General features: G+C 43.6%; 2 protein-coding genes and 1 pseudogene across 4 annotated transcripts in view; 1 reads left to right on the plus strand and 2 right to left on the minus strand.

Moving 5' to 3' along the window:
- Positions 1-4,613: 4,613 nt before the first annotated feature.
- TCP11L2 (t-complex 11 like 2) lies at positions 4,614-39,971 on the minus strand. 3 transcript variants are annotated; one of them, XM_074326251.2, is made up of 10 exons: positions 39,953-39,971; positions 31,354-31,545; positions 28,606-28,741; positions 24,940-25,060; positions 23,692-23,912; positions 21,677-21,813; positions 14,854-15,041; positions 14,467-14,648; positions 11,474-11,646; positions 4,614-6,999 (listed from the first exon to the last, which is right to left on the minus strand). In XM_074326251.2, exons 2-10 carry the CDS (start codon positions 31,508-31,510, stop codon positions 6,755-6,757), a joined length of 1,560 nt encoding a protein of 519 aa, XP_074182352.2. In that variant the 5' UTR covers positions 31,511-31,545; positions 39,953-39,971; the 3' UTR covers positions 4,614-6,754. The 3 variants fall into 3 exon arrangements, with proteins under 3 accessions (XP_074182352.2, XP_019584008.3, XP_074182353.2); XM_019728449.3 differs by lacking the exon at positions 39,953-39,971 and adding an exon at positions 39,663-39,799; XM_074326252.2 differs by lacking the exons at positions 31,354-31,545; positions 39,953-39,971 and adding an exon at positions 39,663-39,797.
- On the minus strand, positions 17,060-17,731 carry LOC141568826 (U1 small nuclear ribonucleoprotein C pseudogene; annotated as a pseudogene).
- Positions 39,972-70,295: 30,324 nt separating the features above from the next.
- Positions 70,296-72,089, plus strand: part of CKAP4 (cytoskeleton associated protein 4) — a 9,614-nt gene continuing 7,820 nt past the window's right edge. Inside the window, exon 1 of the mRNA XM_019728489.3 lies at positions 70,296-71,086. Coding sequence (XP_019584048.3) covers positions 70,652-71,086 — 435 coding nt within the window. The 5' untranslated portion in view covers positions 70,296-70,651. The remainder of the gene's footprint in view (positions 71,087-72,089) is intronic.

Genomic DNA, 72,089 nt, shown 5'->3' on the forward strand with positions numbered 1-72,089 from the left:
GCCTGGAAGGAGCCATGAAGTAGTTTTTTGATAGGAGACATCTCAAGGTTGGCTTCTGGGAGCCTCTGGAACAGGGACCGTTTTGTCTGTCTTCGTAGTCCCAGGTTCTAACCCACTGTTTGTTCCTGAATAAACTTGTGTTGAAAAAATAATTTGAAAGAAAAGCATACAATGAGTGATACTAAACTCGGTATTATCTTTCAGTTTTAATCCTAATTTTTAAATTTTGTTTTAGTTTTTCTCGGAAAGTGGAGGACGTTGGTAACCGTGGTCCCAGGTTCCTGCATGGCGATGGTTGGCTGATGCTGAATGGTGTTGGCTCAGATCACAACTGCCACCATCCTACCTTCCTTACACCTGCCTGGCCCCCGAGGTATGGCGTTGGCAACCCCAGGTCAAATCAGTGAATTCTTTCTGATCTCCTTAGGGGCTAGATTTTTAAAACCAAAAAGCCAGGAACAGTCTCTTGATTTCTCTGTCTTCTGCTGTCACATCTTTTTCCAGAGCTGTGGGTGCAAAGAGACTGATGGTTTGAATAGGGAAAGGAAATTGCAGAGGGAAAAATGGTTGATATCTTGGACTACTATCCCATCACTTACGTATAAAGTGTTTTTGTAGCCAAATGAGAAAGTGATCAATGCCACTGGGGTTGGGGAGGAGAACAGGGAACATTGGTTAAAGGAGAATAAAGGGAAAGAAAAAGCAGAGGTGTCCAAGCTGGGCCCTGAAACATTAGAACATCAGTTTCTTGAGTGTACTCTTTGCCAGACATTAGAATCACACTTTATGTGTATTCTCTGATTTAATAACGAACCCAGGCGGATAAGTATGATGGATAAGTGTGATTATCCCCACTTGACAGATGAGGAGACTAAGGCTCAGAGTAGGAGTTAAGAAATTTGCCAAGCAGAGTTGGAATTTAAATTCATCATTATCTGATGCCAGAGCCCATGCTTTTACCCACCCTATGATAATACCACACTGAAAGGAAAGTGGTGGAAGGCATTTCAAGCAGAGAAAAATGCCTGAGCAATGGCATGAGGGTTGTAGATAACACAATACCACATTCTGGCAATTGAGTGTGGTTCTTCCGTCGGGCTATCAAGGGACGTGCCTGTAGATGACACTATAAAAATCCATTGGGGCTGATCATCATTGGCCTTTCTGCCATGTTACAGTTAGACCTTCTTATGAGAGGCTCATAATAACTAGAAATGAAAGAAAAAGATTATCCTCTCTTCAAAACCTTCATGCATTCAGGCTGGGAAAAAATAGGTATGGTCCTGATTTCTATACCTGAATCCATTGATGATAGAACTAGAGAAGACCAGAACAATGTTGGAGAAAGAATAAGGGCTCTTCAGTCTGAAAAGGCGAGGGCAGAGGGGGATCCTTGAAGTCTGTTATTTCACAGAGAGGAAGGTGAGGAGGAACATAATCAGAAGTCCCCCCTGTAGTCAGAGAACATTCTGCATTTTGAGTAAGGCGGGGTGGTCCAAAAACCTCTAGCAGCTGCCGTGCCCACAGGCTTTTCCCTGAAAGCCTTACTTTGTGTCATGTGACATCACCATCCTGCCAAAAGCAATAGGACTAGGAATCTGCCAAAAGCAGCCATCTAAGGAAGCCAAGGTGGCTTGTCATGAGACCCCTACACAATGAGGGACCGTGGGAGAGGAGGAATGCATACCAAGGAGTGGCAAATACACCCAATTGTATTCTCTCTCCTGCAACGTTTTTAATTAAGATGAACCAAAAGGAAGGGCAGCAACAGGAAGCAGAAGCAGAGAAGTAAACACCAAGTCAGCATTTGGTAGCAACACGACCGTGAGAAATACTTTTCATTGGATGACCTAAGGAACCAATGTAGCAAGTGGTTAAGAGCACACATTTCAGGGCTTGACTCCTTGGGTTCAAATACATTTACCAGCTCTGTGACCTTGGATGACTTCCTTAGCCTCTCTGGGTCTCATTTTGCACATGTGGGAAAAATGATAGCACCTTCCTCACAGCATATCTCGCAGTTATGTGAGAGCATATATATTAGGTGCTTAACGGTGGTGCTTGCCATATGGTAAGTGCTTGGTGGCTATTATGATTATACTGAAAAAAAATTACATTCAAGTTCTTGACCAAGTCTAAGTGCAGCTGCTGGGATACATTCCTGGGTTTCCTTTTTTCCCCCCTCCATAAAGCCTTATACTAAATCCCTAGGTCCCTTTTCTCTGAAACCTGAAAGAGGCTAACGTAGTAAGCTTAGAAATGAAAAGATAATGCTTCACTTCAAAAATAGAGAACAAGAGGACACAAGTTGATTATACAAACAGTCTCTAAAAGATCAGGTTAAATCATGGAGAATAAGGGCCCAATTGATTACTAAAGGAAATCAGAACATGTTGGTTTTGTCACTATCCCTTGAAGATGACATCCAGGACAGTAACTGCAGCTTTCCACATACCCTTGAGTTTCTCTGTCAGTGACAATATTGGGCCTAATGAACCATGCTTCTGATGAGATACGACAGTTTTTGTTCTTTTGCACTTAAGTACTTAATCATCACGTCTCACAATACTAAAACCTCTTGAAGCTTGAAAGAGATTCAGGACTAATAAATTAACAGTTATTTTCATGTGTTCTGGCTACACTATGCTTTAGAATTTGCAGACAATTTCAAGTACATTATCTCATTTGATTCTCACCATATCTGCCAGGTAAGCAGGGAATAGAATCGGCAGGTAGGATAGGAAACCTCCATTTAGAGCGTTCAGGGAGTTTAAAACGCTGGCTTGAGTTTATATAGCTATTAAGTGGTAGAAGTGAATTCTAACTCAAGTCTTGTGACTCTGTCTGGTACTTTTACCGAAGGAATGGAAAATTTTGCAACTTACTATCAGAGGGAGCACAGACTGAACTTTATTTTCAAGAAGGGGGTCTAGTCAGAAGTAAAAATATGTTGCACAAAAGGTGTCACTTCATTCGCCAGGCCCATGGCATACTTTGCCAGTCAGACACAGAATTCTCTGCTGCTTATCTTGGATCTAGCTTCAAAATCCTCTGAACACAGTGTTCTGGGGAGATACTACTAAGAGTAGACACATGATTTTAAACTTATTTTTATGAAAAGAAGGTTTTGTGTTCAAGGAAGCTGAATGCTTCCCAATATGCATGTCAGCCTCTTTCTCCTGGGCACATTTTCCTGCCTTCCTTGCAATTACATGAGGCCACAGGATTAGGTTCCAGAACAGACCATGGGTGGATGTGGGCAGTCCTTTTCTTTCCCTTTCTACTGAGGGAATGGAGAAGACTCTGAAGATGTAGGGGACAGCTGAGTGACAAAATGAAGTTGGGTCCCTGAATGGCGGAATGGAGTAGCCACCCTGCCCACACCATACTAACCTACCCCCTGCTTTGAACTATAATTTGAGAAATAAGGCTCTACCGAGGCCACCGTGACTTGGGAGCTACACGGTCAGCAGTTCATCTACACACACTAATAAAGGTTGACTTCATGTGACTCTGCCCTTCCTTGAATCATCTTTCGGTGATTGCAGTGGGTGGTCTCCTCATACTTTTCCTACAATCAAAATGTAAAGACCTCAGGAATGTGGACTTGTTTTTCTCTTTCTGCCCCTCAGCATTCCCGTCCCATTTGGGAGAAAGCCTTAGTTGGGTGACATTGGCGGGACCACAGGAGTCCAAGGGTCAGCGCATCCCATCCCTTGCAAGTTAGAACCTGGGCACTTGACCTAGATTTTTCCAACTGAATGTTGATATCCAGGACTGAGTCTTGAGCGAATGAGGCAAAGAAGCAAGGACAGTTGAGAAATCGATCTCTGAAGCCACACACTGAATCCACCTTGGCTGGAGTCCTGCAGCGTGGCATTGCCTTGGTTCCTACCCACTTTTCCAGCCTGATTCCCCAGATTAAATAGCCAGAGTCTGTTTCTACTGCTTGTACCGTGTGTGCGTATGTAAGTGCATATATGCACACAACACAGGCATATTCCAGCACCAACAGCACGTGTTCTTTGCCCGGGCAGTCTTTCCAAGACAATAATTTGTTCGTAACTTTTTTCTTTCAAAAGATTCAATGATTTTTTTATCTTTCAGGACAGAAACCATACATTTCAGCATGACACCCCAGAACCGTTTTACATTTGTTTTTCCTCTCATCACTTTTACTCTTCTACCATATGCTGGTCCCTGGGCTCACCGTTTCTCTACACAATTGTGTTCACCGGGCACTTGGCCTGTCGTGCCTTTCCCTTTCCTGGCCTCTTGGCAAGTTCCTGCCTATCCTCATGTTCTAGCTCAAGAAGGATGCCCACGAAATAGAGTGATGATTTTTCCTCTAGCACTATGCTTTACAGCCCTAGTTCATAAGTTTGTTCTTACTAGGTAATAAACTTCTAGTTATCTATCAGAACACCTAAGATACTTCTTGGCACATAATAGATGGCCAGTAGGTGTTTGCTGACTGACTGAATGAATAAACATGACCCCATGTCTGTAAGACTCCGACGATCAGCATTGAATCATTCTAGAACAACCACAACAAAGACTGCTATATGCCAGCCCTGAGCAACCCAAAAGTGGTTTAGAAGACAGACACTCGCTGTGTTGAAACAATGTTTAATGTTTAAAATTAAACAGTGCACACAATACATGTTTTAGCAGTAGATGAATGAAAATGTGTGTATGGTGTTTAATAAAACTGACATTACAAAACAAGACCATGTTAAGAAAACCCTAAAAGTAGAAGTAAACATTTAGATAAAAACCAAATAACATGCTAGGGGATATTGATTTAAAAACCCTAATAAATGCAGTTGCCTAAATCCAGACTTGAGACACTGAGATTTACTTTGCCACTTAGAAAAAGAAAAAAAAGCAGAATGCCCTTCATTTTAAATGCATTAAAAAAAAAAGTTTGTACATTGTTTTCCTGCTGGCAACTGCAGTATAATCAAGTATATAAGAATACCAGCTGGATTCCAATCTGATAATTGAAAAACGCACCTGGCTGGTCTTCCTGTTCAGTATACAGTTCACCCCAGAAAGCGACAAAAAGAAAACAAAAATCACACTACTTTTCTATGTCAGACCCTCCCTGCCACCCATGCCCCAAAGTTGAAAACTACTTCAAGAGAAAATGAAAACAAATCTTCAGCACTTTATGGTTTCTAAGCATGGGCAGCGTGCAAACAGAAAGAGGGAAGAAATGGGTAAAACTAATAACGTGCTCTTCAGTAAATTTCAACTTACGTACAGCTGCTTAAATGGACAGAATGGCTGATTTATATGTATTGGTCATTGTGAGAAAAAAAAATTGACTTTCAAAATTTCCTCAAATTTTGGCAGATCACTCCAAAATGTGAAGATTGGAGATAATCTATTCACACACTCCTTTCCTAGAACTTTGTCAAATAAAGGAGTAGCACCATAATGGTGGAGGTGGTGGGGAAGAAAATGGGGTGAGGAAGAGAGGAGAGAACTCCTTTTGACCTCTTACCACTCTTCTCCACCATCCTAGTAAGGTTCAATGAGTCCTTATAAAACAAAACAATCAAAAATGTGTTTTATGTAAATAAAGCACTTTCTGGACTGAGGCCACCCAAACTGTAGTGCTTCCCCTTAACACTTCAAATGAAGCATGTAATTCCAGGACAGGCAGAATTTTCTAACATCCAATGACAAGCAGCGCCAGCTTGGCAAGGTTCGATTTAATGCTCAAGAATGTCACATGGTGACGCTACTTAGAAGAGCATCTTGGTCACAGCAGGGTCACATAGTTTAATCAGCACAGCAGGCATCTGCTAGCAATTTATATGGTTAAATCCAAAGTTTAACTATTTCTTTTTTTGTGACTGTCACTGAGAATGGGGATCTCCTGGGCATCTTGTTTTGTTAACTTCCCTTCTTATAAGTAAACCAATTCAAACCATCTGCCTTATGTAAAAATATTAAAATCTTATATAATCCTTACCAATGGCCTGAGAAATGCAAAGACATTCACTAAGAGATTTGTGCAAAAATTATCTCTCAGAGAGCAGGATTGCAAGAATAAATCAACCTCTAGAATAAAATTTTAGAAGGCATTTGTTTCTATTTTCACTAAATGAACAAGGGAGGTTTTATCTAAAATTTGCATATAAGGTAATAAATTTAAATTCTACACAAATACTGACAATTGGTATTATAAAATGTGAATAGCTACATCTGTGGAATTTTAGGACTTACTATGTAAGTTTTTGTTACACATTAATAAAATTTCATTGTACATTTCAAATACAATTATGCTTCCTTCACATAATGTATTCAGGATACCAATCCCCTTTGTTATTCTCACAACTTTCAACCCTTTTAAGTTGTACCAAAGTTAAAAACCATTCGATTTGATAGTGACAAGTGAGGAAATACAACTCCTTAAGGGTTGAATGAATAAGCCAGATATAAATGCTTTTAAGAAAACATTTACAAGTATTATATAGGTAATATAATTGATTACAAATTGCTTTCTGTTCATGAAAAACATCTCTTCTGAACTTGAAAATGACGCATGAATGGGCCTAGGTGATGAGCGTGTCTTCTGCAATGCTACCATTACTGGGTTACACAGACGCGGGCTAACACGGCACCACGGACAGGACTGAGAATGTGCCACATCTGTAATGCCATTGATGGAAACAGACTGGGTACCGAAGGGCTGGATTTCCAATCTGTCGTCCAATGTCAGTCAGTTCCTCTTAGTTCCTCTTTAGTTCGCAGGAGATGAGGCATCCGCCTTCCCGGGGCCTTCCTCACCGAAGAGCAGCTTTCGAAGTATATTTGCGTAAAATGGTCCATACACTTGTTTGTTGAAATTCACAATGTTTGCGTATTGATAGCCTAGCACTTCCAGCTCCTGCTGAATGACAGCAAGGCCTCCAGGTACAGGAGGCATGCATTTTTGAGGGCTTGGAAGACAAAGGAGGCTCTTCAAGTATAGCTGGATTCGTTTATCTGGGGAAAAGTAAAATATCTTTATCTGTCCCATTATTAAAGCATATAATTAAAACAAAATGAGAACAGTAGCTACGGTAGGTGGATTGCAATAATACTCCCAATTCTTTACCCTCCCTATATCCATGCCCTTTACAAGGTAGCTTTGCAGCTCTTCCCATCAAAGGCTGGAGTCTGTTTCCCCAGGTCTTGAATTGGTGCTGGCCTTGTGACTTGCTTTGGCCAATACACAATGCAGCACAAATGACAGTCTGTAGTTCCATGCCAAGGCCTTAAGAGGCATGGTTCACATCTGCCCTCTCTACCTACTATGTGAACAATGTGGGCTTGTTGAAAGCCCACCTCGAGGAAAGCCCTGCTCTTCTGAGGCCATTTGAGATCAACCTGTAGCCAACCAACTCCCAAACCCTTGAGAGAACCCAGCAAGATCAGTAGGGCTACCTGCCCAAGCCACAGATGACCACAAATGCATGCGTGAGGCCAGCAAGACCAAAAGAATTACCAGGTGCCCCCACAGACTTCTGAGCAATACTAAATGTTTGTTGTTGTTTTTTTTTTTTTAAGCTATGGAGTTTGAGGGTGACTTATTTTGCAGTTATATATAGCTCACTGATAAAAATGTAGAGTACTTTTGGGGTAGGGCAGGGAATCTTTTACAAAACTTCAATACTTAATACCCATAATTTTAGTTATGTACACTAAAGCTGAGTTTATAAACTGGCACTGCCAGTTTGGCCCTCACAGTGTTTTGTTTTTAAACCATTTAAAATTAGAGGATTTCACATAGAAATCCGAATTTCTGGTTCCTCTTAAAAAAATCTAGAGAGCTGGCAAACTTGAGGGGCCCAGTTACCACATGGCAAGGGTGACCACACATCCAGGTTTTCCCAGGACAGTTGAACTTTATGCCTGTGGTCTTGGCATAAGTAAAAAGAACACTGTCAAAAATGTCCTGGTTTGGACAATACATGATACATTCACCCCATACACGGCCAACCATCTGGAGGCACCAAGGAAAGGCCACCCCCACTGGCACTCCTGCTTGCCAGCTTTACCCTTTCTGTGTCAGTGTATCTGCTGCAGAGTACTTCACAGAAGCATGCAAATGCAAGACTGAAGGAGGCTGCACAAGTACTGGGCAAATAGGACCCGACAAACCAGACTTGCTACAGCCCATGCTGTTCCAAGGACTTTCTTTGGCCTTGGAAACACAAATCTCACAAATAAGTTTACTAAGGAGAACAAACTCCATCAAATACAGACAACTATGACATTAATGAAACTCATCTCCAACACTTCTCCCAAAAATCACGTTCCAGCCAGATCTGACATAGAACTCCCATTTCCCAATATCCTGTGTGCACGTCTTAGCTAGAATTGTTTCCTCTTACTAGAATTCTCTTCCATCTCACCTCATTATCTGCCCCAAGTCAAAAGCAGCCTTCAGTGCCAAGGCTAAAGTGGCCTCCTGCTGTGGCTCTCCCTCACATCTGTTACACTATCACACCATATTATTGCTAAGTGGAGACTGTGTCTCTCGCTTAGACAGTGCGCTCTCTGAGCGTGAGGGCTGTGTCCTTTTTGTCCTTATAGCCCTGGTCTGGCATGTGGCAGGCACGTCACAAATGCTGGCTGAATTAAAGTGAGACTGGAGTGGAAAAGGTCTGTAAAGATCAGTCAAACTGAAAGCAATGGGAGTCAGGGAGGAATGGGTGCTGGAGAAGGCAGTCAAAGGTTTTAATGGATGCCTGATCCGTAAATCTGTCAGCAAGAAGAAACGATTCATGTATGCATCACCTATACGACTGAAAATTGCTTTTTAAAAACAGATGGCGATAAGCATGCAAATAATCTACACAGTAGGTAGTCTATAAATAATTTTTACCTGGCTTTAATATGCATTTTTAAAAAAATTGGTTTGAAGGAAACTTTTCTGATTATCTTCTTAAAAGGCTAAGAGCCACAGCAGGAGTTGTAATTGCACTGTAAATAAATAGTACATCAACTAAGCACAAAAGAAGGCAGGCCATGGAGACGGTGAACAGGGAGGAAAATCATGGCTAACGATGGTCACATCCTTTTTATGTCCTCTAAGCGCTTAATTTATTCTAACTCTCTTATGGGCAAAAAATTAAGAATCAATTGTATACTAAATTTCCCGTTAGACTGGTTGCCTGACTCTCCAGAGCCCAGGTCTATTTTCATCACAAATATGGTCCAAACACTTTCCCGCAAGATTGTTTAGAGAATAAAACTCTTTTAAAACTGTTATTATGCTGACGTTCTGTCTCCTCTGTGGACGAGTCAGTTTTTAGGCCAAGACTAAAATGACAGAAGCATTTGTCCAATTAGGAGCAGCCAAAACTGAGTCGCTGCCAAAGGTGTGTCCTTGGTTTCCAGAGTCCAAGGAGAGCTGCTCAAGTGAGTCATTCAAGTTGCTAAGCAACAATACTTTGAGGTTAAAAAATGCTTTCAATTTGTAAAAGAACAGGAAAGTTGGACTGGGAAGAGTGGGGTCGAAAAAAGTTGCTTTACTGGATTGTAAGCAGCCACCTTGGGGTGGGGCATCCGCTGGCCCCCAGCCTCCCTCTCTCTTCTGACTTTGCAAGTACTTCTCTTACCCAAAGCAAGGGCACAGAGGACACCTGGGTGCCCTGGCCACCCTGCCCAAGCAGCAGGGCTCCAGCAGTGCCCACCAGAGCAGTTAAGAATCTGAGCTCCAGAGTCAGACAGGCTCAGTAACAATCCCTGCTCTGCAACAGGCTAGTTATGTGACCTCAGGGGAGAGTCACTTAATCACTCAAAGTCTCCACAGTATTCGCCCCTTGCACAAACATTTATTCAATGTCATCTACTGGCCCAGCGTAATATAAGGATACAGCAGTGAACAAACATGCACCCCGTTCTCATGAGGCCTGCACACTAGTGGGGGGCTGGCGGTATGTGGCAGAGACCGCAGACAGTCTGCCCCCCCCCTTCCTCTGAGAATACCATCTTCCAGACATTAGCTGATCAGCTGGAGACTACGGGCTGAGGACAGGTGTATGTCAGCAATGAAAGTTATGCAGGAAAGGGTTCAGCCACAGGCGGCTGTGGTTAGGCTGTGATCACCTGTCACCTCAGCAGCCTGTAGCACTGCACGCCAGGCTGCTCTTTTCTGGGGGAGGGGTGACACCTTGAGCTCTTACGGGGCCTGTGTGACCTAGATCTCCAGCATCCTGCATCCCAGGGATAAGGATGAGAGAAACTATTTGAGAGCCTCAAATAAATAACAAGCGTTTGTGTTCTCAGGGAAGTTGATGTTGTACTTCAAAACCTTGCAAACTAGTCCTGGAATGTTAGCACGTAAGTTCTAATTTGACAGCCATTTTCTCCTAGTCTTTATCCCTCACCCTCTGTAGTAGACTCCTGCTTTGTGCCCTCTCCCCCTTCTTCTGGCCACAGCCCCAGATCTTGTCTGGGGGGAACCATCTGTCCCCTACACTCAGACCAGGTTTTACAGTAAAGCAGGAACTGAACGCATGTCTCGGGCCTAAGTTCCTTCTCCTCTGGCCACCAAGACTGATTCGAGAACGGGACATGACCAACAGTCAGGCCAACTGGAGCCAATGAGACGCAATTCTGGCGTCATTACTGGAGCTAACAGGGAAGCCGACTCCTTGTTTCTAGCTTGACTTATGTATTTTCAGCTGAAGCTGTCTTCCTAGGATAGGCAGAGACTACGTATGAGACAGACAGTCCCAAGGAAGGCAGTGCTGAGGGCTGGTGGTAGAGGAACTAGTACCGGGGATACAGTCTGAGCTCATGGGAAACAGTACTTGCAGCCGGCCGCACCTCTGGTCTTTTCAGTTATATGAGAAAATACATTCCCCTTCTGCTTAAGCTAGTGTAGAAGTCTAGGTTCTCTGGCACAGGAAACAGAAAAGGTCCTAAGGATACATTGTTCATTTTCCCCATTCAACAACACAATTTGACACCCAGATATTCACTTTTTAGCAGCAAGTACCAAAAAAAGCCCACCCGGTATGCTTCCCAATTCCACAACCTTTTCACGCTGTCTCTTTAAGCCTGATTAAGAATGGGTCCTCAGCTGGCTTAGGCTAGCTCACGGCAGGACCAATATCTGCTTTCTGTGAACATATGGCCAGCTGGTTTGGACTGTTGTATTTATCTACTAGGATTTTAACATTACTGGCAGCATTTTATTTTCTCCATAAAAATGTATTGGCGGGATAGAAAGATTGAAGACCCTGAAATATCTCCCCGCTCCACTATGTATATACACACAGAAGTAGTTGAGTCCCAAACCTTTGAAAATATTAATCCTTTCTTCATATTTTCAACATTTATTCTCCAAAAGAAGCAGGTAATCTGTTTAAGACTAAATTTTGATTAACACTTAACATTAGTCATAACCAGCAAGTGAAAGCAAATTGGATTTGAAGCAGAGACCAATAAAAACATGAGGACCCACCAATCAAAGACCGGATAGGATTGTCCTTTTCTTCGATGCTTGAAAATTGACCTATGAGATTAGCTTGAACGTCAGCATTTAAAGTGGGGAAGCCTCTCTCCATCAGGGTCTTGTTAACCTCAGCACAAGTCTGAACACCAATAGAATTCAGGACTTCCTTCAAGTTAAAGGTCCTACAAAACACAAAATAAAATCCGATCAGGGAAAGTTTTTCTTTCTCAGTTTTGTTGCTGTTGTTTAATATCAACTTGTTTTAAATATCTACCATTTTTTGTTTATACAGATAACAATTACCCCTATTAGGATGAACTTAGAAAACAGTAACTCCTCCCAACCACTAACCCTTACTTGTAGCATATTTTTACACGCTTAAAACCACTAATCTGTATGTAGTGTTTATACAGGAAAGCATAGATAGAAAAACGTGGTCCCTGAAAATAAGTCTGCAATCCCATTTTCATGTAGGACTATCAGAAAAGAAAGAAAAGACCTATTTCTTAAAATAAACCCTTTGGCCTGAGTGGATTTATTAATAGATTTTTTTTTTTTAGCTTTGAAAATGAGGTAGAATCAATTCCTTTATTTCTGCCTGAGCAGTAAATCTATAACACCAATCAAAAACAAGAAATGAAGATATCCAGAGGTCAATACCATAAAGGTAAGTTACCTAAAACTCCTGATCTATCATAATCAAAGATAAGCTCCTTCTCATTGTTACTTTCAAGTGACTGATCAATAGCGCAAATATATAGAGCACAGAAAAACTATGAAAGGTAATTAGCAGTGGGTTATTAATAGGCAAGGAAAAAGAAGTAATTAGAGAGTATATTTGTTGGGTCCACTCTACTGGGAATAAAGACTGAAAATTGCATCTCACTATCCGGAAAGGGTCTTTCAGATAACTCTGTTCAAAATGGGAATTAAAGGCCCAATGAGCGGAGGCAGTATAAAGTAGTGGTTACAGCATAAGCTGTAGTGTCACACAGACCTGGGTTCAACTCCCGACTCTACCAGTGAACTTGCTATGTGACTAGCTTAGCTCTTGGCAGATTGTCAGACACACAGTAAAGGCTTAATGAGAAGAAAAAGAAAAAAAAAAACTGTTTATCATTATCATCATTAACAACAATAAGAAATAAGTCCTTGGTATTCTGCCTTCACTGGAATTTGTTATAAATCCACACTGGACCTGCCTTTGGGTTTCTACAACCCAACGTTAGATTCTTTACGGCAAAACTTTTACCTCCTAACTTTTACCCAACTTCCTCCTAGCTTCCACCTGCTTTTAATCAGTGAGCTCTTAGGCTAAAGGAAAAATTAATTTCAGCATAAACTAGGACTTGTTATTCATAATAAAGAAGGCAAAATTCCTGCTAGTTTTCCAAATGCATCATCAAGCCCAATGTAAATGACATCTGGGTCTACTGACTATTGGAATCATCTGCTTTTCTTTATTATCAATGTTATTACCCCATCCATAATGAGGATAATTGAGAACTGATTATAATCATTTCCGAACACAGACGGGGGTGGGGGGGACAGCGGATTAAACAAAACAATAAAACAACAGGATAGGCAGAACAACTATAAAGAGGACGATTTAGCAACTAAATAGTTATTAAAAGCAGCATGTACTGAGCACTTACTATGTGCCACACATCTGTACAAAGTGTTTCACGTGAATCACTTTGGATGTTCTTATAACTCCAAGGTGAGCATAAATATTATTCTCTTTTTGCAAGTGAGGAAGTGAGACCCAGGGTGATTCAGGAACTTGTTCAAGGGTACGTACATGACAAGTCAATAGCAGAGCCTGGATTTAGATCCCAAAGCCTGTCCTCTTAGTAACCACACTGCTATATGCTTTATATTAATACTAAAGCAGCACTGGGGGCTCACTAAAGGCTTAAAAAGTTTCTGGAAATGAATGGTTACCCAATGTGGGGAAACACTAAGGTGAGACCAATTGCGAAACCAGAGATTTCTTTTCATTACAGGTCTCGGGTCCCAAGCGTGAAAGATATGAGCCTGGCAGGTTAGCACCAGAATCAGTAGAAAGGGCAGGGCCTTGAGACAGTCAGACCAGGGCTCACGCCTTGGTTTGCCCTTTTCTTGCTGTGCAGCCCAAGGTAAATCATTCTCTCTCTGAGCTTCAGCTCCAAATGACAACTTTGGGTTCTGTAACTGCTCAGGCTCCTTTTGGCTTTAATATTCTAGGGTTTCATCAGATAATTTACGTGCTCGCTGAGTACTGGGCGGGAATATGGGAGAACAGGTGCATGTCCTCAGTGAGAGGAACAGAGTACAAGTCCCTGCAAACACCTGAAAAGGCAAAACCAGCAGGAGGCGCTGACCATTTGAGACCCATGGACACATCTGGTCACTGACTAGGGTTAGGATCTGACTTGGACAGGATTCCCAACGAGATGATCGAAATGCAAAGTCTCAATGGGATTCTAATACACAACGAAGGTATGATCTGGGAGGTGAATTTTACAAAAACAACACCTTCACCGGCCTTGTATAAGTAACATCCTTAAAGGACAGAGAGGCCACCACTTCTAAAGACTTGAGAGCAGGCTGGATCAGTGAAGCTGGTAAACACCTCATTACACAAAAAAGATGGTGTCGGAACAACTAATGTGGAAAGCCTCTTTGATAGGGCACTCTAAACACCGAGCTTGGTGGATTTCTGGGTTTTGATTGTTTTTTTCCACAGCGCTGTCAAAGAAGAGCTTTTGCATATAACCATCCTCAGTGGAAATCCTATACTCACCTTGGCACTTGTCATGGAAAAGACCTCTCCCTTCCTATGAAAGGACATCTCAGCCCTCAGAGATATTAAAAGAAATTCTAGAAAAGAAGGTGTAAGATAAGCTTCTCTAAAGCACAGTCCCGAATATCACGTCCAGATGTCCAAGGTTATTCTCGTGCTCGGAGATGCATACGGGCCTTAATAGAAGGGGGAGCAGGTGACAACACTTGGAACTTACTCTTTGTTCATGCCTTCAAGTAGAACAGTTGAAATCCTTTTTAACCTGCTTGCAAACTCAGGTAGGCCTTCTATGACAGAACCCACGATACTATTGGTAATTACGGACAGGCAGGCAATGACTTTCAATTGATTCAGCTTTTCTGTCAGTTCCTGAAGACGTGCTCCATCTGTCATCAGGGTCTAGCACATTTATTTGAAGTGGAAAAATAGAAAGGGAAATTTAATACCATGAAAATGTAAAATAAGCAAATAATCCAAACTCCCATTTTATCTGATTTCAGGAAAGTCATTACACCACATGCAACACAGACCAGCTGATTCACAGCTGAAACTTAAGAACTAAAATATTGGTAAACTTCAGAGAAGAATAAAAAAAATCACTTACCTCTGGTAATTCTTTTTTCTGATAATCCCACTGCAACAGTTTCAAATAACTGTTATTTAGCAGCAGTGTAGGCCTCAGGCTTGGCTTGGAGCTGTGTTCCGCGCCGGGAGTTGAAGCAGTCTCAGAAAGGGAAAGTAATTCTTCATCTACAGATTCTTTTATCCATTCCGTAGTTTGATTAAGAGCACCTACAAGTGAGAAGGCCACACATTTTTCCTACAGCTGATGGATCCTTTCACTTGTGCATTCTACATGACAGATACTATGTGAGGAGCTGGGCGTGAATGAAAAGACAGCCATACCCCTCATCGAGATGGGGAGACAGATCTATAAACTAACAGTTACAGCAGAATACAATGCATACCAGAAGGTATAGTTGAGAATGGAGAGAGCAGAGGTTGTCCAGGGCACAGTGTAACAGAAAGAGCTCCATCAGTGACACTTGAAGACACAAGGGAAACGGAAGAAAGGGCTGTTGCCCCAGGCCAGGAAAATAGCCCACACAAAGACCAGAAAAAATGACAGAACATGGCACATTCTGGATGCTACAATCAAATCTGTATTGCTGGTTCATAAACACCAGCAGGGAGAGAATGGTAGCAGATGGCACTGAATGGTAGACAGGCCAACTCACACATGACCTTGAGTTTTGTGCAGGGAAGGTATTTAGAATAAAGGCATTGATTATTAGACATTTTGGGTCCTGGTCCCCTTGGAGTGTTGATTAAAGCTATGCCTTTCGCAAAATGCACGTGCACGCTGGTGTGCACACTTTACTTTAGACCCAGTACTAAGGTTTCCCATTAGAAACAAATTGCTTTTTATACCACATTTCTTATAAAATTATTATTTGGTAGAATTTATAAGGTGGCAATTGCTAAAAAAAAAAAAAAAAGCACACTGAACACAGGTGCAGATTTTTTAAAAAGAGCCAGACAACGAAATAAAGAACAGTCACCCTGAAATTCTTCCTCGTACCCAGCACTTCAACAGTGGTAATTTATAAGCAGCTCTGTTTGCCACACTAAAGCAACACCAACCCCCAGAATTTCACAATTTTGTTTCTCCTCAGTTGGCAACTGTTGTTCTTGGTTTTTCTAGTTCTGTTTCTAAAGATGTAAAAGACTTGCAGTCTTTTATTTGAAAGATATCCAACAGAGAGGGAGAGAGTGGAAATCACCATGGATATAATTATAATGTGGCAGTAATAAGCATTTATACTGCAAGCTTAATCATTTACAGCTGACACATTTAAAAGCCCATTTAGTTATCTCAAACAAAAGCGACAGTGTAGCATAGTGGTTCTCAATCCTGGCTGATTTTAGAATCACCTGGGGAGCTTTAAAAAGAAAAAAACGATCTTGGGCACAGCTCCTGGAGTTTCTGATTTAATCAGTCTGGGACAGGGCTCAGGCATCTGTGTTCAAACACCCCAGTGATCCTAGTGTGTCACCAGGATTGAGTATGACTGGTAAAGCAGCATGAGCATGAGTTTAGAGTGAAGCATCGTTTTCTCTCATGGATCTGCTGAGACTTCATTTCCACAAGCTAGTAATTAACTGTTCTATATGACTCCAAAAGCAAGGGCAAGCCCACAAGACACTTGTACCCTCAGTTCTTCACGTGGACAGTAATAAGAGCCTTTCTATTCCCTCATTTATTCAGTGGTAACTGAGTACCTACTATATACCAGGCACTGCACCAAATGCTGGGGAATCACAGATGAGTCAATCCAGTCCCTGCACTCAAGAAGCTCCTAGTCAACCAGGAAAGAAACACAAGAAGAGGCAATGGCTTTATAGGTGGGTTCACCTAAGAGTTTCCCAGAGCAGTGGAGGGCCCAAAAGCGCTGCACCAGACTTTACTCCTCACCAATACATGCCCCTGATTTCCTGCCAAGGAGGGTTGGCTGACCGCTCTGAAATTATCTCTGGTTCTCTAAATCCAAATCCTGCCAGCTGTTAATGACCCAGCCTAAATCCTAAATCCCCCTCCCTATGGGAAGCTTTTCTTGATTGTATGGATCTATCCTTAACTCTTCCTTCTTAGAGCTCCCACCTTTGAATTTTTGATCTGGCTACCATTTCTCTTGAACAGCGGGGCTGAAAAACAGCTGCTCTCTTTTTTTTTTTTTCCAACTAAAAGAATTGACAATTTTATTTTCACATTTCACAATACAAATGAAAATTGCTTTATTTTGTCCCATGACTCCCTTCCCAAACTATTCTCTTTGATAGGAAGCGAGAGCGAGTCTTCCTCGTCATGCTGTTAGAAAACATCAAGTCACAGCACCATGATCTTCTGGTGAAATGGAACAAGTTACATAAAACTGATAGAAAGAGGCTCCCCTCTTTCCTTATCTGTCTGGTTGAGTCACTCCTGGCTGAGTGGGTACCATCATGGGAAGGCAGGAGGTCTCATCAATGGTGGCCCCAGCATCATTGGCATGTGGCCTGCCACAGGCGGCCTCGTTCCAGGAGCAGGTCCCACAGGAAGAGAGGGCCTGTCATTAGCATGATGGGACAGCCCCCCATACGGGGTGCTGGCATCAGACCAGGGCGAGGAGGACCTGGGAGACTGGGGGGAGGTGGGATCCCTGCCCCTGCAGGAGGAGGAACAGAGGATGGAGTAGGAGGTCTTTCCTTGTTGAAATGCTGTGGTGGTTTTGTCAGTCAGGCTCTGAGCCTGTCCTTCCATCCATTTCTGATCGTAGTCTTGCACATTCTCTTTGGGTTTCCTACCACTGCAGTGTGTCTGTCTCAGATGGAGAGTCATGATGAGGTATGTATGGCAGGTCTGAGCAATAAAACTTGGGGATGTTGCTGCGCAGGCTGTTGGCCACTTTGTTCCGTGCCACTGGAAATGACCCAGCTTCTCTATTTTAAAAAAATTATCATTAAACGTTTCATGTGCCTTCGTCTCATTTTCATCTCACTAGAAAGATCACTGTGAGCCTAATCTATGACTTTGATTTTTAATTTCTCTTTCCTTTGACTTAGCTCATAGCACAACTTGATAGGTGTGTGAAATGTCTGGCTTCGTCTTGGCTTCGACCCATTTGCTTTGGAAACGAATCAGGTATTTCTCCGGTGGTATTTGTCACATAGTAGGTGCTCAAAAAAGCCTCTGCTCTCTATATGTGGCAGGAGAGACCTGGTAGGTTTCCAATTTAATTCACCATCTCTGGATGGCCCGTTTTGAAGTATACATACACCATCCTGACTATGGAGCCCAGGAGCTTTCCCTCGGGTTTTCCTACCTAGAGTCCTGACATTCTCCTGGTTTCTGGCCTTGCTCGGGGTAGGTATTTTAGCTTTTCTGTGAATTGCCTTATCCTTCCATTCACTTCCTTTTTTGCTAAATTGGCCAGAGTTGGTTTCTGTTGATTGCAATATCACCCAGCTGATATAACACAAAACTGAAAAATCCAAAGAAAGTCACCAAAGCAGCAGCTTGGCTTCATCTTGGCTCAGCTGTGGAAGGCCTACCTTCTAGTCCGAGCTCCACTACTTATTATTCACTGTGTGGCACTGTCCTTGGGTGGGTCATGGCTGAGTATCAGTTTGCTCATCTTTAAAATGTTCTGTGAATACATCCTGAATGCCTTATAGGCCAAGCAAAAAGAATCATAAGGTCATGTGATGTATTTCTGAAACATGTGTATGTCCCGTGGGATTTTTGAAAGAATCACATGAAATGAAGTTCATGAGAACATTTTATCAGCTGTAAGATATTTAAATAAATAAAACCTTTTTCTTTCTGAGTAGCTTAAATATTACTTGTGGTATGACCTCCCAGGGGTACTCTGTCTCTTTCCACAAGTAATTCAGTTGTTGGATCTAATGTGGTTACCTTTTTGATGTTTAGTACATACACTCAATCATTGCCTAAGGCTTTCTTGGGTATATTTTAAATAGGCAATTGTGTATATAAAGTCTCTGTCGGCAAAGTAAAATATTTTTTGGAGTCAATTCAGAAATCCAGAGTACTTCTCTGTATTAATTTTCCAATAATTATTTTATAAAACTCATGTACACACAAAACTCCAACACTTTTGTCTTTCTGTGCAATGCCACGAGGCTCTTATTTTGATAGTAGGACACAGTGGCCGACTTTTGGCAAAGTGACTTAGGATATAATTAACAACTGACATACACTCTGCTTTCTTGATTTCTCTGGGAACATATTTAGAGCTAGGCAGTAATGACCTCTATATATCAGCTGGATTTATTCTATTCTTAAATCTCTGGAAATATCCAAGTCAATGTGAAAGGTGTAAATGAATTACATGCCACCAAGCCTGGGTTTTAAGGAAAGAAACAAATCATTCAAGATAAATAAAACTGTAATTCAACCCTGTAGTAAGGAATTTGCTCAAGATTCCAAGCTACCTTGATTCAAAACATGGAGACGTGTGTACATGTGTGTATATACACACATATACAGACACACAGATGAAACCAACCACTAAATCTCAGGAAAATGCTACGAACAAAGTCCAGATTCAGGTTCTATTCAGGTTCCACTCCTCTTAATCCCTCCCTCCCTTTGGAACTAAAACAACATAGGCCTGAAATCATAGCCTGTTTGTTGTAGAAGGATCCTGAGAAGTCATCTAGTCTCACATGCCACCCGATGCCAGGGCTCCCGCTGCCAATCCCCCAAAGACAGTCAGTATCTGGTTAAAAGAGAGGCAGTGTCGCACAGCGGTTGAATGCACATGCTTTGGGGGCAGAGACACAGCTGGGTCATCCAGGCTTTACCAGTCACTAGCAGTCACCTAGGGTAAGCACCTTAACCTCGATTTGTTCATCTGTACATGGGATGATAACAGGAGCAGCCTCACAGGGCTACTGTGACGCTTGGATGGGCTAATAAATTTAGTGTTTGGCACGTAGGAAGAACTTGGCACTTAGTAAGTGCTTAAATACAATGTAGCTAGTGGTGACGACTATTATAAAAGAGAAGCCCTTTCCAACGTTCAAACACCTCACTGAGGAATGCAATGAGACAGTACTTCCTCCACTCCCACTCTGTCTTGACGCCCACCCGGTCGGCTTTAACACTGCCATCAAGGCTATGGAGGATCCTCGCACAGTCATATCCAGGGATCCAGCTGTGGCCTTCATCTTTCTTAACCACTTAACAGCACTTGTCACAGCTGATAATGTCTTCCTCTTCCGAACACTTCCTTCACATGTCCTGTAGGACACTGCTCTCTCCTGGCTTTCTTTACCTCTCTGGATACTCCATTGCTGGATCCTTCTCCTCTTCTCAAGCTCCAGATGCTCTGGAGTCCCAGGTCTGGCCCCTTCAGTGTCGATATTCACTGCCTGGGTAATCCCAGCCAGTGTAACACTGTGGATAAGAGCATGGGCCACGGAGCCAGACTGCTTGGGTGAGTCCCAGCTCTATAACTTACAAGTTGTATTATGGAGGCAAATGATTTACCCTTTCTATGCCTCAGTTTCCTTATCTGTAAAATGGGGAGTAATTTTCTAAAGTTGTTATAAGGGTAAAGCACTTATAGTCTTATAAGCATTTTATGCATGTTAGCTACTATCCAGTTCTGCGGCTTTATCTACCATAAAGAGACTGATGATTGCCAAATGTAGATCCCCTTGTCCACTACTCTAGTCTCTTATATCTAAATGCCTACCCGACACTTCCATGTTGATGTCAAACAAGATCTCAGGGTTCATACATCTAAAACTGAACTTGACTCCATACCGTCTCCCAACCTTCCTTCCTCTCGTCTCCCCCATCTCACTAACAGGCATCACTATTCACTCAGTTGCTCAGGCAAAACTCTTAGAGTCATTCTCAACTCCTCTCTATTTCCCCTCATCCAACTCTCAGAAAATCTCGTTACTCCACTTTCAAGACACACCCAGAACGTGACCCCTTCTTACTACGTCCACCACTACCACCTGACCAAGCCACCATCAGTTCTTGCCTGAGCAACTGCAGTACCACCTACCTGGTACCCCTGCTTCCCTCTTTGCTCCGGACACTCTATTCTCTACCCAAGAGCCAGAGTATTCTTTAAAAATGAGTATCAGATGTTGCTTCCCTGCTCAAAACTCTCCAATAACTTCCCATCACACTTGGAATGACATCTGAATTCCTCTCCTTTCCTAACAAAGCCCTGTACCGTATCCGCCGTCTACCTCTCAGCCTCATCTCCAACCGCTCTCTCCCTGCCTACTCCACTCCAGCCACACTGTCTGCCTTGTGTTTCCCTAACTTCACAAACACATTTCTGCTTCAGGGTCTTTGTATGTGCAGCTAATTCCGGCTGGAATGTTCTCGCACATCTTCACATGCCCCTTCCTCAGTCCTTTGCAAACTCCGCTCGAATGTCACTTCTTAGAGAGGACTTCCCAGTCCACTTCTAAAAAACACTCCCCACGCTCACTCCTGCCCATTACTGTCTGTGCCTTTATCCTATTTTTCTTCATAGCACTTAACACCGCTGGCAATATATGTTTATTTGTTGGTTTGTCTACTAGAATGTCAGCTCCTTGGGGGTCACAGCTTCATTCTGTTTTGTTCACTGACTGCAATATCCACAGCACGTACGCAGTGTCTGGGGCACGGCAGGTGCTCAATAAATACTGTTTTTAATGCATGAAGACGTGAATAATGCTTAGCACAGTTCCTGGGGCAGAGTAAATAGCTGTAAGTTTGTGATGTCAATTTTAGAAGCTAAAAAATGTTTAACAGAAAGGCCAAAATTCTTTAGTGACACTAAAGATGTCAAAAATAAAATTATCGTATTTTCACCCGATTTCAATATAAATATACAATATATTATACTTACTTGGAGTTTCTTCTAAAATTTCCTGGAACTTGGTTCTCTCATAATCCACCAACTGGCGTTGCAGATGTGGTCTAAGACTCTTAATTATAAAATTGACCATGTCCATTTTCATGAGGTCCAGGACATGAAATATTTGTCTAAAAATTTCAGAGTTAAAATAAAGAGGTGATTAAGAAATTAAGCTGAAATTCATTAAATTTTATCTATTTTCTAGGCTGGAAAAAAATAAACATCCCTAAAATGCTTTTAAATTCCAATCACCATTTGGCAAGGAAACTTTTCACAGAGGGCATTACACATGCTTTCCAAATGTATTCTTCTACAGATCTCAAGAGTATTTGTCTTAGCAAAAGGAGTACCTCCAGCTGAGCCATTACATCCAGTCAGGGACTGACAGAAAGACACTAAGAAGTATAAACGAGGATTCTTAACAAAAAAGATTCAAGAAGGAATTTTTATTTGAATGCCCCTAAAATTTTAAGGAGTCTGAACATAGTGTATATGGTTTCTATTCCTAAAGGAGTAAGAAAAAAAGAAAAGAAAGGGTGGGGTAATGAGGCACCGGGGAAAGTACTTCCTTTTAGGGTTGGGCAGCCCTGTGCTCAAATGCAGCTTTGCAACTGACCAGCTCAGTGGCCGAGCTCGAGTTACTCAATCTTTCTGAGCCTCAATTCCCTCCCCTGTGAAAGGAGAAGACATGACAGACCTTGGAGGGATGTTGTGAAGAGTCAATGAGATAATGAATATAAAATGTAGGGGACAGTGGCACCCAGTAGGTGCTCAATAAATGACCAAGATGAACACCACAGAAATTGGCATCACAAACAGGTAATAAGACAACTAGAAGCAAGGATTCTGCAACTGAAGAATTGCAATCTGCCAGAGGTGAGCACGACTCTAAGGACACATGAAGCCCATTTTACAGATGGGGAAAAGTGTGACTTAGAGAGGTTATCAGTGTGCCCAAGGGCATAAAGTAACCTACTATAGGCAGTTTCCTTCCCCACCTTTCCAATACTATTTCATAAAACTTAATTCTCAGTGTGGCCGTATTGACACACAAAAAGAAGACAAGTTCCCCTCAATGGCAGAAAGTGTTGCAGACTCCGCTTTCCTGTGGGATCACAAAGACGTTACTGTCTGCACAGCCAGATTAGAGTCTCATGATTTCAATGTACACTTCGTTTCCTCAAAGAGGCCATGGCAGAGATGGCTAGCTGACCACCGGAGGTCCCGCCTCCCTTCCACAGTGCATATCTGTGGCTGGGAAATGCATTTCCGACAGGAACCACATTTCCTAGGCCCCCTTCAATCTAGGTGGGACCATGGAACTGGCTAGCCATAGTCAGTGGAATGTGCCTGGGCCAAAGTGGTTAAGCACTGGGTGTGCCTTCCCTGTGATCGCCTTCCCATTCACCAGCTGAATTTAAAGGACCCTGAGGACCTGGGCAAGGGTGGAGCCAAGGAGAGAAGGAGCCTGAGTCACGGAATGACAGGTGGAAAGCTGCCTGACCGAGAACCCCTGATGTGGACTGTGACATCAACGGGAAAGAAACCCTTAAATCATTGAGAATCCCGGGCTATGCGCTATAGCAGCTAGCATTACCCTACTAAGGAAACCTTTCGAGATCCCTGACTAGGTCCCTTTGTTGGAGGCTCTACTTAGCCCTCCTACTTCCCCTTCCATAGCACTTATCACAATTCTAATTCCTTGTTCAGGGTCTGTCTCCCCATTAGACTGTAAACTCCCTGAGGTCAGGAACTGTCTCTGTCGTTTTCATCACTGCATCCCCAGTGCCCAGCACGTGCCAGCTAAACAACCCTGTTATATCAGGCTATCTGAAAACGCGACGTACACAGTACGTGACTGACTTCTCCTTGCTTATTTGGTTTTCTTCTAGGGCCAAGGATTCCTTTGAGAGACTGTGATTATGTGGTGTTCCTGGATCTCCACACTCCCCTTCTGAGTGAACTCAAAGGTACTCTAAGAAAATGGAAGCAGCCAAAGTGCTAACCTCAGCACCTCCACGATGTTGCCAGTGGCCTTCAATTCTCGGATGTCGTCATCTCTCACGGGCGCACACAGCTTTCCCATCGTGCTGATGACATAGCTGGCCAGGCCCTGAATGTCCACGGCACTGTGCTCGGCCTGCTGCCTAATGAGCTCTGTGTCCAGAACTTCACAGATCTGGTTGCGAAGCCGGTTGCCACCAGGAGTGAGAAAAGAGAGAAGAATCTACACAGGGAAGGGAAAGAACAATTACCAGCATCATTACCTGAATAAAGGGTGTCGTTTTTCATTTCAATATCTACATGACCAAGCTCCCTGTTCATATTTTAATACCCTGGATGCCACAGAAGTTTACAACGAGAGCACTCTAATGTCTCAACCCTAAAAGGAAAGACCTGTCTTCTGAATTAAAGTCCCCCCCAACTCACACACACACTTCATGGAAAATTACTGATAAAGTCAGAATGAAAGCAACTGGCAAGGAAGCAATATTACTGAAAGAACTTCAAAAAGTTTACAGATAAACCGTGCAAAGACAGAACAAGTTTCAGATCATGAATCCAAAAGAGCCCTTTAAAGAAGAGCAAACGGAATTACCCCATGGGCTCTATTAGTATATTTTAGATAGAAAATATTTATAATATATTATTACATAAGCAATCTATATTGAGTATCAATACATAGCAGACACTGTACTTATACACACAGCATGTGGTCAGGACCACAGGCTCTGAGCCAGGGGCCTCAGTTCAAACCCCTCTGTACCCCTCAAAGCTATGTGACCCTGGGTGAGTCAGGGAACATGGTTTCTTTATATAAAATAACAGGCATAACTACCTCCCAGCGTTATGGTGAGGATATATGAATACTCCAACACTTGGCATGGAGCAAGTGTCTTATAAATGTTATCTAAAACTATAACTGTCATCTCATTGAATTCTTACAAGTATCCTGTAAGCACTCAGGAAAATGACACTTACAGAGGGAGAGGCCATCACCAAAACAGGTCTATCTGACTCCAGAGGCTGTGCTCTTGATTACAAGCTCCACTCTGTGGGCTCAATGTCTCCCTCGTTCCCTCCATGGCCCTATTTCCCAGCCCCCACCCTCCTCCAGGAGATGCAGAGAAATTCCCTCCCAGTGACTGAACTTGCTCAGTTTTTCAAAAAGCATCTCTAATACTCTTTGGAGGACATGAAAGCAGTCTTTGGGGGGAAATAATCACTAATTAATTCAGACAATGTCAACTTGCCTCTCTGATTTCTTCAAACAGTTTGATGGCGTGTTCATACTCTGGAGGCTCAGCATTCAATTCTGATTCCAAGACATCCCAGAAAGCCTGGTGGACAATATGCTTCACTTGGCTGGCCAAGCTATCGGAATGAAATGGATTGAAAAAAAAAAAAAAAAGAAAAAAGAAAGCATTGTTTTCCCTGTTTATAAAGCAAATACGTTCATGGTAGAAACCTTAGAAAACGCAAAAACAGAGACTAAAAATTGCCCATAATCCCATTATTTCTCATTTAATGTACTGTCTTAACACAGAGTACCCAGCATATACAATACTATATACTTGTTTCATTTAATGTTCTGTCCTAAGTATTTCCCCTAGACTTTTAAAATGCTTCCTCCCTATAGCTTTCATTAAGTTCATAAAATTTTGTCTCAGGAGATACCATAATTTACCCAGTTACACTTCTACACAGATTCTTAGACTTGTTCTAGATTTTGGGGATGAGAAGGCAAAATTGCTCTTTCCTCAACAGCTGAAATTTTATGGTACAGAACAGTACACATTGGCTCCAAGGAGACATGTATTTGAAAACCTGCCAACTTCAGCTTAGATGTCCCATTTAAAGTTAGCCAGACCAAACTGCTGAAATAAGAGCCTTCCTAGGAAGAGCTGACAATAGAATAGGTGGCCACCTTGCTTCACCCCTTATGTCAACACCCTAAAATAGGTACACACTAAAACACACATCCCTACGGAACTCAGATGCCACTTTGCAACAGCTTTGAGAAAAGCACATATTTCCCTGCACCGGAATTACTTCTCAGTCTCTATCCCCTACAAGGCTATACCTTTCCCAGGTAGAGGCCACAACTTCTACTAGGTACCTGCCATTGCACCTAGCACAGCACCTGGCACATGCGACGTGTTCAATAAATGCACAGTGAGTGAATGAATAATTTGATAGTCAGGCATATCTCCTAATTTTTCTTTTTAAAGTACAAATAGCTAAATATACAATAATGCTATGAGAAATGAAAATCAGCTTTCTGAAGAGCACGTTAACATCGTTTCTGTAAATGCAAATACTATAGTGTACTCAGTAACTTTAAATGTTAAAACTTATGCAACATAAATGCCATTTCCAATGTTTGAGACGCTCTTGAACTACAGAACAATTAAATTACAAAGGCCAACACTGCTGGGATGGACTTTCGCTCTTGACTTTACAAGCCTGACGTACTTGGCTTAAATGGACCCAACAGCAATGAGCTAAAACAACTTTATAGCTCCCTTGGGACATCTGAGTTTAAAGTTAAGTTTTCCTAAAGGCTGAAAGATACTTTTCAGGTCTTTTTCTGGGGATGGGGTAGGGAGATGAGATCAATTAAATCACTTATAAGCATTCCTATCAGAAATCGGACTTAATTTACCAAGTTTTTTCCCCATAGAAAATATTTGGTAAAATATGAATCATCCATATTTTAAAACGTAACAACTTGGCCATTGTGGAGAGTCAGCTGAAAAATCAACACTTATTTCATTTTAAACAAAGGTAATGTTTTAAAAAAATCAAGGGAAGAGGACTCCTATTTTCCATAGTATTAGGTTGGTGCAAAAGTAATTGTGGTTTTTGCAATCATTTTAATCTTTTAAACTGTAATTACTTTTGCACGAACCTAAATCAAAGCACTTACGTGCAAGGCACTTGCATGCCATTTGCACGCATTTGTAGTGAGTATTGCAGTCCCCGTCCCATCCTTGGGGAACGTGAGGCTCAGATACGGCCTCAGCAGAGTCAGGATTCAAACCCCAGGGTCTGTCTGATCCTAAAGTACCTTCACCGCGGCCTGTATTTGCAACTTTTGAATTTCAGGTACAAATACCCCCCAATTATCTTTTGCCGTGCTTCATAAAACACTCTAATTTTAACTTCAAACAGCCATTTTTCTTAGTCAATAAATGTTTATTCAACATTCAATATGTGGAAGACACTGTTTTAGGCACGGGGGATTTTATAGTGAAAAGAAAGTCTCTGCTCTCAGAAAGCTTATATATTAGCAGGGACAGAAAGACAAAAATCATCATATTAAAAATGAATAAGACAATTTCAGAGCTACGAGGAAGACAGTCAGACAACGTAGTAGATAGTGATGGAGACGGTAACAATTTTGCTGAGTGGCTGAAGAAAGCTTCTCTAAGCTAGTGACCTTGGAACTGAGACTTGAATGGGGAAAAGAAAGCAGCCAGTGAAAATCTAGGGGGAAAAGAAGACGAAAGAAGGGACCATGTCCCTGGGACGGGATCAAGCTGATGTCCCCGAGACGAGCAAGGAAGCCAGTGTGGCTGAAGCAGCACAAGTAGGAAGGAAAGGAGTAAGAGACAGGCTGGGGAAGAAGGGCCTCGCAGGCCACACTAAGGAGCTTATATTTTTATTCTAAGTGCACTAGAAAACCACGGAAGGGTTTTAAGCAAAGAAATGACGTAATCTGATTTACCCTTTAGAAAGATCTCTATGGCAACCGTGTGACTGTGGGAGAACTAAGAATGGAGAGGGAGCCATGAGTTAGGACCGAAAGAGTCCAGGTCAGAGGGGATGGCGGCCTGGCCTAGGGCCTGGACTAGCAGTAGAGCTGGTATAAAGGACCCTGGTGAAGTGCAGTCATCAGAGACAACCCACCAGACATGCCGACTTTGGCCAGTCATCTCAGAAAATATTAAGGATTATTATGAGCAACCTTCCCAGGAGCAGAAGGACTATGATCCACATTTAAATGTAAAAAATTTTTGATGTTTACTATTTTCCTGCTTTAAAACAAATGCAAAGGTTCTGATGGAATCAAGCATTACGTGTTATCTTAACTGACAGAGAGAATGCTCCGGATTTGTAAACGGCACTGTAAGATTGAAGAAGAGTCAGTGCCATCCACCAGGAGCCAACTTTGCCTCTAAAGATGACTTATCTGGAATAATGGCCACAAGCCTTTTCCCTCTTTGTCCCAGCCACTGAAGCCAGCGAGAGTGAGGTAGGATCTAAGAGTGGGGCTATAACCAGAGGTCGCCCGGCACCCCGAGGTGAATCAGGGCTGCCGATGCAGCTGTGATTCCTCCCTCCAGAGGCTTCTGGATCACCTATTCTTAGCACTTTGGCAACTCAGCTGCATTTGTTTATCTTTCACAATCTGAATAATATCAGTTTTTAGTAAGTCAATCTGCAAATATTTCTTGAGCATGTATTATGTCAGCTACTCTGCTAGGCAATAAGGAAAGAGCAAACGATATAGTCGTAGTTCCTCCATTAATGGTGCTTTTGGTCAAATGGGAAACACAAAGATTGAACATAAATTTATAAGACATCTTAACAAAAGGGAGGCAGAGGGGGCTACGGGAGTCTTTAGCAAGATGCAATGTAGTCTAGCGGGCTGAGAAATGTCAGGAAAAGCTTCCCCCAGGACAAGGCATATACGCTGAGTTCTAAAGATTACAGGTAATGTGTACCCTAGAGGAATGGTTTTAAAAACACGTATAAGACCTTGTTAGAGAATCAAATCATATTTACTCCCAGTGGCTATTATAGAACTTCCAGGAATCAGTGTGAATATTTGCGTGTGTACATACATGTACACACACACACACACACACACAATCTGCAGCACAGTTTATGCACCACAAACACTTCTAGGTTACCTGTTCTCAGGGAGGGCATCTTGTTTCAATAGAAAGTTCTCATTTATAGCAATTTCATGAGCAAGAGTCATGTCTGCAAAGTTCCTTGCTGCAGCCATCACTTCATCAAATGATACAACCCTGGGAGGGCTTGTTGCTGAAAGAAAAACAAAAACCCGTTAATGCGGAAGAGAAGCTGTCATCCAATGAAGCTTCCTCATGCAGAAAGAGTGTAAGTTATTCCAACATTTTTTTTCAGGGTTTTACAAATAAAAAGAATATATTTTAAAATAGGTAGGCTCCCCTGCTTAATAGTGAAGACTTCAAACATTTAAGAACTCCTTTGATAACGTCAGTTACTGTATTGATAATACATTTTCAAATGTTTTTGAGTTAATCTTATTAACATAGGCTATAATTTTTTAATTACCATATTTTGCTGTGTATAATGCGCTTCCATGTATAATGCACACCCAGGTTTTTGGCCCAAACTTTCAGGGGAAAAAAGACTTTTTGTTTTAATTTTTTAATTCAAATTTTTATTTGTTTACATCTTGTTTGTGTATTATAAAGGAATTTTAGCATTTACTTTTAACATATTATGGTACAAAAATTTTATGTAACAAATAATTATAAAACATGAGAACAGATACAAAGTACAAGAAATTTTATGAACCGGTAACAAATTTGTGATATTTACATATCATAGAAGGCCAAGTTCATCGTAAGTTCAACAAAACTGATTATTGTATTCCAGGGTATTATTTTGCATATGGATATCGTTATTGATTTCTAGAGTTACACTTTTAACTTATAATCATAAATAAAAGAATTAAAAATATTTATATAGATACAGAATTAATACCACCCATGTATAATACGCATCCTTATTTTTCCCTCACAAACTTAGGCTAAAAAAGTGCACATTATACACGGCAAAATACGGTAAATCACCTCAATTTTTTAGTGCCTATTACATTTGCATTTATTAACATGTCATATACAGGAAATTTATAAGACTTTTTATTCTGCAATTCATAACTCTCATTTATTTAAGCAGACTCACTATGAAATAACTGACCTTTTAAAACCATGATTTCTAAAGGTGTAGGCACTATAGCATAATGCTTAGGTTTGGTTCCAAGTTTGCTACTCATCATTTAACTTAACTGAGGCCTCACTGACCTCCACGTAGGGCTGTCCTGAGGTGATTACATAAGGTAATTTAGGTAAAGAAGAACATAGTAAGAACTCAATCAATATGGATAACTAAAATAAAATCAGTGGCATAATCTACTTCTCAGTAGGAAGTAGTAAATAAAAAATTATTCTACTTTTTTCTAACGATTATTCTAAAAAAGTATTCTAATAAGTCATGTCCTTTTGAAATCACTGTTGGAACTCTTAGCTTAATTAAAAATCATTCCTCAGACAACAGTACTGACTAGTAATTCTTTGCTACCTAAATTAATTTTAAAAAGAAAAGGAGGAAGAGGAAGAGGAGGAGGCGGAAAAGGGAATACACAGAATTAGTAAAACCCTTCTTCAGGATTCCTAGGTACCCTTTTAGAGGTATCAACCCCATATACAGCATAAACAGTAAGAAAAAGCAACAGAAAGCTGGGAGGCTGCTAGTAAATTCTTTTGCTCATTCTCTGTCCCATTAAGAATCTCCTTAAAAATGTCTGCACCCTTTGGTCCAAGAATCAAATTATATCTAAAGAAGCCCTGCAAAGGCTTTGTGTAGTAAGATGCTCATAACGCTCTATTTGTAACAGCGAAAAATGGAAACAAACAAAGTGCAATGATAAATCAGTGGTTACATAAATGTATGGTGTATTCACTTGATGAAGTAGTAAGCAGTCATAAAAACAATGTTTTAAAAATACATTATCATGAGTAAATGTTTTAGTTATAATACTAAGTGAAAAGAGTCCACATATACGCACATATGTCTATGCGAAGAATGAAGAGATGACAGAGTGCCGCCATCTGTCTTCTTTGGGTGATGTTATAGGCAACATTTTCTTTTCTCTATATCAACTGTCCAAGTTTTAAAAATTTAACGTAAATACAAATGAACAAACTTCTGAAGTGAGCATCGGATCACATTAAACATTAGTTGCTTTTTTCTGCATTTGCTTTGTCAGTTTGTTATAGTTTCCATACAAAATGCCAATTAAAAGCTTAAAAAAAAAAAAGAGACAAACAACTGCTTTACCCATCTCTAGCTTCCACACACAAAAAGAAGGAAGAAAAGATGGCTTCCCTTCACTGGGGCCACTCTTTTAACTCTTTCTCATGCCCCTAGTGTTGTAATTCCCCTTATGGGCACTTTTCTGGGGTGATTTGCACAACATTTCTTGAAATTGGCAGGAAACCCTTTAGTTTATTTCACTTCCTGCCTGACCCTTGAATTGGGGCAAGTTTCCTTTCGTGTAAATCAGAAATGATCAGAAAAGACCAACTGAATTTATGTGGCGCAAGAAGGACTGGCCTTCCACTACTAGACAGAGAGGACTGGTGGGGTTGACAGTGAAACCAAAGCAGTTCAGACGCAGTGATGAAAATGAAAACGACCAGGATGTAAACTTTGGTGGCTATGCATTCCTGAGAGCCTGTACAAGATAGCTGCAGTGCTATTCCGGTCCATCTAGAAAGGAGAGGAAGTCTGTACTCTGATCTCAGTCATGTCTGAGTTTTAAAATCCAAAACCCATGTCTAGCACCATCCCCACTGTCCCCAGCCTCTGCTCCCCTGTCAGCTTACAAGCAGGAGAGCTGGATTTGCTGGAGGAGTCACTTGTAAAACTCTGCCTGGAGCACTCATAGTCACTGAGTGAAGCCATGCTTTCGGAGAACCTGGAGGAGTCTGAATCGCTGGGCTGGTCCTCGCCCACACACTGCTTCTCGCCATGGAAGGGCATTTTGTGTCCCTGGAGTGTGGGTAAAGAGATAGCACCTGCACAGACAAACAGACCCTGCGTCAACATTCTGTGGTACTTCCAGCGGTGGTGCCAATCCTTCTTCCAGCGTGGACAGCCGCGCTGCACGTACCACAGCACCGGAAAGACTCCCAGGTTACCTCGTGCTTCCCACAACACCCTGGCCAGGCAGGCTACCGCTAGGCCTTCAAGACTGCCTTCCAAAAGAGGGAGTCCACAGCCATAGGTCTGAGCTTACTCAGGACATACTCAGGGAGAATACACACGCTCAGCAATAATGAACGGGTCCTAAAGAAACACAATGCGCAGAACACACGCTCGTCCGCCTGGGCTGCTAAAACACGGGAGGGTAAGAGGCAGAGTGTGGGGCTCTGTGCTCAGACTGCCTAGATTAGAAACTCATTCAGCCTTTCGTCTCGTGACCTTGAGAAGTCACTGAACGACCTACCTCACAAGTAAAACTGGACTGAAAGACCACCATCTCATAGGGTTGCTTGAAGATGAAACAGGATTAATCTTATGAAAGTGCTTAGCACAGCACTCAAATGTTAGCCATTACTATTGTTCCTCTGTCTTTGTTTTAATGAAAATATTTTTGAAATCAGCCTTGTTAGTTGTCTGTGAGCCTCTTGGGGAAAGGACAAGGCTAATTAAAATCTCTGGCTGCCAAGTCTGTAGGTTCTTCTCCATTTTCCCGTAAGCTGCCATGACATGAAGAGTAAGGCCTGATCTTTGGTTTGTATTGGACAATTTACAAAGTACCCACTGCCACCCAATGAACAAACAGACACAAAAGATCCTGATTCTACAGGTTGTAGGGGGGAGACAGACAGATTCCGAGAGAGGAGGGGATTTAGTACTCCGTAAAACCAGTCCCTGGACTCGACATTCACTGTCGTTTCCGGGACCTCAGATTGCCTCCCAGGTCAGGGCCTTTGGGCCCCGTCACCCAACAGAAAGGAAATCCTGTGGACTCGAGATGCCCAGGCCCTAGCTCAGGAGCCGCAGCCAGGCCCGTGAGGAAGCTGGCCTTGATATGAGTGTGGTGTTAGCTGACACTGAGGGGAAACCTGGGCATGAGGAGAAAAGGCATCTCAAATCCTGAATGAACAGTGACGATAGTAAGGGTTCACTGAGTCTCTTTAAACCTGAACCAGCCCATGCAATGAGGTACACAGAGCGTTTAACGTTGCCAGAATGTGAAACCACAACTATGCATAGTATGCCGGAAAATACCTGCAGTTTCTTCCATGATTCCTTTCACATTCATTGAGTGCCTACTGTGTACCAAGAACTGGGAAAACAGTGAACAAAACAGACAGGGCCTGACCCCCATGCCTCTCAATCTCAGTACATAAAACTGTGTTTGCCAGATGCCAGAAGACAAGAAAAGGCAAAACAAGGCATTGCCAAGAAAGCATGAGAAAGGAGAGGCAGGCACGATTGCGACTAAGGGGTAAATCCAGCCGTTGTTGAGAGGAAGAGTGCCACTTTTTATCCCTTGGGTGGTAGAGACAAGGAGGGTCTCAAAGGGACTTATTAAAGGGACTTTTAAAGCCCAAGGGTATTTGCACCTGGCCTCACCTAAACAACCTTCTTCAGTCCTGCCACTCATAGAAATGTACCCTAGCTTGGCCCACCACTTTCGCAAACAGAAAACCACTAACTTGGAGGCTGCCTCTGCAGACTGAAGGGCAAGGAGTTGGGTGTAGCTGTCAGGAAGCTACCTGGTAGAGATATTCACCTTCTCCTAGAGTTCCAAGGCCAACCACCCCGAACACAGGCTATAAAATAAGCCCCTGAACTATTGCCTCCTCAGTGGTGACATAACCTCCTTTACCCCAAGCAAACTAGATTCTGCTTGAGCTTTAACTCCCATCTGCTGGGGTGGGGGGTGAGAGGTGGGGGTTAGAGAACTAAAGAAAAAGGGCTGTTCTAATCCGTTCACTTCTACCAAACCCCAGCTCCTAAATAGAATGCTTGCCCTTCCCTCCAGCTTTCTCTTTGCCAACATTTTACTTCTTACTGATGGCACTTCGTGAAAATGCCACCTTCTCCAGGAAGCCTTCCCTCTATCCTCTGGCCAAAGCTAAGGGCACTCTTCTTTGTCCATCTGCAGCACATTTCCTGTGTTTAGTCCCTCGTACAGTGATTTTCCTCCCGTGGCTACTTCCAACTCTCCTTAATAAGGCAGGGACTGTGTCTCGTCTACTGCCAGTATCAAGTTTGTAACAAGTATTCATTCTCTGTCAGCTGAATCGGAATCATTGAATCCCACTTGGTAGAGCTTCAACCAGAACATTTGCAAACTGATATCACTACACATTTACAGGCCTGGTACTTCCAAAGGTCACGCGGAGCAGAGAAACCTACCCCTTAAACCTCCCTTCCCAGGTTTAGGACTCAATAGCCCCTGCTCCTTATCACACTTGTATTTGAATATCTTAAACTTTGTTTCCACTCCATTATCTTTTTCAGTCATTCCGTTTTAACAACTGTGCTATGTATGCTCTTAATCCCTCTTCTCTCTGGCTGTTTTTCCAAGTAAAGGTGAGTAAAAGCTTTCATCCATTGGAATTGATGAACTAGGTTAATTCATACGTGAATCCATTGGATTTATTTCACCATAAATTCATCCATTAGAACTTATGAACTGTCCATTTCATTTTTCTTCTACTGCTGAACAACACACTTCCTAGGTTTTTAGATTGTTTAATAAAGTAGCAAAGTACAAAGATTTGAAAAATAAAAGATCTATGTTAGAAATTAGAAGTCCGGGGTCTGAGGCCTGGGTCAGTCATTAAATTTGCTGTGTGACTTTGTATACATCACATCTGCTCTCTTCACCCCATTTTTCTGAGCGAGTTGGGCCAGTTATAAGGTCCCTTTCGGCTAGGAATTGCTAAAATGCTATAAACCCAGAGTTCCCTGAGGCATCACTGGAAGTTCTGAGAAATTACCTGTGCTCGTGGCAGACATGGTTAATAACATGCAACTGTACTTTCTTCCAACAATTCACTGAAGGTCGAGTTTCTGGCCCAGGGGCTAAAATAGAAAATCTAAAAGCGTCAACATGTTTAGAAACTCGTTTAGTTGGCAGAAGCCTCACAGCACACTGGGCTTTAGTGCATCCACGCAGAAACTTTTCTTTGAAGCCAAAATGCCCATTTTTGCTTTATTAGGAAATTGCCTATTTCCTCATATAGGCATACTAATAATACCTAACTTGGAGGACTGGTGTGAGATTTCATTTAGTCAATGTATGTACAGTACTTGGAACAGTGTCTGACACAGAGTAAACAGGATACAGATGTTTGCTATTATTAGTATTATTTGCTTCTGTTATCATCATTTCAGGCATTAAAAATTCTAAAGGGAAGAATAGTTTTATCCCGTGATGATAAAAGCATATTTCCCTACAGATAAACAAGGCTGGGGATTAACCTAAGACAGAACTCTTGCACTTGTGTGAAATACAAAAGCCAAAAACAAATGGCCCATCTTGGTGTAAATGGTCTTCTGCAAGTTCCTTCACATCTGTTCTTACTTTTCTTGGTCTCGGGTTTCCATGTAAGTCATCTGGGGACATAGCTACTTGACTCAAAAGACAATGAGAATAATTAGATTGCTTTTAAAACTATTTTGGATTCTCTTTTAGAACAGTGATAATGAAACCAGCCTGATTCTTTATGAACGATAATGCTTCTCATAGCGACAGATTTAGATCTACTTAACCTTCACCACTGCAATTCACAAGCAAACCACACAACTTTTTAGGAACACCACATCTCATCCTACCTGGAGGATTTACTCACTGGCCAAAGGAAAAGTCAAAGGTGAAGACAGAAGATAACGCCAAGCAAAGCCTCCAACACTACCGTGGGTCATTATTCTAAGAAAATAATCACATTTTTCATTGCAGTGTTCCATATGTAATAATAAATGCAATATTATATCGTGACTTCCAAAAGCAATGACTACGATACAGCAGACACTTAAATATTTATTGTCGAATAAATAAATGGATGAATGAATGGCAGTGTAAGGGGCTAATCCTGTATCCCACCACAGATGGAGGGGAGATAGGTTTTTAATTTGCTAGTTGATTCCTCAGTCTATGTCCAGACTATTGACTCCACTTCCTTTTTACAGCAAACTATTCTCTGCAAATGGTCCTGCACAGGTTCAGGATTGCAAAGATCCACCAAGTGACAATGCACATGTCACTGAAGCAGTAAGAACACTGGCTCTGGAACCAGGTAGACTGGGTTCTTGATCCTGATTCTTGATATTTACTGACTGGAGGCAGAGAACCTACCATTTTAAAATGGAGATAATAATAGCATCTACCTTATTGAACTATTGTGAAGATTAACTGAAACAGTCTATGTCAAGTACTTAAACTCCTAGTAAGTGCTTGACAGACTGTCAACTATTGTTTTAGTTTTCCTGAAAGAAGTCAGGAACTCCAAAAATGTCAAAGTCATAAAAACAAAGAGAGGCTAGGGAGGATATGTTCCAGATGAAGAGAGGCTTGACAACTGAGTGCAATAGATGATACTAGACTGAGTCCTGTACTGGAGGGGGGGAAAATGCTCTAACAGACATTATTAGGTGAATGGAGAACAATGTTACAATACTGGAAACCTACTTCTGCATTACAGTATTAAATGTACTGAAATTGATACATGTACTATGATTATGCCTGTAGGAATAAATGGCCATCATATGTGGCAACTTTCTCTCAAATGATTCATACAAGAGAGAAAGAAAACAATAAAGCATGTGGAACAAAATGTTAACAGGTGAATATGAGTAAAAGGTAGACAACAGGGAATTGTTTGTACTGTTCTTGCAACCTGTTCTGTAAGTTTGAAATTATTTCTGAGCAAAAGGTTAAAAGAGAAGAAAAGAAGTACGGAACTAAAACTTCAAGTCCAATTCAGAACAGCCCAGTCTGCAGTGTTTAGATTTCGATTGTTCCCACCACTCTGACAGCTCAGATACCACTCCATTACAAACGTTCTTCTAGACAGTCAAACTTGTCCCAATGTCCTTCTTGAACAATGCCCAGAGAATAAAACAGGAAATAGACCAGAGTCCTTCTGAGAAGGAAAAAGAAATCATCCCTTTTAAGAGTTCTTCTCCAGGTGGTTTCCCTTTCCTTCAGAAGTCTCCCAGTGGCGGTTTATAGTCCCTCTGTCTGGCCTCTGCCCACCTCATCCTATACCTCTCTCCCCCAAACCCTTCCTGCTCCAGACACAACGGTCTCTTTGGGTTTCTCAGACATGTCTCACTTCCTACTTGGGAGCACTTGTACCTGTTATTCTCTCCTCCTGGAATGTTCTTCTCCATGATCACATGAGTGGCTCCTTCTTGCCATTCAGATTGGAAATTAAACGTTGCAACTTCAAAGTCACCTGACATGAAATCCCTACTCACACCATCTAAATCAGCCATCTGGAGCTCAGAACGCTTCCTCGGGCTAGAGCTCAGGGAGTATCACTGATGAACAAATTAAGCCACACTCCTATTCATAAGACAACTTGGGTTGTCCTTCTCTTCTGCCTCACTCACATTACTCATGCTCTCATTATGCAGTCATTTGAAGCAATACAGTTGTTTCTGCATCCTCGTCTCCCCACTAAATTTTAAGCTGCTTGCAGGAAGGAGCCCTGTCTCCACTGATTCCCAGCACCCACCTCAACACATTTCTAAGGCACCAATGATTCAAACTAGCAAAGACTGCCAGTTCCAGAGCTTAAAGAAACCTTTACATGGGTCTTTCCACCCACTTAATGCCCACTGACAGCGAATAACATTGAGAGCCACCACCGTAAGTGCTTTAAATGTTTTATCTCTTTGGATTATAACCTTGCTAGCTAAGGAATCACTATCATCCCCATTTTACAGAGAAGTTAATTACTTGCCCAAGGATTCCCAGCAGTAGCAGAGGCCCAACTCAAAAGCCAAGTAGTGGCTCCCTCAAGCCCATGCTTTCGACAACTCTAACATGGCTGGAGAATATTTGGTGTGCTGCTCATTCTTTCCACGCCCACTCCCACAAACTGACCTACTCATCACCACGTGAACATCTGCACACGTGGTAGCAAGCTGACCTGGCCCCCGGGGGGGTTGCTCAAGTGCTATACTGTGAAGGGCGTCACTGAAAGACTCTATTGTGCAAAATAACGCTCAACCACCCCACTGGCGAGACTGAAAACACCCTCTCCGGGAGCCATTCTTTAAGCACTGCAAAATCCCCCGTTAAAACCCAAATATCAAAAGGGTTAACCGCGTACAATTAGTGTAAGTCAAATAGATTTTGAGGTAAATTGTTCCGATGATCCAGCAGGGCCTTGAGGAATGGAACCCATCCAGTTCAGGTTCCATCATGGAAAAAAGAAATTTCAGAAAAACACCTCGTGGGTACCATCTTTGAAGACCCGATTACGGTCAGGTGCCAGGACAAGCAGTCACATAGGTGTAGTCAAGGGCAAGGAGTCAGAGCGAGACAGGGCTCTGCAGGAACATCGCAGATGGTGTGGAAAACCTACAGCTTCTGCAAAATGCTGCTTCGGAACCAGTTCCAAACAGCAGCACTAAAAAGTTATTTATCTGCAGCGAAGCAAACACCGCAGAGCAGAGAGATGGGTGCCTGATCCATTCCATTAGAGAATACTGGTCTTCATCAAATGAGAGCCAACAAAGAGCTAAATAAAAGCCAACAAGCCCGTCATTGTCTTAAAAAGCAGATGTGCACACTACACGTAACACGACAACATCAGGGAGGAGGATTTCGAGGCACTTTTCACACTTGAAAACACTTCTCCTCCCACCCCTGGCTGGTCTATTTTAGTACCTACGCTTTCCCCTCTGGAGGGCTCAGCCCCTCGCAAATGGCATTGACGCTGCTTCCACACGACTAGACCTCTTCAGCCCGGGGCCCCTGCAAGACTGGCCACCTCCCTGGGCTGCCAGGTGATGTATGACATCCCTGGAGGCAAGAGGAAAAGGCAGGCAGGGAGCTTCCCAAAGCGGGAACCACGGGTTGGCAGGTAGCAAAGAGCAAGGAGATCACGAGACCACGGGGATCTCGGGGACTGATGGGCCCACTAGAGAAAAGGACAATTTGTCTAATTTCTTCAAGGTTCAAGTAACGGGACAACCATCTACAGTATGTCCCGCACGTCAGTCATTTGAGTGCCACTCTTCACGCCTGTTTCCGCATTGCCATCCTGGCCTGTTCTCTTTACCTTCACCAGGTCTTTGCATTCAAATACATTTACTTTGAAAGGAAACTTTGTGTCCTTGTGAAATCGCTCGTGTCATGGAACAGGTTCCCCTCACACTAACGAAAACACAGAACCACGTTCGTCCACGTGCCACCTCAAATCACCGCTGGAAACCCGTGGTGCCACCCAAAGGAGCAGCTTTGGGAAGCGCCCGCCGTCCCTGAGAGGCCAGGGGTTGGACCCGGGGCCTGACTGGCCCTTCCCGCGCCTTTACTCTCACGGACGGAGTTGGCACCGGCCACCCCACCCCCCCACCCCCCGGCCCACGTCCTCCCGCAGCCTCTCCCCCTCCAGCAGCACGTTTCCTGTCAAAACAAACCCTTGGGGGAGGGGACGGCGGAGGTCGAGCCGAGTGCCAGGGAAACCCCGGCAACAAACCCCAAACACACGCTTCGGGCCCTGCCCGGCCCTCACCACCGCTGGCTTCGCCCACCCCCGTCGGGCCGGGGGTCGCAGGCGAGCGGGTGCGCCCTCCCGGAGCCCGGAGGATGGGAAGCCGCTAGCAAAGCGGTCGCTGGCACGGGCCCAGCGGGATGTAAACAGCGGCCCAGCGGCCGCGACCCCGCCGCCTCCGGGGCCCGAAGCCCGCGGCCACCCCGACACCCACCGTGATTACTCGGCGCCCGCGCCCTGCTCCCACGCATGACGGCGGTTCGAGGTCAAACAAGGGGGTTAGGGGAGCCAAACAGAGCTTTATCGCCCCGGGCCCCGCGTCCCAGGAGGAGTTCCGAGGTGAGGCGGGGGAACCCCTCCGGCTGCCAAGAAGCGACGTGGCCCCGTCCACCGACCCGGGCCCATCACCTCAGCCAGCGACCCCCTCCCGGGGGATGGATACGCACCGGGCCCGGCGCGGAGACAAGCGGAGGAGAACGGCGACTGAATGAGCCCAGGTCAGGGGTCTCTGGGTGTCCCCTCACCCAGCGCGGCACAAGGACCTCCACAACTCACCAGTCCAACCACCCCCAGCTTCCCCGTAACCCCACGCGGTATTTAAAGGGCCGGGAGGGACTCTAAGGAGGCAGCCACGGCGTGATCATCACGTAACTGGCGAGTGGGGGGAAGACAGCACGGAGGAGAGGGGAATCTAGGGCACTGCAAGCTCCGCTAGCAGAGCTCTGACAGATTTGACCTGTGACAGGATACGTTTCCTGATGTTCCGATGAAAAAGGCCGAGGAGAGCTTGGATTGAAGGTGTTTTGGATGCGAGAGGGAAAGGCCCCCCCTCAGGCTGGGAGTGGTGCGGTCCTGGGACTGCTAGGGGCGGGGAGAGAAGTGTTTACGGAACTGGGGCATCCGTGCCGCCCGGAGCCCTGGCGTTGGAGGCGGGGCCTGTAGGGGGCTGGGGGGCGGGGCGGAGCGGGGGGGGGCGCGGGGGCGGAGCCGGGGCGCGGGGGCGGCGCGAAGCCACCCGCGGAAACGCTCTTGAAGCCCTAGACGGACCCGGCCTAGGCATTGCTGCCAGCTCCGCGGCCGCGGCGCGGGTGGGACTTTTACTACCTGACACCTCATCTAGACGGGGAGCTCCAAATTGGGTGCTCACCATCACACCGTCCACACACACAGAGACAAACCAACCGACAGCTTGGCAAATGCGTTCCCACGCACCTCGGCAACCAACAGTGTCACCGACGTTTGTGTCGGCACCTCCACATAAACACCGGTCCAGATTTGCATATGGCTGAACCAGACGATTAACTCCTCGGAGTCACACCCACCCAGGCTCTCTGAACACGTAAACTATGTGTGCATGCAAAAGATAAAGCGTCTTACTTCCTCCAGGGTTCTTGGCAGCACCTAACTGTGTCCGGGAGAAGTTTCGACATTGGTTAATGTAAATAAGCAGTGCCAGGATGGGCTATGTGCGGTCAGCCCTACTGCTCAGCTCTTGTGGGAGTGCTGCAGGGTGTACAGAGACACCCTTACCCCGACCTCACATGAAAGACTATCTTCTGCCAGATGTAAATTGGTATTTCGGAGATAGTTTCATGCAGTAATGTAAATGAATTTTGTATAGACTGAAGTATTTCTATTTTGTGCTGAAATCATGTCTGGATTGTGGAGGCAGAATTGGTTCTAGACAGGCCTTTTAAAGGAAGGTAGAAAACCAGTTATCTTAGATGGAATAAAACACGTGAAATGCTTAGAGCTGTACACAGCAAGCACTCAATTAGTGTTAGCCATGGAAACTATTTGGCAAACCACTCTGAACAAACGTAGCTGGTGGTCTGTATAAATTTGTATTTGTGTCTCCTTATGCCACTCTCTCATCCCTTCTCCAAAAATATACAACTCTATACAAATCAAGAGATTAAAGAAAAAATGCTGTTGCCACCCAGATGTTTTCATGCTCTTGTTTATACAGTTTGTTGGAATCAGCAGTGACATGACAGATGCCTCCAATTTCAATTCTTGCCTATTAAAAACCACCACACAAAAACTGCTGTGAACACCCTAAAATCTCCACAATAGAAAGATTAACCAAAAATATCCCTTGGGCTTCTGGACACTGTGACAGTGACACATTGCAGCTTTGCTTCCATTGTGAGCTTTGTAGGCGCTTATTAAGTATTGTTTTGCTCTATTACATAACTTGGAGCAGGCGAGCATGAGTCAAGGGACATGCAAGGGAATTGTCGAGTCTACCTGGGTGACCAGCTGCTTAACCCCAAGCATGGCATTTATTTTAAAGCTCAAATATGTAACCCTCAAAGCCACAAGGAAGCAATTTTTGTCAAAGCAGGTGAGTCAAGTTTCAGCATGGGCTGGGTTGAGAACCTTGAGGTGAAAGAAGTGGGGTAATATCAGAGACCCAAGCCAGGGAGAGAAAATATCCTAGAAACACAATCTTCTGTTAGTTAGACATTAAATAACTTGCTATCTGGAAACCTTTTGATCAATTACCTGACCAAATGCCCTCAGCCTGGCTTGGATATAAAAGCACTTTGAAAAAATATAGTGCTGTAAAATATTAGGCAGTTCCATTAAAAAATGAGCCTTGTATCAAATTCCTGCTCACAGAGCCCAGGCAGTCATAGAATAAAATCCTCCTTGCTCAGATTAGGTTCATGACCTTCTGGAAAAAAATGTCTGAAACGGCAACCCCTTTAGTAAGTAAAATACTTAGCTTTTTATTTGAAGAAAACATATCATCACACCTAATTTTTCTAACTTTTTTTATTGAACTGCTTTGAGAACTCAAGGTAATGCAGTTTGTTTTGCCCTTATAAATTTACACAATAGCGAACTTTGATCTATTGCTTATGGCAAATAACTAAAGGCAGATAAAAAATTTTGCTCAGTAGAGAACTATAAATACAAACTTTCTTTTTACACATCTGACTTTTAAATCATAATGAATCTTTGAAAAAAAATCAGAAAATCCCAAACTGTGATTTTAATATGGATTTGCAATTCCTCAACCATTTATCTGGTATAGTGGAGTAGTAACTTATGCTGATCTAGCATAATGGAAATTCAACTATACTACTCCGACGGGACAGGGTGCGGAGAGCAAAGAGAATAATTTAAACATTGGCAGTGATTTTGTCCCCTATTCTCTCTATGAGAGTTGTGAGGCTTCTCTTCCTAAATTGATCTAAGTGTCCAAGCTTCTCATCATGTTCCAAGCTTCTTACCCAGGACTGGCTTCATGGACCCACGACCTGCGTAGTTGCACAAAACCATATACTTGGAAGAGCCCCGCACTTGGTTGAATGCTCGACTGCTGCCACTTTGAAATTCTTAATACTTTTTTAAGAATTTGCACCGGATTTCAGAAATTATGTAGCTGGTCCTGATCTCATCACACAGATTATGAGTCTACTGTTTAAAGGTACCTATTTTCCTTTATCTGTCCCCATATGCAAAGCAATGTTATCTAGTGCTTAGTTGAAGAAACGTGCTATATCTGTTTCAATGCTGTAGGCAAAAACAAACAAACAAACAAAAAAACCATCAAAAAACTGAGTATATCCCAGGTCTTGTGTCCCATGGAAGGAACTTTCAAGGATAATTTTGATTGCACATGCTTTTGACCTTATGTTCTCCCATTAGAACCTACCCCCTCATGTAAGATAGGATTACACCGTAAGCAGAAAAATTGATTAAATGGAATCCCATCTCTTTCTCTGTCCCCTGTCCATCTTAAGGTGCTAGGAAGGATTAAATTTCCGCAAGGAGGGAAAAGGCAATAGAGAGTAGAAGTAAAAAAAAAATTATTTGGCTAATACACAAACTACATAATTGGTCACTGAATGTTCCAAATTTAACCAGACTTTCTAGGCAGATTTTGTGTTTTTTTTTTTTTTTTTTTTTTGGTCTTGAATATAAGGCAGATTTAGATCATTGACCAGTTTTGACAGTTAATGAAAATGTTGATGCTTGATCAAGTTTCCAAAGCACCAAAACACCAGTTTTCCCCCTGACTTCATTGAACTGAATTAGTATAAAATTGGAAGTTATTTCCCATTCCAATGGCTTGTGCCCTCATACCCAGGACACAGCCCCAGACCCTGACACCTCACACACTAAAAGCAAAAGCATTCTTAGTGCCCTCCCTTCACCCTCCATGCCCCCCTCCCCCCCCCAACACACACACTCACACACTTACTTGGAAACCACTGTTGTCCCCTGGAACGCAAAAAAAAGAGTGAGGCTCAGCAGTGAAGACAACGCTGGGCAGGAAGTGGGAGGGGCCAAGGAAAGGTGATGCTCAAAGGAGCACCTAGGAGAAGCCAGAGAGGTGATGGCTCAGAGCCTGACCAACACAAGTCATGCTGTTTTCCCCACCTCTGGGCCAGCCCTTTTCTAAATGCCTCCATAGTGGGTTCAACCATGGTTGTATGTTTAGACCTTCACTTTTAAAATTAATTGGAATAATCAGTGTTGGGTGGGTAGAACTTCTAAGATAAGAGGCAAAACTTAGAAGACATAAAGAAAAAACAAAAGATTAAGCAATGTGAATCTTCAGATAGCATGTTCAACATAAAAACGTGAGTTATAGAACAGCAATTATGTGGTGATACCATTTATACTTGAGAGAGAATTTGCACTTGAGAGTACATATATGCGTATATATGGAATGCATAAAAACGGACTAAAAATTTACCCTCCAAACTGTTTAGGAGGCAAGTTGGGAGAGGTTTCTGATTTGTTCTATACACATACAAGTGGTTTATTTCTTTTACAGTGAGAATGTCACTAATGTAATTTCACACTGCGATATAGTGATACCACTCTTATCATTCATTGTATGTCCTCCTAACTATACCGTAGTGGTGGTGGGCTACTAACACTGCACAATAAATAACTTTCCCTTCTCTTAGTCATATTTTTAAAAGTCATGATAACAAATGGAGCTTTTCATATAAATTATAAAAAGGGATAGATTTGCAAAAGGCCCTTACTATTTTAAAAAGATAATTAAAACTTTTATGGTATGTCAAAATTACTTATGCTGGAGGGGGAATACCAATCTTTACTTTTTAAGTAATTCCCTTCAAGCCCAATTCTCGGATAGTCAAAGTGCATGGTGTTTACTTTCATTTTGAAAACATGTTTTGCCCCAACCTGTGACTTCTAAGGGTTTCCTTGATGATAAACCAGACAGGCATTGTTTCCCAGAGACTTAAATAATTATAATACCTTTTGAGGATGAGGAATTGAGAACCCCGAACATGAGATGCCTGCACAGTAGTTTTTAGCTGAATTCCTGAGGGTTCTAGTGGAAGGCACTGAAGGAACCAAAGTTTTGACACCCTGAAGCTGCCTTTTTGGGATATTGATTTTAAGCTGTTTATTAAGAAATGAAAGACTCAGAAAGAACCTTTGACACTCCCCCTTTCCTATCCAAGACAAAAACCTGCTTCAGGAAGGAAATCTTATCATGCCGCCTTAGTGTAACATGAATTAAGAATGGTAAATAAGAGGGCTTCAGGCAGGGGCCTGTTAATTAGATGTCCCAGGTGTCCCACTGTTTCCTCCTAGTTTCCAGGCAAGAATTTGCCTGCAGACACAGTGTATTCCACTCCTCCTCAACGATCTGCCAATAGCCCATTCTCACTTCTGAAATCTAATACTCCATCCCCCCACCTTTTCTTCTTTGTCCAAAGTGTCATATACACCCAGTGTTACCTCATTGTCTTTGGAATTTTCATGCTTATGTGAATTTCCCATGTGCATGTATTAAAATTTTTATTTTCTCCTATTAATCTGTCTCTGTAAATTTGATTATCAGCCCAGCTAGAAGAATTGAGAAGGTGGGAGGAAAGCATTATTTTCCCCCCACACACAGTTCATTAGGGCACTGAAGGTTTATGAGTGACCAAAGGGATATTCAGTGACTCGGTGAATTGGCAGGACAAGAATAGAAACCAGAGCTTACTTCACGGCTTCTTATACACACACACACACACACACACACACACACACACACAGTCACATGCACGGTATTACCTATTGGCATAATTATCTAATATCCATAACAACATGTCAATAAGCATACAGCACTATTATCTACTAAGTGCCCAAAGTATTTATAATCACATTCCATTACTCTGAAACGGTGTTTACACCAGATACTGGGGTGGCTGTACCTTCTGGAAAGCCAGGAGAAAGAAATGCTGCCAACTCTCCTAAAATATGGAGCTGTTTATGCTTCTCTCATGTAAGAAGCAGTCAGAGAGAAAAAAAAAGAAGAAGCAAATTCTGCTACAAGAGAATCTGGAGTAAAGAGCAACAATAAGCACTTGTGGCCAATTCCCTGAGAGGGATTCCCGGCCATGACATCGTTTGTGTTACAAGTACCCCTACAAGTGCACAATCTGCAAATCCTGAAAAGCTGGGGACAACATAATCGTATACAAGTGAATTTTAATGCTTAAGGTGAATTCTTGATTTGAAGGAAGGCTACCTTGATTATACTTGTAATTTTAAAAAGTTTTTTTTTAATTTGTGAGTTTATGCAGATCACAGTTTTCAAAGAACAAATCAATTAAGATACAAACGAACTGTATATATAAAGAGCAAAAGTAATATGGTGGAAAGAGGGTGTTCCTTGGATTCAGACAGACGGGGAGCTCATAGCCAAGTCCTACCGCTCATTACCCATGTGTCCTAATCTTTACAGGTGTAACATGGGGATAATGATCTTGTGGGGACCATTTGTCATTTCAGTGGCCCAGCTGCCCAAATGGTAATCCCATTCTTACCATTTAATATACAAGCCGAAGTGGGGGATGATATGATGTTCCCGTTAATACTTTACTATTGAAGCTGAAGGGAGGGGGAGACATTCTCTCTTCCCAGACCCCGGCAGCTGGGCCATGGACATGGGACCCACCCATGTCCTATTAGATGCTGCCCACTACCTGCCGGTAGGGATGAATCAGAGAGCCTGCAGTGGTGGTGGTGTCCAGTACATGGTGTCCTTCCTGGATCGTCCCTGTGGCATGGTCTCAGCTATGCCTGGCTTCCTCTAGTTCTTTCCTGGTCTTTAGCCTTCTTCTCAATTCCATGAGCTATACCCAAGACTATTCTGGTATGTCTGTTCAAAATAGATGTCTATCATTTGCCACTAAGGACCTTGACTAGAACAAATACCCCACGGTTTGTTGGAGAAGTAAAAGAGAATATCTATCTCTCTATCTATCTCTCTATCTCTCTATCTCTCTATCTATCTGGGGAGGGAGAGAAATAGAGAGAGAAATGAGCAGAGTGCCAAGTACATTGTGTGGATTAATGAACTATAGCTACTATTATACTCTTTTTAATGTACTGATTTAATATTCACAATTTCAACTGGTCCTGAACAACTTAAAGGTCTGTGACATGTGACAGTTTAAAATTCTGCCAAGGAGCAAATTTTAATCCAACGAGTTGGTAGTACAGGAGCCATTTACTGTACTTAGCTAACGAGTGAGCCTAACAGACCACTTAGTATTGACACTGCAGTGTGAACACTGCCATTCTCTGCCTATTAGACCAGTAAGTCAGGATCCATTCAGAAAATCAATAGCCTGTTCCACATAGTTCAATAGAGAGAATTCAATAGGGAGAAGAAATTATACACAGTAGGAAGAGCTAAAAGTCCTATTACAACGCAGATAGTAGAATCAGTGGGAAGCTATTCCCATCCCTACAGATAAAGGAACAAAAGGACAAAAGCAGAGCCTGGGTGTCAGGACTGCCCAGTGGGCTCTGAGACCACAGAAGGAGGGGCTGATGAGTAGGAGGTAGAACCATAGAGGTGATAAGCCACTACTGGAGAGGTTTTCTCAAGAAGCACTAACATATATGACATATATGCATGAATAATATGTAATAAACATGTAACATTCATTTTGAACAATTACCATGTGTCAAGCCCTGTCTTAGGCACGAGAAATACAAGGTGGTCAAGGGCCCAGGCCTCTGGAAACCTACGATTTAGGAGGGAAGACATAGGTATATAATTCACAAAGACATACCATGATTTTAGGTAGCATTAAGTGCTATGGGAAAAATAATGCCCAGGAAGGAGACTGAACATGATGACAGGAGGTGGATGGGAGAATGGGTCAGGGAAGGCTTCTCAGGGGGTCAGCCCGATGTTAAATGATCGACTCTCACCCCAATCCCACCCTTCTATGCTCTGCTTCATAACGCATAAGAAGGAGGAGGCTGAGACTCTATATTCTCCCTTGCTGGGGGCTCTCCAGGAAGGCTTTGCTGATTGGGGGTGGCAGGTATGCACTAGAGGGGGAGTATGAGGCTGAAGGGGAAAGAGGGAATGCTCCTCAACAATGGCCCATCTCCTTGGCAGGCTCCAGCCTTTTTCCCTTGGCAGCTCCACAGCCAGTCTCATAGTGGTATAAAACCACCTTTCATTATGCTCGCTGATTCTAGGGCGTCAGGAATTTGAACAGGACTCAGTAGGGAAGGCTTATCTCTCTCCATGATAATTGGGACCTCAGCTAGAAGACTTGAAGGCAGAGGGTAAGCATGACTGGCAAGTTGGCACAGGTCGATGCTGAGGCTCCTGGGGCATCTCTCTCTGTGTGCCCTCTCCATGTGGTCTCTCCAGACTCGTGGCTTCAGAGTAGCTGTGACTCTTACACGTGGGTCTCTAAAGCACATATCCTGAAAAAGCCAGGTGTACCACCTTTTCTAACCTGGCTTTGGAAGTCACACAGTGTCACTTCCAACACATTCTATTAGTTAGAAGCTTGTCATATTCAAAGGAAGGGGAATTAGACCCTACCCTTTGTGGCAGGGGCTTCAGAGAATTTGTAGCAATGTTTTAAAACCACCACAAACCCCACTTGCTCTTTAGGGACACTCAATCCCCTGATGGTCTCTGAATTTGTGGTCATGCTTTTCCTTACACTCTACCCTTTTCTTGCATTGCCGTTGTTCCCACAAATTTACTTCTCACGTTTCTACTCACCATTTAAGATTCATCTTAGATGCCATCTGCATTATAATCTCCTATAGCCCCACATTTGGAAGTAATTAACCACCTCTGTTTTGCCCATCGTCCTCTTGCAATTTCCCTCAAGTGACCTGAATACATATTTGTTGAATGGATAAATAGAATAATAAAATCTTAGGCGTGAAAGTGACCTCAACTGTTACTTAGAACGTCCTTTTTGAATTTGTAGTTCTTCCAGCAGTGCTTTGGCCATCGTAGACTTTCAAACAATGTTAGTTAAATGAACAAGCCTGCCTCCACCCCAACACACACACACACACACACACACACACACACACACACACAAACCAAAAAAAACAAACAAAACTCAGGCATATTTTGCTACTTTGCTATTCTTCTATTAAGTGGGTATAATTTGGTTTGAGGCAGGCTGGAGCGATTGGAAGAGATATTCTCCAATTGCTGAAAGAGCATGAAATGGTCTTAAACCAGCAGACACCACAGGTCAGAATTCCTGGTCTTTCTTCTGGCGGGCCTCCAACAATCACTTTCCTGCAGAAGACTGATGCTGTTGTCCCAAACAGACAAGGGTCACCCTTCAGCCCATCCTTTTGAGCCCCTCCCTTCCCTGCCTTTCTCTTCTCCAAAATTTCTGGGCCACAGCAAGCAAACTAACCAAGATCATTCTCTTCATAGTAAATACCAGTGCCAAAGCAAACAAGCAAATAAATAAATAAAGCAACTCACTGTTGACCAGTTTCTGATGTATAAAGATGTTCCAAAAATTTTCAGGGGATAATTTGCAAGAATACCTCGTTGCATACAAGGAACTAAAAGTTCCTTAAGTGACTCACACAACACTATTCAAGCAATAATATCTTCGAAATACCAATCAATTATAATGAAAAAAAAAAGATACAACCCTAGTAATTAAACAAAACTGGAAAAAAGTGAATATAGTTTTTGAAACAACTCCAACATGCTGCTGTTTGAGGGAAAAGCTAATTTCTAGAAAGGAAAACGAGAAAGTAGTTGCAAAATGTTGAGGTACCGTACATTTACTAAAGACTTCTTGACTCCGTGACTTTGAAGATTGATTTACCTGGTTCATTTTATATCTAACTCTGATTCCCAACTCATGCTTTCCTACCCCAGGTATAAATCCCAAGTCCCAGCCCTCACAGGCTTATGAGTAGAAAATGAAGTCACATTTCCTTATTGCACTCAAATTATGACAGTATGGATGCCTATCAGCTGTGTTGCTGGAAATGAGTCGCCTTTAAAATATCCCCTCATTATTCCTGAGCAGTCACATGTGGGAGCTTACAAACACTGCATGGCGTTAGCTCTGCTTGACCACTCCTACTCAGATTCCCACGTGTCCAGTGTCACTGATCACGGAGATGCGTGGACACCTCTGCCACTGTAAGCCGTGGGACAGCCACGGTCCATGCCAGACAGACAACCTCTGGATGTTTCCAAAGCTTCTAAATCTTGTGCTGGGCTCAGTGTAGAGGCAGGAGCTGAGCCCCCTCTCTGACCCTGTACACACCCTTGGTTGCTCATGCTTAGAGCCTCACAAGGTCTTTTATCAGTTCCAACACAGTTTGGCCTCCTGGAGACAATTCTGTCAAGTGCACGGCCCAAGAACTTTGGCACTAATCAGATTATCGATCAGACGTGACTTTAAAAGACACCTATGTATTATTTTTTCTTCAAGGAACTGAAAAGAGAAAATGGAAGCCAAGCTTTCCTAAAGATATTATGAGAATCAGAAGGGGAGTGGCAAGGAAGACCAGGCTTTAAAAGGATGTGTGTCTTTGTGTGAACGAGGTGGAAGCACACTGGCATACTTGGGGAACAGTCAGGGAGCAGCTGTGACCGCAGTGTGATGGGGAAGTGGAAGTGGAAGGGGGTGGGGCGAGAGGTTGGAGCTCACTTGGCCACATTGCACAGGGCCTGTAAGTGATGAGACATGATTGGAGAGATGTGACAGATGTTTGAAAAGAATCACCCTGGCTGCTACGAGGATAACAGAGTATAGTAGGGCAAGAAGGAAGCAGGGAGACCACTTGGGAGGCCAAGGCGGGAATTCAGGCTGTAGACAGCGCTGTTTGTCCTGGGGTTGTGCTGGTGGCCTGTGCCGGTGGCTAGAACGCGTCTGTGCATAGCAGTGGGGCGTGTTCCTCGTGAATCCTGTCTTAGGGATATACTGTGACGTGCAACTTTCTGATTGCCATGTCTGGGAGTAAGAAGATTACCTGGGGAGGATGTAATAGATTGGTACATGAATAAGAACACAGTGTCATAAAGACCCTCAGGAAAATCCCCAAATGGAACTTGAGGCTCTGCTATCTCACTGTACTTAATTTTCCTTTGCCAAGGGAACAGATGGGACTGTGGATGACAACCATTGCTCTTAAGGAAGGCATGCCAAGATGACTGCCTCAGTTTAGTTTACATGCTTCCAGCTTTGAGGAAGAAAAATCCAATTGTAACTGGCTTAAACGGTGAGGAAATCATCCCATAACAGGAAGTCCAGAGGTATTCTGTGTGCTTCCACGTTTCCATATGCATGTCTTCATAGACAGAACCCCCGACCTGCTTCACTCTCTCTTTTTTCCCTTCTACTATACTGTGAAATGTACTTATTTATCATGTTGATTAATATTATCTTTTTTCCTCCATTAAAATTAAGCTCTCTGAAGGCAGGGATCACTGTGTTATTTACTTACGTATCCTAAGAGCCTACAATGGTGCCTGAAAGAGTGTAGGCACTTCATAAATATTTTTTGAATGAATGAGTAAAAGGATGAAATATTTTCCTTTGGATCCCAAATGAAGCAAAAGGATGGTCATGATGGGCTCACAATGTCTCTCCTGGGGAAATAAGAACAAAGTCAGGAAACTCTCCATTTGCTGGACTAGTTTCCTTGTGGCCCCTGAAGGGACAAGGCTGTAAAATACAAACCAAACCTAAAAATTCATTCAGCAAACAAATTGTTTGTTTCTCAACCATTGAATGAGGAATGCCACGTTCAAGATAGTTCAAATGCTCTTCAGGCTTGACCAAGTGGTGGGTATCACTTGACAATGCACTTGGTAAAGATTAAAATGTGTGTGGTTCCTCTAGACTGGTCTCTGCCTCTGGAGTCTGTGTCTTGACCAAGAGCACCCTAACTTTGGCAGACCCTGCCCACATGAGGAAAACAGGAAGCACTTGGCACCATTTCCTTGAGGCTGCAGATGTGGTCAATTCATTTTATTTGAGGCCTGCTTATTAAGCCTTACTTCCCTATGTTCTGGGCACTGTGGAAGATGCCGGGGGTACAAACAATGATCAAGAGTCTTGACAGGCTCTCAAGATTAGTGAAGAGATTTAGTGAGGCAGCCAGTGTCCTGCAAGACAAAACGTATAAACAGTAGTTGTAATCAAATGTTATAAGCGTGGCATTGGGCGTTGTTGCCAGGTAATGGTGGAAGGAGTGATTAGCTCCATGTGGGGGGAACAGATAAGACTGCAGAGGAGAGGGGCAAAGGGAGAGTTTTGAAGGCTGAATAGGAGTTTACCAGGCAAACTGGAGAGGACAGAATGACACTTCAGAAAGAGCAAATGGAAGGTACAAAGATATGGATGTTTGAAGCAGCAATGTGTCTTTAGACAACTACAACTGGTTATGTATTTCCGGAGTACAAAGTACCAGTAGGGGAATTAACCAAAATTAGGGCTGGCAAGCTGGGCAAGGGCCAGAGTATTAATACTTTCTATGCTTTGATAAGGGACTGGGGTTTGTTTTAGGTGATGAGTTTTCATGAAGAGAGTGAAAGGGTCATATTTGTAATTAGAAAGATCACCCTGGCATCCAGGGTCAAGGTGGAATTGGGAAAGGCAAACAGAAGTCAAGGAGGGCCACTCACATAGGCAAAATAACAAAACTTGGCAGTTTCCTACACTTCCCAGTAGGTGGAGCAGGTAGGCCAGAACAGCTTGGTTGCTGGCTGTGGAGCTTGGAGAAAGAACCAGTAGAAACTGTTTTCATGAGCAGGAAGCTTCTAAGTCAGGTGCTCTTCAATCTGGAAGTAATTGTATTGATTTAAAAAAATTCTCCAGAAAATACTAGAAGTCACCAAAACATCCACAAATAGGGAACGCATTCAAAATCATGAAACATTCACATACTGGATTACTAGGAAGCCATTTAAAGGAATGAAGAAGATTTGCATACACCCGTGAAAAAAAGTCCTAGTGAAAAAAAGCAAGTTGTAAAATAGTGTATAATACGATCTAGACATTTGTGCAAATGTCTAGAAAGATGAACATAAAATTCATGAGTGGTCATTTCGAGAGGATTTTGGGGCTATTGACTTTGTGAGTGAATGTGCATCTAAGCGTGTTATTAACGTATAGTTGGCATACAATAAGCTGCACATATTAAAAGTGTGTAAGTTAATAAGTTTTGACATTCGTGTGTACCTCTGAAACCATCACTACAATCACAATAGTGAATATATCCATCACCCTCACAAGTTTCTTCATATTTCTTTGTAATCCTGCTCTACCTTCCTCCTCCGTCCCCCATTGCCCAGGCAACCACGGATTTGCTTTCTATCACGGAAAGTTTGCATTTTCCAGAATTTTACATAAATTTATTGACGTAAATACAATAGGTCTTAGTTTTGGTCTTCGCTTTTTCATTTAGCAAAATTCATTTAAGATTCACCCTTGCTGTTAAGTGAAAAATTATTTATTTCTTTTAATTGCTGAATAGCATTCCATCGTATGGATGTATCACAATTTGCTTTTCATTCATCTGCTGGATTGTTACTAGTTTGTACAAATAAAGCTGCTAGGTCCACATTCATGTAGCAGTCTTGTATTTGCATATGCTTTTATTTCTCTTTTGTAAATACCTATGAGTGAAACAGGCTGGATCATACAGTGGGTGTGTGTTTAACTTTTTTTAAAATCCCGCAAAATTGGTTTCTGAAGTGATTGTACAATTTCACGTCCCACCAGCATTGTTTCTCTGGCATTCCAGTTTCTCTGTCATGATCAGATTTTTCAATTTTAGCTCTTCTAATGGGTAGTTCAAACTTTCACTTCTTTAATGATTAATGATGTACATTTTTCATATACTAATTTGCCATCTGTAGATCTCCATAGGTGAAGAGTCTATTCAGATTTTTGTAAGACGCTGACATTTATATTTCACTTTATACTTCATAAAGTTTTAAATTTCATGATGACCATATATCTCTTTTATAATAAAAAAGACTAATTGAAAATATCTCAACCCAGAACACAACAATAATTACAATTTGAACTTTAAACTTATTATTAGTATATTACGCTAGAGTGAAGGAAAATTCCAATTATATCCTTAAAAGATAAAATATTTGGTTTCCAGTCTCAAATCACATGGAAAAGGCCTCAAAACCATTATGATTTTTATTTCCAGAGATCATTGCTTTTGAGAGGTACCACAAGTTTAGACTCAAATGAACCTGATGCAAACTCCATCCAGCTCTTCTACTGTCAGCTGTGGGATCTGGGGCAAATTCTCAGAGCTTTAATTTACTTAAAAAAAAAATCTGACATGTCATTTACCTCATAGCTTCATTCTGAGGATAAAATTTGATGTTGTATTTAGCACAATAACGAGCACGCAATATGTGTTCCACAAATATCAAAATTTCTATGACAAGCAGTGTGAGTGTCTTGACAACCGATTGTTCCATGCTCAAAATTCACACTAAGGCTAAATAAAACACAGTCACAGCGTTTTGTAAAGGAACTGTTGAAATCTGCGTCAAGATAGGCAATATCCTTTGTAATACCAGAGATCACCAGACTTCCCCTGCCCCCATTTATTTTTAAAGAATCTAAAAGAAGAGCTCTGGTTTGCATTCGGTTTTGACAGAGGAAAAAAAAAGCAAAAAAAAAAAACAAACGGAAACTTAGGTTGAAAATGGACTTTAGTGAGCATCTTAGCACATGTTGACTTTTTTTTTTTGGAGAACCCTCAATATCCTCTGTTGCTCAATGCACCCTGTGGTCTTGCAGGTGCTCAGGGTACCCTGCAGGGTGGTGCAGAGCTAATCTGCATGTTTCAAAGTGGGGTTATTGTCAAGTTAGGTTTATTGGGGTTAGTGTCAGTCCTAAGTGCTAAGTACTGTGTAATGCAATGGAAAATCTTGGCAGCCACAGCCAAAGAGAAACTTGTGGAAGGGAAATGTGGGGACCACCAGCTGAACCCATGGCTAGAGAAAGGAACTCAGAACTCAAGACTCCTACTTGTCTGGCTCTGGACTCTCAAAGGGGCCCAAATCTACAGGCTTCATCCCTTCCAGCCCCATGGCCCTTTACCCCCATCTCTACTATAGCACTAATGACCTGGTATGGGGGTTGCTTGTTCCATAAGCTGTGAGTTCTTAAAGAAATTAATGATTAAGTTCTTAAGGATTGTTGCTTGTGTGTTTTTCCAATTTTGTATATCGTCAATATCAGGCACAAAGCAGGTTCTCAATTAAATTCATAGATTGAAGTATAACAGAGGAGGATAAAATGTTTGCTATCCACCAGCACAACTGCCTTGTAAGAAGAATGCGTTTGGTTTCAGTGAAAGATCCTTTTGTTCAGCTGGGTACCTGCAAGGGTCAAGAGCTGATGAGCCTGGAGGTTGGGCCTTGAGTGAGCTGAATAGCTATGTGTAACAGAGAGAAGAGTTTGGAGCTGGGTGTGGGGTGAGGGTGGGGTAGGAAGGCAAAGGGGAGGGAGGGGGAGAGGGAGAGGACCTAGGAAGATACTCAGAGGGAAAAACAGCTTCAATAAATAATACATCTTTGGGCGCTGGTAGCCAAAGTGTTTTGTTTTCTTTTTCCAGGGTTGTGTAACATTCACGCTGAAGTTGTTTGAGTTTCAACAGTGTAAACCTCTCCTCGCCTGCCAATATCTTTGATAAAGTCTACATATTCAGATTGCCTTGTAGTGTGGGTTTTCTGCAGAAACCAAGGAAGGGGCTGAATTTCCATCTGGGTCAAAGACAGAAAGGTGAGACCATTTCCTGAAAGAACTAGTCAGTGGAGTCAGGAGTTGGAGGCAGAAGCAGCCCTAAGAAAGTAAACTGAAGCAAGTAAGCGGGAATCATGGGTAAGGTTTTTAAACTTCCCTTAGGACATGAATTTGGGAGTTTCTAGCTCATTTATCTTATGATGCAGAGAGGCTGACATCTGGGATGCAAAAAGAAGGAGAGGAAGAAAAGGAGGAAAGAACCAGAGTGAGGAGAAGATGCCCTTCCTACCCTCAGGCTTTCTGGTCTATTTGAGTATCAATCCTGTATATATGAAAAGACACTCATTAGGACAGTGTAAGAGTCAATGAAGGGAGCAAACATCAGTGTCAGTATTTGGGGACAAAAAGCAGAAGTTCTCATAAAGAGGTAAGCCTGGAACTAGACTTGAAGGATGGATCTGCTGCTTAAAAGAAGTTTAAAAATACACACACACACACACACACACACACACACACACACATATATATATAGTTATATATATATATATAGTTATATGTTAATTAAACATATAGTTATGTGTTTCTTCTCTTATTGGGGAGGGGGATTGGATAATGTGCTTTGGCTCTGAAATCAACCAGACCAGGCTCTAAATCCTGGCTGTCAGCCTGTGACTTTGGGGAAGTTACTTAAGTTCTCTGAGCCTCAGTTCCTTCATTTGTAAATTGGAGCTAATAAAAGGACTCACCTCATAGGGTTGCTGGGAGATTTAAATAAAGTAATCTATGAAAAGTGCTTAGCATAGGGCCTGGCACAAGATAAATACTGAGTAATCATTCCATAAATGGTATCCGTTTTTATGTTTGTTTATGGAGCACACTTTGGAAAATATGAAGAAAAGCAGAACTGAAAACCATCAACAGCTCCACCACCCAAAGAAGAAAACCACAGTTAACATTTTGGAGAACACCTTTCTAGTTTTCTAGTCAATGCATAGCTTAGTTTGCCTTTTTATCTTTTTGTATTGCCAGCCCCTCTGAATATAAAACTTAAATCCTAATTTTTATCTAGTTAACATAAGATTCCCCCCATCCCCCCATCTTAGTATAATCTCTTCAAAACATTTTTAATGACTGGGACACATTAAATCAAATTCATGTATTGTAATTTACTTAATCATGCTCTTATTGTTAGACATTTGTGTGGATTCCAGGTGTTTTTTTTTCCCCCTATTCTAAATAACTCAGTACTAAACAAGTCTGTGCATAAACTTCTTCTTTTATTTTGTATTATTTCTTTAGATGCTATTCACAGAAATGAAATCACTGAGTAGAAAGTATCAATAGTTTTAATGTTCCTACTTATTGTCAAAAGAATTCTGAGGGCACCTGGAGGAGGGGCTTCTGTCTCCACAGGCTTCCCTTATACCCTTCTTTTTGGCCTCTTTTCCATGGGAAGGAATGTGATTAACCAGAGGCCGGGTACTCAGGGTGGCGGTCACTGGGGAGAGAGGTCTGGAGACGGGTATAGTTTCTCTTTTCCTCTGTCAATTTGAATACAATGTGAGAGAAAAGCTAAAGCTGACCCAGAGCATGAACTTCTGGAGGAAGCGTGGACATTGCCTTTGCTTTCTTTTCTCCCACGTGGCCAATAGGCCTGGGACCCTCCGTCGCCCCTGCCAGGGCTCCTTTCTAGGTTCGAAGGTAAATGCATTTTCTCTTGAGACCTTTCTGTGGCTCCATCTCATGGAGCACTGATGGATATGCACTTCCACTTTTCCTTGCAAACGGGTCGACCCAACATGCAGGCTGGTGAGAAGGCTGCCCCCTTCAGTGTCTAGCTGTGACTCTGTAGAACAGTTTCATGCATCAGTGTTCTGTTTTGAGTGGCAGCCTAAAGCCCAGCTAGAAATAAAGCTCCCCCTTGGGATTTGCCTCCCTGGGGGGACTGCCTGGAGAGGTTTCATCTGTAAACTGGGAAAAATAAAAGTCTAAGGTGGGATTTAGGTGCTCTCAGCATCAGGGTGCATTGCCCAACATTCTTCGGATTGCTACTGATAGAAATCCAGCCCAGGTACCTTAAGGGAAGTGGTGTGTTGGTGAATGTTTCACAAAAATAAAAGCTCTGATTTGCAGTGTTTGGGTATTTCCCTGGGCTAGAAACTCCCCCATGGCCCTAGAGTCAATACTTCTACCGGGGCTGATTTCAAGCTCCAACTGTTCAACAACCAGTTCCTAAAATTCCTGAAAATTTAACATTAGGCGTCTTGCTAGCCCAAAGGAGCCCACTCTGGTGTACACTCGGGGAGGGGGATGAGTGACTCATGTCATCAACATGGGAGAAGAGTTGGGACATAGAAAATGACCTCAGGAATGATGGGAAGCAGAGAATCTATTACCAACAGGATTCTCTCTGCAAACAAACCTATTCTTTTTTCTACTGCAGATAATAGTCTCTCTATATTTCAAAAGATATGACTGATGGCAGTTTCCAGAGTCACATCCTTGCAGATTCATACCAAAGAAAAGGGAGGGTTTCTCTTCCATCTCGCACTGGTTTGGAAAATCCCAGTGAAGGGCTGACTGTGTACTTTCCCCTTGGATCAGAGTGTAGGTTCACACAAGAGCTGTGTGAATGGCAGTGATTTCCACTACAATTACCATTTCAATACTATCAGGGCCTGGTTCCCATCTCTACTAGTCTCCAAACTGGCTGAATCTATGACAGCACGAAGGAGCTGTTTTACCCTACCCACTTGGCATTATATTTAGAGTTCTTTTTTTTTAAATCTCAACTCATTTCATAGACAAAATAATAAGCCATTGGTATTTTAAATATTTCTATTTTTTTTATATCACAAATGAGGTTAGCAATATACTTCTATGGGTTACATAACCATATTTCCTCTTTTGTGAATTATTGTCATGTCTTTTGTTCCTTCATATCCTGGAGTTTTAAGTTTTCTTTAAACAAATCTCTTCATTCAACAAATACTTACTGATCTGCTATTATAGGCCCAAGTATCTATAGACACAGAAATTATAATAGCAAACAAGAGAGGGTTCCAGTCTTCAGAGCACGTAACTCTATTTGTATGGCCTTTTTAGGTAATAATATGCTAACATTTGCTTTTCCTGTTTACAACACATATTTTTCCTATATTCTTTCCTTATTCTTCAAAATAGTTTTACATTTTCATGCAGTTAAATCTGATATACTTTCCCTTTTTAATAAAACCCTTTTCTTCTATGCTTTTTTCTTTCCTTTAAAAAATGTATTTCCTATTTGCCTTGGCTTGAAACTTTTGTATTCAATGATTTAACTCATCTGTAATTTGTCACAGTGTGTGGGTGAGCTGAGCATCTAAATTGGTCATTTTTTTCCAAACATTTAACACTTACTGAAGACTTCCCTTCTCCACTGATTTGTGAAGATGACAGAAAGAATTTTAACTGATGGAGAGGTGAGGTAGGGGGCTGTTGAAGGGCAATTGGAATTGCTCAGTTTAGGGAATTGGTCTGGGGCATGAGAAAGGGGGGAATACAGGACATTAATGGGGGGTGGAGCTTGTCTGGAATAAAGGGTCCACATAGTATAGTGATTCTTAACCAGAGATGGACATACCTGTTGATGGGAGTATGAAGTACCCACAGCTGGGCCCTGCCATTAGTAGGTCTGATACAGTGCCCAGGTTCATCTGTTTTTCCAAAGCTCCCTGGGAACTGCTGATGTAGGAAATTGTGGGGGATAAAGCTCATCAGATAAGTAGGAAGCAGATCAGAGGGATGTCAATGCCAAGATGAATTCAGTTGTAGGTCCAGGAAGCCTCTGAGGGGACAGCAGAACTAGCATGGACTTTGACTCAGGCAGACAGAGGTTTCAATCCTATCTTTGACATTCGCAGCCTGTGTTATTGGGACAGATCACTGGTCTTCTCTCAGTCCCATTTTTCTGTCCTAAACAGACTTAATACTATTTCTCTGATAGGGTTGTGGTGCTTCAGTGGCAAATCAAGTATAAAATGGCTGGCTCAGCACCTGACACCTTAATTCATTCTCTTTTCTTCCTCTTGAGTGAGCCTTTGGCTTACGCCCGATCTGCTTCTTCATAGCTGCCTTTGGGATGAACTGATGTAAGACATTTCTAGAGGAAACACGCAGGTACGTGTCAGGATGAGAAATGGAAAGAGGTCCACGTTTTCCTTCAATCCCAGAGGTTTCAGAAACCTTCAGAGAGGCTGCACCTTTTTGGAAAGGAACCCTTCTTCCTGAGAGAACTGGAGAGAAGCTCTGAACCTCACAAAGCCCCTGATTCATAAACTTGGCAAAGGCAAAACCTGGCTTCACTGCAGGCCACCTCGGCTCAGTAGCAAAGATAATCCCAGCCCCTGGGCAGCTTAGCCTATAAACCAAAGACAGCTGTTGTGTGAAAATCACACAGACACAGTCATTTTAATAAAAATTCTCACGCGAATCTGTTTACAGAGCAGAGTCTCCTTTCTTGAGGAAGGTGTGGAGACAGAGTCCAGAGAGCATTTTCCAGGCTCTTGGCCTCACAGGGAAAGGTGCTGGCTTGGTTATAAGATGGCCATCAGGTGTAATCAGATGGCCATCTACTGTGGCTGGGTGGCCGTCAGCTGTAACCAGTTAGCCATTAGCCCTTACTGTAACTGCCATGGCTACGCTAGGGGGTTGGTTGGTTGGCAGAGAAGCAGAGGGCGGATTGCGCATCGTGTGCCTCCTGGTTCCTGTATCTCCAACCCAGCAGCCAGGGAGCCTATAGTGGTATGAACCCCCTATCCATGGCTCTGTGGGTGTTCCTTTTTGGCCTCACCATGTCCTGCGTTCTTATGCAGGGAGCAGGACCAGAGACCTCGCATGACAGATGGAAAAATGCCATTAATTCTCAGAAGATCCATCTGCCTTAATTTCATATCGTTGATATTCATTCAGTGATTTGACAAATATTTATTGATACCAGTTCTGTCTGTTAACTACTTTGGAGCTGGCCTCTACATAGCACTCATTTAAAACTGGGTTTCCAACCTGTATTACAAGTTGACAGCAACTATTTTAGGATGGTTTGGAATCAGATACACGTGGTCTTAAACCCTGAGTCTTGATAGGGATGAGCTCTGTGACTTTGGGCCAATTGCTAAAACACTCTGGGCCCTAGCCATTTTTTTCTCTAAAATGAGAATGTCTTTCTTACTCTTAAGTCAGTGTTCTCTTCCTGAAAGAGCAGCATTTGATTGGATGAAGAGGAGGAAAGAGCTCATTCATTCTGGAAGACAGGACTTGTGTGGTACTAGGGAGGAGTGAGAGGCCAGCCTGCCCATTGGGAGGGTATGTTTGGGAATAATAAGCGATAACATTAGGACAGTCAAAGAAGTGACCTTCTGCTTTGTACACTGTTCACACCCCAAAAGCCGGGCTTTAGGACAGGTGTCTTGGAAGCCCCTGGAAGCAGGAACAGAGAGGCTTAAGCTGCAGGGGGATGAATGAATTTAGAGTCACGTGGCAACTGAACTGAAAGCTTCCTATGAGTAGTGCTTGTCAGCTTTGCCTTCATTAGACATCAGAGGAATAGATCAAGAGAGGGATGGGATCTTTTTCACTTGAAGAAAGAACAAGGGAACCTAGGTTTATTGAAACAAGAGGGACTTAAATTAGATAGTTACGCTGAGTTCCTCACTCTGAGAAAAGTACAAGAGTATCCTATGTCATTAAACAGTCTCCTTTCTAAGAGACTTGAAATCTCCTGGCTGGCAGAGGCTCAAAGGCGAGTTCATTAGTTCATTAGTGACTCTCAATCCCTTCAACATACTGGGTAAGTTTCCTGAATTACTGTGACAGTCATTGTGTTTGAAGGTTTCCTGGTGAGCTCCTTTTCCCTCACTCTCATCCACCCCCATCCAGGCATAAAATTTTCAGAGGCTAATCTCAGGCTCTTAGTTCCACAGATGCTGGGTCTCAGGTCACATCCCCTTAAAGTCAATGAGGATGCTGGGCCCAGAGCCCAGGAACTCACCATTCCTCTAACGGGGTCCCTATAAAACTGAGGGGCCCAGAACTGATCAGAAGTCACAGAATCAGAACTGCTGGATTCCCCTCTTTATCTTTTTGATAGTTGAGGAATTCAACCAAAGTGATGTAATACTGCATTTACATCCAATTCTGGTATCACTTTAAGACCTAAGGATTTTCAGAGCAAAGGCCAATGTAAGGAAACAATACCGTGCTTCCCTGAAAATAAGACCTAGCCGGACTATCAGGTCTAATGTGTCTTTTGGAGCAAAAATTAATATAAGACTGTCATGCAGGGCGGCCTGCGGGGTCTCTGGTCCCGCTCCCCACATAACACAGGATATGGTGAGGCCAAAAAGGAACACCCACGGAGCCATAGGTAGGGGAGTCATACCACTATATTCTCTCTGGCGGCACTATACTCTCACTGGAGGCTGGATCCACACTGTCCACAAACCGCCATCCACGCTTGCCAGCCTAGCCGCCATCTTCTTGCTAGCCCCATTCTTCTCTGTCTCTTCTAGCGTAGCCACAGCAGTTATATTAGTGGCCAATGGCTCACTGGTTACAGCTGACGGCCAACTAGCCACAGCTGATGGCCATGCAATCACAGTTGGCCATTTACTACCTGAGCCAGCACCTGTCTATGTGAGGCCGAGAGCCTGGAAACTACTTTCTGAGGCTCTGCCCCCACAAAGACCCAGTCTGATTATATTATGTTATGTCATATTATATTATATTACATTATATTATATTATATTATATTACATTATATTATTATATTATATTATAAGACCAGGTCTTATATTAACTTTTGCTCCAAAAAATGCATTAGAGCTGATGGTCCGGCTAGGTCTTATTTTCGGGGAAACACGGTAAGTCTCCAAAGCAGCTAAACCTCAAGGGATGACCAGGTGTTAATGGTTAGGGACACCAGTCGACACAGGACAGTGAGATTCAGTTCACCAAACAGTTACCGAGCTCTTACTAGGTACCAGGTCTTGGTTTGGGTACTGGGTGGTGGTGGGGGGAAAGATCCAGAGATAATAGTGATAATAACAATGACAATAAAAAACGGCAACATGTGCTGGAAACTGACTACGTGCCAGGCATTTTGCTCATTTATTCATTTATTCACTAAATAGTGGGGGCTTCATAAATACTTGTTGGGTGAACTGCTCACTCAACCCAGCTACACTTGCCTCCTCTCTACTTCTCGGCTGCACCTCAGGGCCTGCATTCACTCCTTCTCTATCTGGAAGGCTCTTCTTCCAGATATTTGCATGGATGGCTCCTTTACTTCCTTCAGGACTTGATGCAAATATCACTTTCTCGGTGAGGTCTCCTTGGCCACTTAATCTAAAATTGCAACCTCCTTTCAATTCCACAGCCTTCCTGCTTCCCTTTCCCACTTTATTTCCCCCGCCCTTAGCATTCTCTAGCATTCTCTAGTCACTAATGTGCTATTGCCTGGTCTCCTTCGCTGGCATCAGAGCTCTGTGAGGGTAGGGCTTTTGGACTCTGTTCACTGCTCGAGTCCCCTTGCCTAGGTCCGATGATCAAATTTGTTCAACGCATGAATCAAATGAAGTATTTTCTCAGTGTCCATTATACACCCAATAATAAGCACTAAGGCAGTGCAGTGAACAAGGCAGACAGGTTTTTGCCCTCTAGAGGTCCGTAGCCTGGTAGGGATAAGAAATTACACTAATTACATAATAATCTCCATTTAGCCGAAATAGAGTACGCTGGGTGCTTTACCGATACTATTTCACAGAATCCTCATAACAACCCTAGGCTATTGGGACTATAAGCCACAGTTTATAGACACTGTTTTGGTTTTTTCTGTAGCTGAAAATATCCAGATAGGTTCTGAATTATACAGGGGCTGGATTTATTTAGTTGAAACATATTAATGATAATTATGTATCTGTAGCTTTCAGTTTTCATTGTCTTTTTCATATTCATTACTTTCTACGAACCCTGCAAAGTATTCATCCTACTCTATAAATGTGGAAACTGAGGACTAGAAAAGTTAGATAACTTTCCAGAACCACACAACCTAGTTAGTTTTCCAGATAGGATCAAACCCAATCTTTCGTCCTGTTCCTCAAAAGGAGAAAGTGATGGAGGGACCTGGCACCTCGTAAGAGCTCGGTAACTGCTTGGTGAACTGAATCTCACTGTCCTGTGTAGACTGGTGTCCCTAACCATTAACACCTGGTTATCCCTTAAAGTTTAGCTACATTGGAGACTTATTGTTTCCTTACATTGGCCTTTGCTCTGAAAATCCTTAGGTCTTAAAGTGATACCAGAATTGTATGCAAATGCAGTATTACATCACTTTGGTTGAATTCCTCTACTTTCAAAAAAGTGAGGGAAGGACCAATGGGTGGGGGAGACAGGTGGTCCGGGTCTAGCTTTTCCTAGAGAAGGAGGAGGTTAGGACTTTCAGGTTGGAGGGCTGAGGAGAAGAGCTTGAATAAAGAACAAAGGCTTGTAGGTGGCTGTAGGGCAGGGAGACATAGGTTGAATAGAATTCTAGGTGGGAGGGGAGGCAGAGTTCCCACACCCTCTTCCCACACACACTCCGGTCATTGTGGTTAGATGCTAGTAAGGAGATATGGGAGATTCTTGAGCAAGGCTGGGGCAGGATAAAGATGGTCTCTGGGGAGCAGGGTTTTTACAGCAACTCTTCCATCCCATTTACTTAGGAATCCATCATATCCACACACCTCTTCTACGGTTTGGTTAAATTAGCAACACACATTTATAACATGCTATCTGAACCTATCATAACACATTGCATTTCCACACAATACCTACTTCTCAACTTTCAAAACTTTGACACTTTCCCAACCCCCTCACGCCCTAAAGAGTGGGTACCCTAACAGTGTGGGATGCTGAGAATCAGGAGCCTAGCATTGTAAGTTACATACGCCATATCCATCCAATTATCCATCCACCATGTACTGATGGATAATTGGATGGGTCGGGCAATATGTAACTCCCCCAGTCTGGGCAGACTGCCTGGCACTAAGGAATAAGAAAAGGGACAGATCACAGTTTCTGTCCTGAAAGCTCTAGTGTGGATGATGGTTAAGTAAGTAAGCAATTACAATACATCACGGTAAGTGCTATGACCCATCTGGGAGCTGGGGGAGCACTTATCCAGGTTGGGGGTGGGGACAGGAAAAGGGTCAAGGAAGCTGAGTTCCTTAGAGAGCATGGCAAAGTAGGGCACCTGTAGGAAAGCTCATCTGGCTACATAGAGTAAGAAAGGATTTGAGGGAGATATGAGACCAGAGAGAGAAGCAGAGACCAGGTTGTGAAAGGTTTTTAAATTTTATGCTAAGGCAATGGTTCTGATTCTATCTATCATCTATCTATCTATCTGCCTACAACACACCTAAGGGGTGAAACATATGTCCATCAGCAGCATAGTGAGAAGGAGCAGTTGTGGAGGTGAATTGCTAGTGTCAGGTTGAGATACCGCCCTGCCCAACCCTTCCCAGGTTGAGATTCATAATGCTTACTTACCAAAAGTCTGGATTTTATCAGAAGGCTGACTGGCTGGCCTTGCATAAGCTACTTCGTCACACGAGGCTTTGTCTTATTTGTCTATACATTCATGTGCTAGTGGAGAATGTGAGCTCTAGGATCAACTGCTTAGCTTCTAGTCTGACTCCTACCATTCTCAAGCTGTGTCTCCTTGTGTCAGTTGTCCACCCTCATCGATAACCTGGGCCAGCACTACTGTGGTGCCTACATCAAAGGCTCACTGAGGATGGAAGGAGGTCAGACAAGCTAAGCTCCTGGCATAGTGACTGGCACGCAGTAAGTGATCAGTAAATGTCAACGTACTGTGAGATTGCAACTCCCCTGCAGCTTACGTGTTAGCAATTATCCTCCGTCGTCGTCGTCATCATCATCATATTGAAGTTCTAAGAGGTCATTCCTCACTAGGCTCCTCCACTCCTTCTCGATGGTTCTTACGAAAGAGAAGGCTCTCCATAGAGGGATTTTAACAATGTGAAATTCATAACATTTATTGAGTTTCTCACTTGGTGCCAGAGATTGTTCTGGGTACTCGGGGATACAAGAGTGAGCTAAATAAAGTTCCCAGTCATGCAACTTGCAATCTAATGAGGAAAGGCAGGCGATAATAATTAAATAAGCAGATATGTAGCATGGCAGAATAAAATGAATATTATAGGGAAAAATAAAGTGGAGAAAGAAGGATAGAGGGTCTCAGGTTGGGTAGTTATTTTACAGAAGATGGTCAAGGAAGAGCACTCCTAGAGGTGACCTTCGAATTGAGGATGAAGGTCACTGCAATGGGGGTACCTGGGGGTAAAGTTCATTGGGCACAGGGAACAAAATTCCAAAGGGCCCAAGGTAGGCACATACCTGGCATACTGAGGAGCAATAAGGAGGCCTCTGTGACTGGATGGCAGTGATCAAAGGGGTAAGAAGGGGTGAGATCAGAGAGGACAGCAGGGGCTCAGAACATGGGGGTGGTGGAGGTTCATTGTAAAAACTTTGCCTTTTACTCCCACTGACTTGGAAAGTCATTGGAGGGTTTTAGAAAAAGATGTGACATCATCTGACATATTTCTAGGGATTTCTCTGGCTAGTGTGTTGAAAACAGACCACAGCGCAGCAAGTGCTTAGGCAGAGAGGCCAGGATAATGTTATTTCAATAACGCAAGTGTGATCTGGTGGTGACTTAGACCAGGGGGTAGTGGTACAGGCCACAGGAAGGGGGAGATGTTGGAGACGTGCTGAAGGTAAGGACAGTGAGATTTGCTAATATATTGCTTTGAGTGTGTGCGGATGGGTGAGCGAAAGAGAGGAGTCAAGGATGATTCCTGAGCCACTCGACAGACGTTACTGGCATGTGCTGGGAGGAGGAAGACTAAGGGTGGAGCAGATGTGGAGGAGAAAGTCAACGTAACTGTCACATTGCCTCAACAAGGTAGGTACTGTGGTCATCTTCCATAAAAACTGGGACTCAGGGGGGTGAAGCCTGTGATCTAGAAGCCACATTCAGTGCCAGGAGCTCCAAGAAATAATTCCTCTACTTCATGGAGCTAAAGGATTTGGAGCTGGGCAACTCCTGGGAGTGTGAACCACTGAGGCTGGGAGGGGTGGACCTGGCTCTCCAGAACCAAACTATAAAGGAGGCCCCCGCCTCTAACACATATTCTGTTTGCACGTACCCTGTTTACACACACCCAGTTTGCTGGGCTTCAGGCTCATGCCTTGGGCTCTGGGGGTCTTGCAACCTGGAACGGAGAAAAGGCAATCGGCAGTAATAGGGATTTTCTATTCAGGCATTCTAACTGAAATGCAGAGAACCCAGAGGGCGGCAGGCTTACAAAGCTCTACCTTGTAATTTATGATCCATGTAGTCCAACAGTGTTTAGAAGCGGCTGTGCACATGCTGCAGGAAGGAAGAGATGTCTCCAGCTCCTCTTCTCCACGCATTCCTGACCATCCAACACACGTTAGGGAGGATGAAGAGGAAAAGGGCTAGAGAAGAAGCCAGGAGGAAAAGAAGGGACACTTCCTCTAAATGCATGCCGTGCTGACTCAGAAATAGGGTAGAAGAAGGGAAACCTCCATGAAGACCCGTTGGTGGCTTCCTGCCCCAGAAGATGCACTTCCAAGACTACTTACCAACCTCCTCCTCTGGGTGCAGCCAAACACCGCAGTGGAACCACCCTACGTTGGAAAACACTGCCTGCTTTTTCAAGTTCAACACATCAGAGTCTGTGGTCTATAAGCCACCTATGGTGCTGGGAGCCCCAAGAAATAAAGATGAAAGAAAATCATTGAAATGTGGACATAGAAGGCAGCTATACTTTCACTCAGTGACTCTGCAAATTGTGTTAGCTTCCCTTTTATTCACTGAACCCTGCTACGTGCCCAGTGTAAAGTGGTGTCTCTCTCATTTAATCCTTGCAACAATCTGGTGAAGCAGTTTTTCCTTTTTTTTTTAAGGAAGGTGCAGCTCACAGTGGCCCATGCAGGGAACGAATGGGCAACCTTGGCGTTGTTAGCACCACACTCTAACCAACTGAGCTAACCGGCCACCCCCTGAAGTCGTTCTTATTTCCACCATCTCACAGATGAAGACACAGAGGTTGAGAGAAGTCACACTCCCCAGTCAGGCATGGAGCTGCATCTGAACCCAGGCCAGTCTATTCCAGGTCCTGTGTCTTAACCACTATATGTCACTACCTTCCAGAGGAAAAGGAGGAGGGGGATACACTGAAAATACTAACAGCCCCCTCCCTCCCCTCTGTTTCCAGTGCTCAGTAGAGGAGAAAGTTGTGGACCTTCTATTCTCATATCTGGCCTATAGTCTAAATCAACTTAAAAATTTAAAAATATTTAAGTATTTCTAACAACAATCAGATGACTGTTTTCTCTAAGGGATAGATTCATCTAATAATAGAAAAGGTCTTTAGAGATGTAGAAGGGGTGACCTTGAAATCCAGACAGGGGGTTAAGTACACTTCTCAAGGCCACAGTTAGTTTGGTAGCAGAACAAAGGCTGACAAAGCAGGGCCTCCCAGGCCAGAGCTTGGGGGGTCCCCCAAAGCTGCTTTGCAAGTTATCACTGTCTCCGCCTTAATATGGATGGCTTGCTTGTGGAGGACGATAGCTTTTTTGTGTGCTAGAGAATTTAAACACAGCCTGAACTTAGCTGAAGTTTTTAAACAAGATTTTTCTACCACCTTCTGATGAGTTCGTGTTCTGTTTTCCTCTGCCATCTCCTTCCCTCGCCCTCCTCACCATAGGTCAGTGTTATATGCCCTGTTGAACTATGATTTTTCTGCTATAGCTCCTGGTATTTAGCTGGAGAGGAAACGTTCCTCTCTGTCTGGGGCAAATGATTTTATTTCTAGAACTTGCTATAATTGACTCTAGCCTCCCACACTAATAGTGACTCTCCTGCCTTGCTGGCTGGTTTCTACAGACCTCTGCCATCTGGACTCACTCCACTTAGCTCATTGCTTTCTTCCCTATACCGAAGCATACACCCTTCAAGGTCAGACAGGTGTCCTGGGTGCACCCCATTTTCACCACAGAAATATCTTCCCTGCTCTCCTCCTATGCAAATTCATTCTTCAAGGTTTTGCTCAAGAACTTGCTGCCTCAGACTTCCCCAAGCACAGCCCAGGGGTTGCTTTCCAAGTTCCCTTTACATTTATAGTCTCAACCATATAATTTCGTCTTCAAAATGTTTCTGTACATTTCTCTAAATGTAATACAGGCACCTTGAGGGCAGGAACACACGTGTTCATTCATTCACTAGAGATTTTTAAAAAGCATCTTATAAGATGAGATATAAAGAGAAATATAAGCAATGGTTGCTTCTTGTTCTCAAGGAGGGGAGATTCTAATAGTTTGCAGACATCTGTCTGGCACGTACTGGGCCCTAAACAAAGGTTTACTATATATATATATATATATATATATATATATATATATATATATATATATATACACACACACACATATATATATACACACACACACACACACACACACCAGGGGTGCCAAAAAATGTATACACATGACTTGTATCCATCTTTTGTTATTGGTATATATTATTACAATTTTAATAGTTTTTTCCTCTTTTAAAATGTATATACTTTTTTTTGGTCATATATATATATATGACTCTAGTTGCAATTATTTGCTGTGTAAGTCCCATGAGTGGTATCAGGTGGTGTTCTAGGGAAGGCGTCATGAAAGAGGTGGCATTTGAGCTAGGTCTTAAGGACATGGAATGATTTTTTAAAAACCGAATTGGGAAAACAGGCTGAAGAAACAGGGTTCCTACAGCACATTGCTAGGCACACACAGTGCCAGGCACACACCAGACACCAGGTTCAGGGGGAAGGCAGTGGAGTGGAGGGGAGTTCGGTCTCTTCCCCAGCACCAATCAGCCTTACTGAGAGTGGGCAAGTTGCTTAATTTCCTTGGGCCCCATTTCCCTCCCACTCTGAAGTGATTAAGCCGCACAGTCTCTGGAAGCAGATGGAGGTTCAAATCATGGCAGTATTTGATCTTGAGCCAATCATTTGGGGTGGAGGCTCAGCCTCAGTTTTCTTCCCATAAAATGGGTAAAACAATTCCTACCTTACAAAGTTTTTGTGGTTTTAAGAACACATGTAAGTTGCTAAGCACAGTCCTTTCATTATTACATTTTCTGTCAAAGTAGGGGCGACCCCTCATCCGCCTCCCTGTCAGTGAACTGCGGCTGATTACCCAGCACTGCCCCTAGTAGGGGATGTGGATAGACTATGGGACCCCAAAGACAAAACGGAGTTAAAAGGGCTTCAGAAAAAAATAAACAGCGTCGACAGTGGACTGATTCTCAATAAACATGTTTCCACGAACAGACTTAACAGAGTCCAAGAATCTTTGCTAACTGTCCCAAACATGCCTGCGGGGTTGACTGGATTTTATACAGCCCTTTGGGCTTCCGCCTTCAAATCCAAGGAAGGAGACAAGGCCCAACTCCGTGGCGGGCTTGAGGGGTGGATTAGGGGGGGCAGGGATTCCCCAGCTCCTGGCGGGAAGGAACGCGGGTGGGGGGTGTCTGCTCCTGCCCTCTTACTACCACTCCCAGGGGCAGGGCTCCTGGGGCGCCCCGCTGCATTTCCTCTCAGCATAGGTCAAGAAGGGAGGGGGGCTAACACTTGGCACACTGCACCGGGTCATCCCGGGCTCTCCTCCCCACGATCGTGCTAGCCACACCCACCTCGGTCGCCCCCGTGGCCTCCTGCTCAGTCGCCAGTCTCGGCCTGGGTCGACCCAGCCCTTCGCCCCATCCCTTCGGTCACCTCTGCTGCCGGCCCCCGCCTCCCTAGTCCGGGTTGGGCAACCCCTCACCGCCCGGCTCCCGTAGACCCCACTCGGTTACCACCCCCACCCCGGCCTACGTAGGCCCCGCCTGGCCCCCCCACGCGCCCCGCCTAGACCCCGCCGGGCCACCCCCTCTCTTCGGCCCTCCCTCTTTGGGGTCGTGGCGGCAGGGGGAGGGGCCGCCCGCTGGCCCCCGCGTGCGTGGCAGGCTCTGCCCGCTCGGCTCTCCCGGCCTCCCTTCTCGGGAGGCGGGGTCGGCGCCGCGGCGGCGGCAGCAGCGGCAGCGGCAGCGGCGGCGGCGGCAGGCCCCCTCCTCCTTCCTTCCTCGCCCGGCCTCCTTCTTCGCCGCCCGCCCGCCCGCTCTCTCCCGGCTGCTCCGACGCCAGCAGCCCCGCGCGCCGCTCGCCCATCCCCGGGGGAACCCGAGGAAGTTTCCCGGCCGCGCGCCCTACTCGCTCGCCTCGCAGCCCGCGGCCTCAGCCGCCGGCGCGCCCGCCATGCCCTCGGCCAAACAAAGGGGCTCCAAGGGCGGCCACGGCGCCGCGAGCCCCTCGGAGAAGGGCGCCCACCCGTCGGGCGGCGCGGATGACGTGGCGAAGAAGCCGCCGCCGGCGCCGCAGCAGCCGCCGCCGCCCGCGCCGCACCCGCAGCAGCACCCGCCGCAGCATCCGCAGAACCAGGCACACGGCAAGGGCGGCCACCGCGGCAAGTCCTCTGCTGCCGCCGCCGCCTCGTCCTCGGCGTCCTGCTCGCGCAGGCTCGGCCGGGCGCTCAACTTTCTCTTCTACCTCGCCCTGGTGGCGGCGGCCGCCTTCTCGGGCTGGTGTGTCCACCACGTCCTGGAGGAGGTCCAGCAGGTCCGGCGCAGCCACCAGGACTTCTCCCGGCAACGGGAGGAGCTGGGTCAGGGTTTGCAGGGCGTGGAGCAGAAGGTGGGTACCCCTAGCCCCCTAACCCCTGTCCGCCCGGCTGTCGCCCCGGCACCCACAGCCGGACCCCTGGTGCCCTCCCGGCCGGGCCCCTCGCCCTGCCCAGGACCGTGGCCGGAGCCGCCCCCCCGCCCCGTCGGCCAGTGGCCTGGGATGCTCCCACCCGGCCCCCTAGTTCCCAGGCGGTCCCCAGACCCTCTTCGTTAATGGCCGCGGAGAAATGGGCCCGAGGGATGGACAGCCGCGAGGGTGGGCCAAGGGCCTGTCACAGGACATTAGCGGTGACCTGTAAGGAAGCCGGCAGGCTCTGAGGAGCCCATTCTTCTTGAGCTAGGAACCGCTGAATGGGCAGAGTTGTCTGAAAAGGAGGTTGGAAGGGAAGCCAGCGCATCCCTGGAAGCCTCTGGCAAGGCCTCAGGCACCTCAGCTCTCCCAGTGGGAGACATATGAGCCAGTTTTTAATAGACCCGGAGCCTGGGAAAGCGAGCAGTCATTCATTTGCGAAGTTCAAATGAAATATTACATATCTCTGGGACCCCTTGTCTTTTATTGGACCAGTGTACCCACTTGGGTCTTTGAAGCTGCATACTTAAGCTTTAGAAGAAAGGAAAGGCCAAAAATAGTAGGTTATTTTGGTGAATAATACCACTAGGCACATTTATGTGGTGTTTCGAGGGCTTAACTCACAGATTATCTAATTCTCATAGCAACCCTGGGAAGGAGGTGGAACTGGAAGTTTTGACTCCATTTTCCAGACCAGAAAATTGAGGTTTAGAGAGAGAAGCAAATAGATAAAGATCCTAGCTTGTGAGTGGCAGACTGCATGACAATGTCTAGGCCACTGACCAGTTCAGGGATCACAGGGGCCTATTTCAGGTGTGGATGGACCCAACTTTCAATCCAGAGTTGCTTAGCTTCCACCCTTATGTGTTTTTTCCACACCAAATGCAACTCCCTCAAATCTCATTCCTCCTCTCCATCCTCCACTAATAGCATTGCTCAATGA

This window comes from Rhinolophus sinicus, chromosome 1 (genome assembly GCF_057876585.1).
Source record: "Rhinolophus sinicus isolate RSI-liver-muscle chromosome 1, RSI-T2T, whole genome shotgun sequence".
NCBI lineage: Eukaryota > Metazoa > Chordata > Mammalia > Chiroptera > Rhinolophidae > Rhinolophus > Rhinolophus sinicus.

Excerpts from the sequence above, each read along its gene's own strand:
- TCP11L2 (XM_074326251.2), bottom strand. The coding sequence starts at position 31,510 with ATGCCCTTCCATGGCGAGAAGCAGTGTGTGGGCGAGGACCAGCCCAGC. Across the intron at positions 28,742-31,353 it reads CAAATCCAGCTCTCCTGCTT|CAACAAGCCCTCCCAGGGTT; the intron begins GTAAGCTGACAG and ends TTTTTCTTTCAG. Across the intron at positions 25,061-28,605 it reads GATGCCCTCCCTGAGAACAG|CTTGGCCAGCCAAGTGAAGC; the intron begins GTAACCTAGAAG and ends TCATTCCGATAG.